The sequence below is a fragment of the Eschrichtius robustus genome, chromosome 13, assembly GCF_028021215.1.
Source record: "Eschrichtius robustus isolate mEscRob2 chromosome 13, mEscRob2.pri, whole genome shotgun sequence".
Lineage (NCBI taxonomy): Eukaryota > Metazoa > Chordata > Mammalia > Artiodactyla > Eschrichtiidae > Eschrichtius > Eschrichtius robustus.
In genome coordinates this window covers 96,852,936-96,906,245 of record NC_090836.1, presented here as the reverse complement: position 1 = coordinate 96,906,245, position 53,310 = coordinate 96,852,936, and the positions used below count along the sequence as shown (strand labels likewise).

General features: G+C 39.7%; 1 protein-coding gene and 2 non-coding genes across 5 annotated transcripts; 1 reads left to right on the top strand and 2 right to left on the bottom strand.

Annotated features, from left to right (window-relative positions):
* The first annotated feature begins 649 nt into the window (after positions 1–649).
* DMC1 (DNA meiotic recombinase 1) lies at positions 650–45,289 on the top strand. 3 transcript variants are annotated; one of them, XR_011076030.1, is made up of 15 exons: positions 650–786; positions 2,230–2,313; positions 2,996–3,040; positions 3,954–4,100; positions 7,456–7,538; positions 11,334–11,386; positions 12,757–12,798; positions 13,909–13,981; positions 17,247–17,338; positions 17,754–17,827; positions 17,960–18,074; positions 18,874–18,934; positions 30,268–30,384; positions 38,714–38,866; positions 44,762–45,289. XR_011076030.1 is itself a non-coding variant. In XM_068561413.1 (14 exons), exons 2-14 carry the CDS (start codon positions 2,263–2,265, stop codon positions 38,781–38,783), a joined length of 1,023 nt encoding a protein of 340 aa, XP_068417514.1. In that variant the 5' UTR covers positions 650–786; positions 2,230–2,262; the 3' UTR covers positions 38,784–39,295. The 3 variants fall into 3 exon arrangements, 1 of the variants encoding a protein (XP_068417514.1); XM_068561413.1 differs by lacking the exon at positions 44,762–45,289 and having other exon boundaries at positions 38,714–39,295; XR_011076031.1 differs by lacking the exons at positions 18,874–18,934; positions 44,762–45,289 and having other exon boundaries at positions 38,714–39,295.
* LOC137775971 (small nucleolar RNA SNORD58) lies at positions 7,068–7,133 on the bottom strand. Its single transcript, XR_011076098.1, has one exon. It is a non-coding gene; the product is annotated as a small nucleolar RNA SNORD58 (small nucleolar RNA).
* On the bottom strand, positions 28,711–28,862 carry LOC137776000 (small nucleolar RNA SNORA79). The gene has a single exon (XR_011076124.1). It is a non-coding gene; the product is annotated as a small nucleolar RNA SNORA79 (small nucleolar RNA).
* Positions 45,290–53,310: the final 8,021 nt, after the last annotated feature.

Below are 53,310 nucleotides of genomic sequence, written 5' to 3'. Positions count from 1 at the left end.
GGGCCTTGGGTGCCTCACTCACAGACTAGAGTGGCAAATGGTAAGAGAGTCACAGAGAAAGGAGAGAAAGTAGGAACGCGGACTGAGGTATTAGGTACAGACTGTGAAGTCAGATATGAAAAACTTGGAGTGAAAAGAAAAGCCTTGAGCAGGGGGAAAGACCCCCATATTCGACCTCCTAACCCGAGGATCCTGATTAAGATAAGCATTCTGCATGTCACCTGTCACCACGTCAGCCACCTCCGCTCAGCACCCCCCCCTCCCCGCCTCATGGTCTTCCACCTCCTGACCCCTTTCCAGCGGCCTCTCTTCATATCAGAACACGCCCCACCTAAAGGCCTTCTTCCTCACAGCAGCCTGTCTTCACCTCAGCGCCCACCTCAGTACCCGCTAATTCGATGCGTCTCCTCAGTGCCCCCACCTCAGTCCTTTCCCTGACCTCAGCATCTCTCTCCGCTCTAGAGAGGCCCCAGCCTCCCCCCCACGACCAACGCCCTGCTCCTCAGCACACTCCGGCCCTCCCGCCACCCCGCCCCCTCGTCCTCTGCCCCGCCCCGGGTTCCGCCCCTCGCTCTTCGCTCCGCCCACGGTGGGCCCGCCCCTCCGTCCGGGTCCCGCCCACGCCAGCCGAGCGCCCGAACTAGTCGTTTGGCGCCAAACCTCTCCGTCAGCGACGGGACGCCAGTCTCCGCGTTCTGGTTCTGAGGCAGGATCCCTGAGGACTGGAAGGCCCGGGCGGGGGGCGGAAGGGATTCAGATACCTTGAAAACCTCCGGGAGACTGTGGGTACGAGTGGAGTTTGTGGCAAAAAGGGAAGGCGGGTGAAGAATCTGAGGGGAAACTCAGGGTTTCCTTTCTTTGGTCATACTCGGTTGTCGTTGCCGGGCCCTGGGCTGGTGGCTTCGTGCGTCCCGCCCCCAACCCAGCCCCCGGAGGGAATCTCAGTGCTCTCGAGGGATTTCCAGCATCCTTATTTTAAACCAAGTCGGACCTAAGTCTTGAAGAGGCCTCCTCGGCCTTCTTATGAGGGAGTCAGGTATCAGGAAAACGGCTGGAGGCGGGGTGGAGGCGGTGAGGGTGATCTGGACCGCGCTCCCCACGATGAGGGACAGCTTCTGGTGCCTTAAGCCGAGGTGTCCGGGAGCCCTACCTTGGGTTCAGCTGTTCACCCCGTCAGTTGCTATTTGAGATAGATGGAGAACAATCTCTTTATCAGGGAGAAAAGAGAGGACAGTCACTGTGGGGTTTGGGGTTATCATACATATGATTAGCTATCTGAATGAGGGACCGTATTCCAGAAGATTCCATCTCCACTGTCTCCTCGTTTGCCTCGAATACTTTGCTGTTCAGAGGTACTAGGTGGTAGCGACCATACCTCTACCTTAGCAGTTTGTTCCCCTTCTGGGCCGGGCCCCAACCTGAATTTGGTGTTAAGCGAAGAGATGGAATAGACCAAGAAAACTGATTACTTGGACCACGTTTTCTAATGAACACAGTCATACCTTGTAGATTCCTGAGATCTTAAAACAACTGCTATAGTGTTAAATCAAAGACTCTTTATCTGCTTATTGGCCCTAATATTTTATCATGTTTAAATATTGGGTATCTGCCATAATTTTAAATCTTAAAAAAATACATCACGAAACTAGTAAATACTATAAAACAAAATACATCTGTTTTATTAAACAAAAATATATATGTTACAAGAGAGCCCATTCATAATTCCCAAGCAGGAAGTCATCCCTCAAATATGAGAAAAAAAATATATCTTTTTTTCTGAGGATAGACTAAGTTCTAGGTGCCAGGGAGAGTACAGGGAAGATTGACTTAAGGCCAAAGTTCTTAGAGTGTTGTTAAGCAACATAAAAGTTGAATAACAATATGGAATTCTAATATTCTACTTCTAAATAACATGCCAAGGCAACAAAAAAAGATATTATTAGTCATGATTAATTGTGCTATAGGAAATTGAAAGATGATACAAAGTGGCCAGATTTGAGGAAAGAGAAAAGAAACTGAGTCCCCATCCCCACATACACACACCAACAAAAGAAAGAATGCCACGGGCTTGGAGAAAGAAGATAGGCCAGCCCAGTTGTTCCAAACTAAATATTTTTCTCATTGTCCTTCTGGTCCTTGATATCTGAAATGAAATCAAGAAGGTCTATGGGCAAAGGATTTTGTACTATATTATCTATGACTACTTCTTAATATTTCTTATTTTTCCAGAATTGATTATTTTTCTGCTGTTCACCTTTCAATATGAAGGAGGATCAAGTTGTGCTGGAAGAACCAGGATTCCAAGATGAAGAAGTATGGCTAGAATGTTGAAAGATATGTAGACACTCAGTCATTCTACAAAAATGAAGTTCCTTCTCTGTTAACTACTATTTTTAGAAACTGAGATTAGAAATAAAACATAGTTCTGGAGAGAGGCAATATTACAAATATGTAACAACTTGTTTGGCAAGGGGTGCTAAGATTAGCTACTTAGCAGCTGGCATGAAACTATTTTAATAATTTAACAACTGGTATGGCCATACTGGTACCTATGCTTACTGGTACTGAATAGCAGAGGAAGGAGTGCACGGTCTGGTGGGGAAGAAGACTGAGAAAACATATTTAAAAATAGATTGTGCTGTTCCATTCTTTTGGATTAAGGTCTTAAAAATTTGGAGAGGCCATGGGACTTCTCTGGTGGTCCAGTGGTTAGGACTCCGTGCGTCCACTACAGGGGACTCGGGTTCGATCCCTGGTCGGGGAACTAAGATCACGAGTGCCTGTTGGGCTTCACAGCGCTTTCAGTGTTGGCACTTCTTTTAAGTATGTAACAATGTGTTTGAAAAAGCATTATTGATCCTACCTCAGTCTGTCTAGAGAAGTGGAATTTGAGGCATTTTGGAGTGACTCATAATACTGAATTAACTCTTTAAAATATGGAAACAGTTGGATATGAAGAATCAACACTCCTTTTTTTCTGTTCCATGTCCTTTAGGAATCTTTGTTTCAAGACATTGACCTGTTACAAAAACATGGAATTGTAAGTATTTTTTCAATGCTGTGTGAAATTGTCCATTTTAGAGTTTCTCGGGCTTGACTCTATTGGCATTTGGGACTGGGTAATTCTTTGTTGTGGGAGACTGTCCTGTGCATTTTAGGGTGTTTAGCAGCACCCCTGACTCCTAACCACTCACTATATGCCAGTAGCAACTCTCTAGTTGTGACAACCAAAAATTTCTCCAGATATTGTCAAGTGTCCCCAGGGGGCAAAATTGCCCCCAGTTGAGAACCACTGGTCCAGCTGGAGGCATTCAGAGCTACCTACTGTTTTCATCAACAGAAAATTCACCTTCTGTGTCATGTGATTAAATGACGTTGACAGAAATCAAGACTTTAAGTAACTAGCTAGATGAATTTCAATAGCAATCAGTTGGCAGTAAAACTTCTCTGACATTACCCTTTGAAGCCTTCACATTTAATCTTTTTCAGTTGAATTTAGAAAATTGGAGCAAGAGAAAATCCTGGTCTTTTGGTTATGTAGTTATTTGCATTCTCCAAGGGTAAAGAAAAAAATCTTTAAAAAAATTTTAAAGAACATTTTGGTAATGAAGTTCTGTAGAAGGAAGGAGCTGAACTGAGGGGGTGAACGTGTGATAAATTTGTTAGCTTTCCTACCAACAGACTTTTCTTTTGAATTCCTTGTTACATTGCCATGGTCTCACTAACATTCTTGGGAAATCAGGGCACAGCCAGAACATTTGGCATCATGCTGGGTATGTTCTACTCAGATATTTCCAGAACATTTGGCTACATGGTGGGTGGGTTCCACCTGGCTGCTTGTATAAAATTGGCATCATGATGGAAGTAGATGGACACAAAAGCACATGACATAGTATGGGAGCCTTTCAGGCTGGCATTTTCTCAATCTGCTGCACCCATTCTTTTACTTACAGAATGTGGCTGACATTAAGAAACTGAAGTCAGTAGGCATCTGTACCATCAAAGGGATACAAATGACAACAAGAAGAGCGCTATGCAATGTCAAAGGGCTCTCAGAAGCAAAAGTGGACAAGATTAAAGAGGCAGCCAACAAGCTTATTGTAAGCAAAATCCATTCTTTGTTGTTTTAGCTTAGAAGGGCCCTGTGAGTCTCTGTAGCCTTTCTCATTATGTACAGTAGAAACTATTGTGAGAACTCTGAATTCCTGTAGATCACAAGATATTATACGCCCCATGTTAACTTTTCATCATGTCGGTTTCAAAGCAATTAATTTCTGAAAGAATGAGACAGGGTTAAGAGACCTGGAAAACTATGAAGGTAATTATTTTTTACCAAAACTTTTCTTTTTGTCTCCCCTTATATTACTTTTTTCCCTTTCTGTGTCTCTGCCTTTCCTTCTCCTTTTCTTTTTTTTTTTTTTTTTGGCCATACCACGTGACTTGCAGGATCCTAGTTCCAGGACCAGGGATTGAACCTCGGCCCCCGGGCAGTGAGAGTACCAAGTCCTAGCCACTGGACTGCCAGGGAATTCCCTCCTTTTCATATTTTTTATCTTCCTCCTTCTTATTTTTGTCTTATCTCCTCAAACATTGTATCTATGGCTGTTGTGAAGTGCTCAGCAACAAAGAAGTTGCTCTCTCCTGCTATAGGCCTTTGATAAGAGAGCATTGCATTTGAAAACGACAGCAGTGGCTGGGTCTACATGTGTGCAGTTAAGATAGATATGACCAAGAATGTGCTCACTGAGGCACCTGAGCTTAAAGCTAAGTGAAACCTATACCTTGTAGCTGGGCCCATAGAACGCAAGAGACCTATGCAGCTGAGAGGCTCCAAGCAAAAACACATGCCTTTGACCCAAGCTTTTGTGTAGAGCTGGGGCCACTGGAAGCACCAGCTCTGGAAATACGAATATACAGAAAGGCAAAGTCTCCCTCTTTGCAGAAGAGCAGGCTTCTCCATTTCTACATGTGTATGTGAGGCTCTCATTCCCACCAAGTCCTAGAAAGTCTCTTCACTGACAGCCATCCGGTTTCCTTCCCCAGAGGCAGTCGAGGCATGAGAGTGATGCAATGTGGTCCTGAGCTTGGAGAGGACCCAAGTGAACTGCTCTGAACACAGCTCAGTTGCTTTACCTTCTGAGTACTCTTGGGCAGTATACCTGCAAGTCAGTTCCATAACTGCCAGGGTATCTAATGAAGCCCTAGAGCAGTACCCAGGGTTTGGGAAACTGCTACTTTATAGCTCCTAGGCATTAGTCTTCTTTTCTTTGGAAAATAATTCTATTACCAAAGAAAAGAACCTCTCTCCTTCTCATGTACCTACTAATGCACCAAGAGTCTTATCCTTTCTTAACTAAAGCTGTTTATTCTGAAAGAAAGAGAAAGCGATTGAGACATAGAGGGAGAGACAGACAGAGACAGAGAGAGACAGTTAACTTCACAGTACAGTGGTATGTATCAGAATCATCTGGAGTGGCTTGTAAAGAACACAGAGGCCCAGGCTCATTGAATTAGGATTGGGCATGGGCTTTTCCCCCACTTCAAGTTCTCTGAAGTTTGAGAACCACTGTCATAGTATAAAACAACAAAGAGGGGAATACATTAGACCACATCAGGACCTATTTTCACTAGTTATAACACTGCATCAGCTGTAGCTCATTAATTCAACCAATATGTAGTATATCTAACATGAAAAATATTGTATCATGAATATTGAAAACTGAAATTCCTGTGCTCCTTCCAACTTCTAGAGCTGGGGGAAATGATGCTATTGAATGAAATCAACTGAATCACTTAGTAAAGTACGATTCTACTTTATGCCATAAATATGTCTCATTTAATCCTTACAACTCACCTATGAAAGAGACACTATTATCCCCATTTGACCCAAAAGAGGAAGCCAAAGTACAGCAAGATTAAGTAGTTTACCTGACATCACACAGCTAATAAGTATTAGAGACATATTTTGAACCTTGGTAGGGTGGCTCAAGAGCCTGTGTTCTTTTTTTTTTTTTTTTAATTTTTTCTTTTTTTTATTGTGGTAAAATACACAACATAAAATTTACTATCTTAATCATTTTTAGGTATACAGTTCAGTGGTATTAAATACATTCACGTTGTTGTTGCAGCCATTACCACCATCCCTTCCCCATAACTCTTTTATTTTTAATTTTTAAATTTTATTTTAACTCTTTTTTTTTTTTTTTTTTTTTTACTTTTATTTGCATTTATTTTTTTTGCAGCATTTATCCCCAGACCATAGTTTTTGTTTCTTCAGTTTCTTCTGGAATATCTTTTTCTTCTGTGTAGCCTCCTCTTCTGGTTTAGGAACAATCTGTTCTTTTTCAATAAGGATCATCTCAATATGGCAGGGAGAGCTCATGTATGGGTTGATCCCACCATAAGCTCTGTAAGTCCTGCGCCACATCTTGGGGGCTTTGTTCACCTGGATGTGCTCAATGACCAGAGAATCTACATCTAAGCCCTTAAGTTCAGCATTACTCTCTGCATTTTTGAGCATGTGCAGTAAAAATTCAGCACTCTTTTTGGGCCACCAACCCTGAGTCCAGCCCCACTGTTTTGCCTGGGCACACCTACCAGCTCCACCATTGTAAAGTCGGAATGGCACACATTGCTTCTTTTTTTTTTTTTTTTAACATCTTTATTGGAGTATAATTGCTTTACAATGGTGTGTTAGTTTCTGCTTTATAACAAAGTGAATCAGTTATACATATACATATGTTCCCATATCTCTTCCCTCTTGCATCTCCCTCCCTCGCACCCTCCCTATCCCACCCCTACACATTGCTTCTTTAAAGTGACACCCTTCAAGTACTTGGTGGCTTTTCGGATATGCATACCCTTAATGGCCTGGGCAGTTTCACGAGTGTTCTTAAAGTGAACACGAAGATTTGAACCTCTTGATTTGCATGATTTTGTGGGGTTTTCTGGGTCAAGTGAATAGCGAACCATTTTTAGAGGTCACCTGGAAGCAAGCAAGAATAATTCTGTCAACATATATTTACAGTAACTCATATAATTTATATATTTACTAAACGCTGCCGGAAGCTACCCAGAGAGTTGTTGTTTTCATGATTAATCCAAAGGTGTCCTAAGAAATGCCATCATTGCAGTCTTTTTTTTTTAAATTTAATTTAATTAATCTATTTTTTTCTATTCTTTTTCAAATTCTTTTCCCATTTAGGTTATTACAGAATATTGAGCAGAGTTCCCTGTGTTATACAGTAGGTCCTTGTTATCTATTAACAAGATTATCTATTTTAAGATAAGAGCCTATGTTCTTAACCATGATCTTGTGCTGCCTTCAAAGACAAATGAACTGTAGCTTATATCAAATGATGACCCTGGTAATCAAGTATATAGCTTTTGGTGGGATTTGAAATTAAAACCATCATCTTATACCCTTTTTGAACTTTTTCTTTTGTCTTTCTGTAGGAACCAGGATTCCTGACTGCATTTGAGTATAGTGAAAAGAGGAAGATGGTTTTCCATATCAGCACTGGGAGCCAGGAATTTGAGTATGTATCTCATATTTTTTATAACCACTAAGCACAATCTTTGGAATACTGTATTTCTTTTCCTCTATCCAGGTTGTTATTTTGACTATAAGTAGTAGAAATAGCTTCCTATTTTGCAGAAGTTTTTTTTTTTTTTCTCAAAAGGCAACTGAAGCAAATAAATTCCAGACTGCTTGTAAAAACAGGATTAAATTTCTTACAAGAAATTCAGACCCAAAATATAAGTAGTTTCTAAATCAGCCTATATTATTAATCTATAAACCATTTAAAAAATTAGTTTAACTTTTCATTTCCCTTTTCTTCTCCATTGATGAAGGAAATTCCATTTCACTTTTGGTTTTACTTAAAAATCGGTTGTTAGAGTGAATATTTTGAAGAAATAATGCAGTGTTGGTTTTGCTCTTCAGCCTCAGCAGTTTTAAATTCCCTTTTTATTTATCATCTTATGATTCCTGAGACATAGTCATCATCTTCCCAATGCAAGTTGACTAGAATGTGGTTTTTTTTCTCTACCTTAGTAGGCAGAGTTACTGTTTCATAAGTCAGAGCAGTGGCCAAGATCAATTTGAACAAAAGCAGTATTTCTTCAAAGTATTCCTCAAAACCCTGACCTCACAAAAAACTGCAAGAAAAAAAGAGTTCATAGTCAAATATGCCTCCACTTGAATGTCTGCTAGGCAGCTCAGACTTCACAGGTCTGAAACCAAACTTCTGATCTTTGCCCCAGATCTGCTCCTCCTAAAATCTCCCTCATCCTGAGCTCTTTTTGATCCTCAGATCTGAAACCTTAGTGTCATCCTTAGCACCTCTTTCCCCCTCTCACACCCTAACTCTAATCTATTAACAAATCCTGGCTGCTCTACCTTCAAATATATTTAGTCAGAACAAACCAACCGGGCTTCCCTGGTGGCGCAGTGGTTAAGAATCCGCCTGCCAATGCAGGGGACACGGGTTCGAGCCCTGGTCCAGGAAGATCCCACATGCCGCGGAGCAACTAAGCCCGTGTGCCACAACTACTGAGCCTGTGCTCTAGAGCCCGTGAGCCACAACTACTGAGCCTGCGTGCCACAACTATTGAAGCCCGCGTGCCTAGAGCACATGCTCTGCAACAAGAGAAGCCACTGCAATGAGAAGACCGCGCACTGCAGAGAAGAGTAGCCCCCGCTTGCAGCAGCTAAAGAAAGACCGCGCAGCTACGAAGACCCAGCGCAGCCAAAAATAAATAAATAAAAATAAATAAATTTATAAAAAACACAACAATCCTTATATTAAAAGAAACCAACCAGTTTCTTCAACAAATAAACTATAAGGAGTAAAAAAAAAAAGAGATGGAATCAGGGAGAAGACCTAGAGATTAAAAGAGATTTAAAAGACATGTCACTTAATCCCAATATGTGGATCTTATTTTGGATACTGATTCAAACACACACGGATAATAAGACATATGAGACTGAAAATTGAACACTTACTAGATAGTTGATATTAAGGAATTACTAATTTTTTAAGTGTGATAATGGTAATACAGTTATGTTAAAAATAAGAGTCTTCATCTTGTAGAGATACCTACTGAAATAGTTAGGATGAAATGATATGTTGCCTAGAATGTGCTTAAAGTAATATGAAAAGGGAGGGAAGTGGTTGGAGGTTTATATGAAAAAAGGTTGACCATGAGTTCATAGCTGATAATTTTTGAAGCTGAGTTATAGGTACATGAAGGTTCATTATTATACTGTTTTTGTCTACTTTTGTATGTTTGAAATTGTCCATAATAGAAAGTTTATATATATATATATATATATGTGTGTGTATATATATATATATATATTTTTTTTTTTCTATTTGTGTCTATATGTGTACAGAGAAAGAGAAGAAATACGAATTCAATTTCTTCTCACCACCTTCTCCTTTGTTACCTCACTGGTCTAAAACACCTATTAGTATCTCTTCTGGATTATTAATAATAACTTCTAACTAACTTCCCTCCTTTAGACCTTGCCCCTACCATTTATTCTTCACATAGGAGCCAGAATAATCCTTTTAAAACATAGGTCAGGGCTTCCCTGGTGGCGCAGTGGTTGAGAATCTGCCTGCCAATGCAGGGACATGGGTTCGAGCCCTAGTCTGGGAAGATCCCACATGCCACGGAGCAGCTGGGCCCGTGAGCCACAACTACTGAGCCTGCGCGTCTGGAGCCTGTGCTCCGCAACAAGAGAGGCCGCGATAGTGAGAGGCCCGCGCACCACGATGAAGAGTGGCCCCCACTTGCCACAACTAGAGAAAGCCCTCGCACAGAAACGAAGACCCAACACAGCCATAAATAAAAATAAAAAAAAATTAAAAAATAAAAATTAAAACATAGGTCAGATCATAACACTCCTCTGCCCAAAACACCCTAATGACCCCATCTCACTCAGAGCAAAAGCCAAAATCCTCTCTAATCTCAAATCTAAGCTCATCTTTAATTCATCTTGTGGTTTACTATGTACCAACCACACTAACTTCTTTGCTATTCCTAGAACATGCCAGATACACTCCCACCTCAGGGCCTTTGCACTTAGCATTCCCTCTGCCCGGAACACTCTTTCGTCATTACGTTCATGACTTGCTGTCAGGTTTTTCAGGTCTTTGCTAAAATGTCCACTTCTCACTAAGGCCTTCTCTGATCAATTTATTTGAAAATTTATTCGAAAACTCCCCATCTTCATCCTCAGCACATCTTATCCCCTTTCTGGATCTAATTTTTATCCATACCATTTAATAACAACTGACATACCACACATTTTACTTATGTTATTGTCTGTTATTATGTTTATTATTATGTTTATTGTCTGTTATTGTCTGAGCCTGTGCTCTAGGGCCTGTGAGCCACAACTACTGAGCCCACGTGCTGCAACTACTGAAGCCCATGCACCTAGAGCCTGTGCTCTGCAACAAGAGAAGCCACTGCAATGAGAAGCCCGTGCGCCACAACGAAGAGTAGCCCCCGCTCACCGCAACTAGAGAAAGCCGGTGCACAGCAACAAAGACCCAACGCAGCCAAAAATAAATAAATTAATAAATAAATAAATAACTACAAAGATTTTAAAAGTGCTCTTACCAGGTCTTAGCACAATTGCCATAATTAATATTTGTTGCATTAAATGAATGAATGAGATTAATTAACTTTAGGTCTTTCCATATCAAGAGTATGTATTAAATGCGCTGAATCACTGCATTACCAGTTAAGTGCATACTGTCAAAATCTGACAGTTATTCTTCTATCTGCTAGCGTTACCTGTCACGTCTTTGAATATTTTCTATTCTGACATGTTCTTCATAGAATTTGGTTTGTGTGAGATAAGCCAGTCATGGTGACAATCACTGGATTCTCCTAATATCTATTTTTCATGTTTTTCAGTACATTAAAAAAAATTGGATATTCAGTTGACTTTTAGAAACATAGTCCCAGCACAATATGAAAAACCCAATTAATAACTAAAATCATTTATTCGCACTCCAGTTCAGTTCTTTAGAATTACTGAAATATAAGCCCTGCATAGCCCATTTCCTATTGGTACACAGGAGTAAGAACAACAGGGCTTATAAATTGTTTTGTTGATCCCCCTGCCCATACACAGTATAACCTGTGATCTAAACAGGTGGGAAGCCGTTTATTCAGCCAAGAATTCCTGTTCATGTTGGACAGATAGAAAGATATATAGATAGATATAAATGATACTAATGATATTAGCACTTTCTCCTTTCTTGATATCTCTATTTCTGTTCCCGTTACTAAAGCTTACTTTCTATTTCTAGTAAGTTGCTAGGAGGTGGAATTGAAAGCATGGCAATCACAGAAGCTTTTGGAGGTAGGTAGAACCTTAATATTTTGTTATATGAAAAATATGTGTATATATACACACCCATATATATATAATTAAGTAGTCAATTGTAAATTGTATCTATTTTGGAACTTGTGAAATATCAGTTATCATAATGCAAGATCATTCTGGGCTGCAATTAAAATATATTCCAACATTAACAGATGAGTTTTATTGTCATTTTTCATCTTTTTATCTCTGATTCCTATAGAAGAGATTAGAATTTTTTTCTCTCATACCTTCAGGGGGTAGTTGTATAATGAGACCGATCTTATTTCTAAGAAATACATGTTTCAGGAACATAGAGAATGGATTTCCCTTCCCTTATTGTATCCTCTATTAAAAAAAAAAAGTCAGGAATTCCCTGGCGGTCCAGTGGTTAGGACTCTGCGCTCTCACTGCCAAGGGCCCAGGTTTGGTCCCTGGTTGGGGAACAAGAATCCCACGGGCCACACAGTGTGGTCAAAAAAAAAAAAAAAAAAGTTCATGCATAGCTATGTTACGTACTATTCCTGACAGTTCCAGTATTTTCAGTCCTCAGAGAACTATATCTGTTTTTTGGTTGTTGCTTTTTTTTTTTTTAATATTTATTTTATTTATTTATTTATTTGGCTGCATCAGGTCTTAGTTGCAGCACACGGGATCTTTTAGTTGCAGCATGTGGGCTCTTAGTTGCAGCATGCAGGACCTAGTTCCCTGACCTGGGATGGAGCCCGGGCCTCCTGCATTGGGAGCGTGGAGTCTTAACCCCTGGACCACCAGGGAAGTCCCGTTTTTTTGTTTTGTTTTGTTTTTTTGGTGTTGATGTTTCTGTTGACGTGGAGAAATAAATCTGTGTTTAATTATTTCAGTTGACTCTCAGTCTTAATGGCTTTCCTGCTGTTGTATTCATTGATATTTGTGAGCTTATTTCTTGATTTTAATCTGTTGGAGTTCAATAGGCCTAAATTGGTGAGTGGGGACATTTCTCTCTGGAGAGAATTTGCTTTTGTTCGTAGCTAGGGAATACCACCAATCTGAGGATCCCTCTGGGATCCCCCCTGAGGATCTCAGGTCAGTGGGAGAACCCCAGGCTCTCATTCCTGTGGTGGAGTCTTAAACTTTCATTTATATAACTATTCTTAAGGAAAATCTGGTTTAAGTTAATTATTATCTAAAGGACAGTTCTGAAAAAGAAAACCTTTTAAAAGTTGTTTTTACTACTGGTATTCATATATGCAGAATCCATTCATGACACAGAGGTACTTTATGTGTGAGATTTGACAGTTGGAAAAGAAAACCATACTCTGAGGCCATATTTATTCTTTACGAAAATATCTAAAAATTAACTATGTATGTTTTTTTTCTACATTTCACAGAATTTCGAACTGGAAAAACCCAACTCTCTCATACCCTCTGTGGTAAGGATATGTAACAACAACAATAATAACAATAACAATAATAATCATAGCTATCACTTACTATTCTACTTTGTGCCTGGTACTTACATAATCTCATGTAATCTGAACAAACTTGCAAGGAAACTAAAACTCAGAGATATTACATAAACTGCCCATGGTTACACAAATACCAGAGCTGGTCTTTGAATGTGTGATGCTTGAGGTGATGTATGTACTGCACTCTGAACACATGAATGGAAATACGGAGGAGGTAAATGGGTATATGAATGTATTGGTGGAGAGAGGTATTCATTCATGGTCTCGATTTTTCCCATTCTATCTTTTCTATATTATATTTATGAGAATGTCACAGAATCTTTTGAGGCCTAGAATTCCATACTTTCCATAGAGTAAGGTTGGAACTAAAAAAGACTTAAATGTTTCTAAAGCAAAATAAGCAAAAATACCTCCTTTTGCATAAAGACATCACACTACATTTCTTTGACCTAAGTAGAAGGAGCATGGAAAAGTGTTTAATAAGGGGATTCTGGCATCAAAATAGCTCTGCCAATAATAGCTGCATGACCTTGGGCAAGTTGCTTCACCTTTCAGATTTTCCCCATCAGTAAAACAGGAGTAATGATAGTGCCAAACTTAGGGTTGTTTTGAAAAATAAATGAAATAATGCATGTACTTTATGTAAAGTAATTCCTTAGTGTTAACTACTATGTATAAAGAAAATGCATTTAAAATTTTGACATACATTAATTGAAAAGTTACTTAAATGAGTTATGTAGCATAAATTATATTTATGATTATTTCTTACAGAAAAAAGTTAGTGATACTTAAATTCTACTTCTTTAGGAGAACTAAATTTCATGAATATCTCCCATTGTGAAAGATATTGACATTCTTTGTTGAATTACTACTATGCTGGCAGAATACTTATAATTTTACCACTGGTTAGTAATATAAAAATATAGCATGCTGTTTAGAAACTAAAGGATCATTATTCTTTGCTACATGGCTAGAGAGTTGCAACCAGCCTAAATACCATGTTAATTTATATACACATTTGTACAAAGTTTATTCACTCTTACTAATATTAACTAAATTTTAATTGCTTTCTAGTGACAGCTCAACTTCCAGGAGCAGGTGGCTACTCAGGAGGAAAGATTATCTTCATTGATACAGAAAATACTTTGTAACCCTTTTATTTACGCAAGTTGCTAACATAATAGTGAGATATAGTACTGTTACTATAAAAGAGAATTTGTTTGAAATATGTCATTTTGTGATCACCCTGTAAACCAGCAATAATGAGAAAAGCCAAGGGAAAACAGTTGCTAGTCGAGTTCGCAAATCACTTTTTCCCCCTGAAATTTTTATTTTATTTTATTTTATTTTTTATTGAAGTATAGTTGACTTATAATGTTGTGTCAGTTTCAGGTGTACAGCAAAGTGATCCAGTTTTATATACATATATATATATATGTATATATACATATATATCTATTCTTTTTCAGATTCTTTTTCCCTTATAGGTTATTAGGTTATGACAAAATATTGAGTATAGTTCCCTGTGCTATACAGTAGGCAGTAGATCCTTGTTGGTTATCTATTTTATATATATTAGTGTATATATGTTAATCCCAAACTCCTAATTTATCCCTCCCCACCACTCTTTCCCCTTTGGTAACCATAAGTTTGTTTTCTATGTTCAAATCACCTTTTTTAAAAAACGGTTTCACTTCTCCAAATGGGTTTGGTATAAAATTGACAAAACAAATACATGAGAGGAAACTACATCTTATTTGTTTTTAATTCTCTTACTTCTCCAAAGATTTAACTTAATAGCTAGAAGATTATTGACTCATTCAAAGTCATGGTCTCAAATAAAGGAAAAGGTCTGAATTGAACAAAAATACAGAAGGAAAAAGAGAAGAACCTGTTTGGGTAACAAAAAGAATTGCAGTTTTATTGAAGTGTAAGTTATTTCAGAAAGCAAGACTGGAAATGTGGGTCTTAGACATGAAGGGCCTTGAAGCTGGATGGTGGGTGTAAATTGGATTCTTTTGCAATATTCTAGGCAAGTAGTGAGATTTGATGACTGTATTTGGTAGACAAAAGAAAGAGAGGCTTGGGAAACCACTCTTAGGTTTGTCTAGATACTAGGAAAATAATGATGACAGAATTGGGAAGATCATGTTTCAGAGAAAAGATGATGTTTCATTTTAATATGTCGAATATGAGGTACAGAAGGACATCCACCATGTGGCAGTTGGAAATGTTGGACTCAGCTTGAGAAAGGGGTAGGGCCAAGGATATGGATAGAATAGCCAGGGGGAGGCAAGAGAACTTACATAGAGAGAAGAGAAGAGAACTGAGAACATAACTTTGGGGTGTGCCTATGTCTAGGAAGAGGGACTAAAAAGACGAATCAATAGAGACAGACAAAGTAAGAGGATATCTGGTTGTGGATGCTAAGCATAAGGAAAGTTTCAAGAAGAAAATGGTAGTCAGTGATGTTCCACAGAGAGAGAGAGAGAGAGAAGGTGCAAAATGAAAAATATCACTGAGGTTTGCAATGAGGAGTCCAAGAGGCCATTTGCAGTAAAGTAAGATGATGGAAGCTTGTTGCAAATAAACAGTAAGGAATTGAGGCAGTGTGTAATTAACCAATAAATAGAAGAAATACGGTAGTTTGAGGAGATATCAGGTTCAGAGGACATTCTTTTTAACAACAGGACTGTAGGAAGAGGCACTCAGCTGGAGTTCAGCTAGTTTCAGAAACAGTGGATTAAGGATGGTTCTTGAGAGGGAGGAATTGTTCTTGCAGAATAGCTGCCACTGTTTGGGCAATTTGGATTTTATCAAGAATGGCTGAAAGAAACAGTTAGGAGCCAGGTCACATGCAAGAGGGAATAGGGAGGAACAGATGGGAGGAACAAGGACATGCAGGGGCCCGAGTGGAATGTTCTCACTCTTTCAGTGTCTCTTACATGTATACTGCTCTCTCTTGGTACTTTTCTTTTTATGTGTTTACATTTTGCCTACATAATTATGTTTTACACTTACCTATGGCATAGATTATCTTATGACCCTTAAATCCTCCACAGTGCCTTGCACTGGTAATTGGTTAATATGGTAACCGATTCCATATGGGAATCAGTTAATAAACATTTGTAAATTGATTTGAACTTCCCTTCAGCATAAGCCCAACTTTTACATTCCTGGTTACATAGTCACCCGGTTTTGTAAAAACTGACATAGTGAAAAACATTTTTTATTGCCTCTTCCAATTCCTTGTCTTCTTTGATTTGTCCACCAAAAACATCTACTGGGTATACTCAGCAGCAATAGAAGATTTAAGTGGCTGTCACTAAAGCTCTGAAGAAAACATATATAGTGTTGTAGGACAGAGATGGCTGGGAAATCCTAAAGACAATTCAATTAAATGTTTACTGAACTAGTTCCAAGTGTCACAAATAAGATTATAAATGGTCCTTACTTTACAGTTACTTATAGTATGATCAGTATTATACAAATACTGTAAACAAAGTGAAATGAGACCACAGACATGCATTTTATTTTATCTTACTTCACTTTAGAGAATATTATAGACATATTGTTGGGATCACCAAAGACCTATAAAGAATGTTTATTACTCCTTTATAGTCTAGATAGGTATGTGATTATTAGCATCTTCCAGAATACCTTTTCAGGTACACTGAATTTGCCCCCCTATGAATTTACTAATTTCAGAATGCTAACACAACTCCTTTAGAAGAAAGTGGATTTTAAACCCTAAATAAACCAAAAACTATATGATAATAATTCCCTTCTGGACCCTTGAAGTTACTTTTTTGACCCTTTGGTTTATGTAGTCAAATTTATCATTTGTTGGCAACACGTGGTTAGTGATAATGTTAAACTATTTCATGTTGAACAAGTGAGGAATATGAAGAGAGTGAATTAATTCACTTTGAAGTGACTTGAATTATAATTCAGTGATATTATCTTCCTAGAATAGGTCTATATTTATTGAACTGAGAACAACAGAGATTCACAAATCTTAGTTTCTAGTTTTTCTCTTGGAACCGATTCCCTGCATAATCCTGAGTCATTTGCCTAATCTCTGTTTGTCAGTGTCCTCCTTTGTAAAATGTAATAGAGGCCATAACAACTAACTTCCAAGGTTATTGTTTAGATAATTTAATATTTAAATTCATTACTGTCTCATTATTTCTATCACTGTTATCACTATCTAAGGTATTCATTAATTGAGGCACTTATGAAAAACAAAGTCTGATATAGATTTTAACTGATTATTAGTATCCTCCAGAATACCTTCGCAGGTACAGTGTTTTGCCTCTCTTTGATACACTTGCTACGGTATTATTTTTTGTATTTGTTGTCTAAACTTTTTGGAATTGATTTATTGAATCCTTAATCCTGGCATACTCCAGCCGTCCAGATCGCCTTCGGGACATTGCTGATCGCTTCAATGTAGACCATGATGCAGTCCTGGACAATGTACTTTATGCACGTGCATATACTAGTAAGAGCCCCATGCAATTGGATGCTTAGGCTGTTTTAAGGTTGGCAGCACTGATTTATTATTTGAGTGATGCTTACAACATTTTGACACTATTCTTTTCTCTTTCTATTTTACTTTTCTCCAAATTTATTTAGTCAGTCCACAAATTTTATCATCTGGTAAGTCCTTAGACATTGAAATGCTCTCAAATTATTTCTTATTCTTTGTCTTTGAAATGGAGAGTAACATTCTTTTTGGATGAGGTAGCATTTGGTATGTATGCTAACGTAGAATATGAAATCATATTTAATAAAGTCATAAATAATTAAGAAAATTCTTCAAGGACTCTCTTTTGCCTGACTCCCAAGAACATACATGATCTTAGCCTCTGCTTCTTCTAGTTTTTATAACATTTTCCCACTGCATTTCCCACCAGGTGAACATCAGATGGAGCTACTTGATTATGTAGCAGCAAAGTTCCACGAAGAAGCTGGCATCTTCAAACTATTGGTACGAGCTTTTAAATATTGCTCAATCTAGAGCTATTTAGCATATTATCTTTCTTCTATTGATTCCAATTCAAATTAACTTGTTCCTTCCATTACCAAATGCATTATTTATTTTTACATTAATCCTACACAGATCATTGATTCAATAATGGCACTTTTCCGAGTGGATTTCAGTGGTCGTGGGGAGTTGGCTGAACGGCAGCAAAAACTGGCCCAGATGTTGTCACGACTCCAAAAAATCTCAGAAGGTAGATTTTTTTTCCTTAATTTTTAAAAAATAAATTATTTATTTATATTTGGCTGCGTTGCTGTGCGCAGGCTTTCTCTAGTTGCAGTGAACAGGGGCTACTCTTTTTTTTTGGCTGTGTTGGGTCTTCATTGCTGTGCGCAGGCTTTCTCTAGTTGAGGCGAGCAGGGGCTACTCTTTGCTGCGGTGCGCAGGCTTCTCATTGCAGCGGCTTCTCTTGTTGCGGAGCACCGGCTCTAGGCGTGCGGGCTTCAGTAGTTGTGGCACGTGGGCTCAGTAGTTGTGGCTCGCGTGTTCTAGAGCGCAGGCTTAGTAGTTGTGGCGCACGGGCTTAGTTGCTCCGCAGCATGTGGGATCTTCCTGGACGAGGGCTCGAATCCGTGTCGCCTGCATTGGCGGGCGGATTCTTAACCACTGCACCACCAGGAAAGTCCCTCAGAAGGTAGATTTTTTAAATAAATGGTGATGTCAGAATAGCACCTGTGACTGTTTGCTAAGTAGGTTTTGTAGAGAAGCTCAGAATAATGTCAGGAGGCAATCCATTTTTTAAAAATAAAATTTCCTTCATGGGAATACATCTCTTTTTTTAAACCAAAAATACTGATTCTAATACAATAAGGTACCTAAATATTATAACAATAATAACTTTAACTTATGATATCAATGTAAAAACAGGAATGTAATCTTGTTCATCAAATAAATTCATGGCACAATATTTCTAAACTCTGAGATCTAAGCAATGAACTTTTAATATTAACATTGTCATTCTCTTAGTTTCTTAATTTTATTTCTTGATGCAGAATATAATGTGGCTGTGTTTGTGACCAATCAAATGACTGCTGACCCAGGAGCAACTATGACGTAAGCCCTAATATTCTGCTTTTGTATGTCACAAAAGTTAATATCAAAAGGGTTAGAGTGTAGAATAGGAAATAATTCCAAAATCATCAGCCTTTTGATGTGGACACAGATATGTCACAAATCACTATTTGTTATCCAGATCTATTTTTCTCTAGTTTTTTTATAAAACAAAGCAATAGTTTAACTATTTTCAGAGATAATTTGGGTTCCTTTTTGTCTAGGACTAAAAGGATATTGGAGGACAATAAGAAAAAGATCTTAAGGAAATAAAAACTTATATTCCAGATACATGAATGGTTTCTAATGCACTGATAAGCTGTTAGCCTACAAACAAAAAAAGCAGGCTCTCTACAGGATATACATGAGATATATTTATAAGAGGTCCTATGAGAGAAGTCTCCTGTTTGAAGAAACAGAATTTCACTCCACACTAGGCATATTCAGAATTTGTTGAAGTAGTTGTGTACATAATAAACATATTGATGGCTCTGCTTGAAAGATGGCAGTGGATAGAAAGACAAGGAGATGGTGGTGTGATGAATTGGGAGATTGGGATTGACATATGTATAAAATGGATAACTAATAAGAACCTGCTGTATAAAAAAATAAATTAAATTAAATTAAAAAAAAAAAAAAGAAAGACAAGGAGAGCTAAAGTAGTATAGTGAAACAGAAAGTTCAAAGAAGGACTTCCCTGGTGGTCCAGTGGTGGAGGCTCCGTGCTCCTAATGCAATGGGCCCAGGTTCGATCCCTGGTCAGGGAACTAGATCCTGCATGCCACTACTAAAAGATCCCACAAGCCGCAACTAAAGAAAAAAAAGATCCTGCATGCCACAACTAAGACCCGGCGCAGCCAAATAAATAAATAAATATATATTAAAAAAAAAAAACAGAAAGAAAATTCGAAGAAAGTTCAGTTGCCACCATCAAGAGTTTTGAGCATTATGTATATGAATAAGCAGTCAAAATAGCCCTGAATCTATGTACTGCTTTTTTAAAGGTCTTTTCAGCAACTTCTTATTTATAATAATTTTTAGCCAGAGAAAAGTTGCAAGACTAGCACAATGAATCCACAAATATCATTTGCCTAGTTTCATCAGTTGTTAACATTTTGCCACATTTTTTCCCTCTGTGTGTTTGTGAGTGTGCATGTGTATGTAAAATCTCTCTATATGCTACATACGCACACATGCTCATATATGTAAAAGTGTATATGTTTTGTGAACCTTTTGAGAGTTTTTTTCTCTGAACCAGTGAGAATTATTTGCAGACATCATGACACATCACTTCTTAGTACGTCAGCATATCTCTTCTAAGAACAAGAACATTCTTCTACATAACTAAAACATAATTAGCACAGTCAGGGAATTTAACATTGGCGTACTATTTATCCAATACACAGTTATATTCAAGTGTCTCCAATTGTTCCAATAATATCCTTTGTAGTTTGGGGGGTTTCTTGTTTTGTTTTTGATTCAGGATCAGTTAAGGATCATGCATCCCACGTACTTGTCATGTCTCTTTAGTTTCCTTTAATCAAAACAGCTCCTCAACCTTCGTTAGATTTTTGTGACACTGACTCTCTTTTTTGGTGGCGCTGTGCAGCATGCGGGATCTTAGTTCCTCGACCAGGGATTGAACCCATGCCCCCTGTATTGGGAGTGAGTGACATTTCTGAAGCGCACAGGCCAACTGTTTTTCAGAATGTCTCTCAGTTTGGAGTTGATTTTTTTCTCATTGGCAGAAAAACTACTAATATATAAGTGATGTTACGACCTTTTCCATATATTGCATCAGGAGGCACACTGGCAGTTTGTCCTTTTATTAGTGATAAGTTTGATCATGTGATTAAGATGGTGTTCACAAGATTTCTCCATTGTAAAAGACCTTCTCCTGCTTGTAATTAATAAGTAATTCGTGGGGTGATACTTTGAGACTTGTGTAAATATCATGTTCTGCACCCATTGGATTTAATATCCATTGGAGATTCTTGCTTAAATCATTACTCTGATGGTTGCAGTACAAAGTTCTGTTACTTTAAAACTGAGTCAGTACATCATTTGGTAGCAGATAAATCAGTCATTGACATATATGTTAGAAGATATTTGATATGATATTCTAAATTATGTAAATTGTACTGAAATGAATATATCTCTCTTTAGGCATTTTCTAAACTAAACCCTAAGAGTATTGCTGCATCTTCTGTAGTTTGCTATAGCTCTCACTTTCAATATGCTTTTATGAATATTTTCTACTTAATTACATGAGATTCCAATGTGAAAAGTATTAATTACACGAAAGGTTTTAAGCAAGGTTTTTTTGTTTGTTTGTTTTTTGGGTTTTATTGGCCGCACCGTGCGGCAGGCAGGATCTTAGCTCCCCTACCAGGGATCGAACCCGCGCCCCCTCAGTGGAAGTACAGAGTCTTAACCACTGGATCGCCAGGGAAGTCCAAGCAAGTTAAAAAGATTGAGGAGGGGGAAATCAATCATTTATTCATTCAGTATATATTTATTGAAAATCTACTATGTATCAAGGTTCTAGGAATTCACTAGTGAACAAAAGAGACTATGTGCCTTGCCTCCATTAGGAAAAAAATAAATGATGTCCATTTAACTCAAAATTTTAAAGTCTTGGTAGGTCATGCATTGTCTGTAGTCCCTGAGTGGTTAAGGCAATATTCTGTGTTTTACAGGGTGTCTTTCATATACAGGACATGAAGTACTTCACAAAGAGAATAATTTTAAACTGAAGAGAAATGGGAGATTTTTAAGGCTCGCTTTAAAAAGATAAAATGACTCATTGGCTCAGAGGGAGGAAGTGGGTTGCATTCAAATAAAACAGTACAAGTTAAAGAGCAATGTTCTTTCTTCAGGTGTAGGGAGGGAACATTGACGAGGTCAAAACTATCGATCTAGAGTTAGAAGACAAAGGAAGTCTGTGGAAATTAGGTCAGATAGGGTTCTTTTTCTTATATTTGTAGAAAGTTTCAAAAAGAGTAAAACCATTTTGAATTGACTCCAATAAGGGAAAAATAGAGAGGTGACAGAAAGGAAATAATTGCAGAAGTTCAAAGAGGGGAGGAGATTTATAATGAAGTAAGCTAAGAAAAGAGCCAAAGAAGGTAACAAAGATGAGTATTTTTGCTGGGTGAATCTGCTTTGAAACAGCATCTCCTCCACCTAGCCAAGTTATAGGGAAACAAGTTTCACTATAGTATATTCTAAAGTACATTATAACAATACAAATTAAATGCATGTGCTGTAAAGCACATAAATTGCCACAGCTAAATTAAAAAAGAAAACAGACAGCTTTAAACTAAAGGATTTCAAATGCTATTAGAATACTTCCCATAAAGGAAATATCTTTGTTTCTCAGTGTTAAGGAACTCCAAGCTGCAACTCCCCTGGAGCCTGTCAGAGAAATATCACTATAATTGGTATGAGTACCCAAGTACACTGACAATAATTGAGGCTTCTATCCCATGCATTATACTTGATGGCACATCGTATTAAAAAGGAACAAAATTATAGAGGCAAGGAGCTGCCATATGATACACCAGAGCAGTAACTCCTAGATGAGGCTTACAGATACAGATTTTAGAACTAGAATGATCCAGTTGATGAAGGCCTGGAAATAAAGTCAAAGTTATCAGCCTGTAAAGCTCCATACCACAGCAAAAGTAAGATAAGTAACAAATAAGACCATGATGTTGCCCCGTACTTCATTTGTGTATTTGTTTCCCTAAAAGTCATCTTAGAACATTTGCAGTCTTGTAAATGTGCAGTTTATTCTTTAACTTCAGTAATTTGTCACTTACTGATTCTACATCATTAGTATAAATTAAGAGACAGTATCGGGACTTCCCTGTTGGCGCAGTGGTTAAGAATCTGCCTGCCAATGCAGGGGACATGGGTTTGATCCCTGGTCCGGGAAGATCCCACATGCCGCAGAGCAGCTAAGCCCGTGTGCCACAACTACTGAGCCTGTGAGCCACAACTACTGAAGCCCGCGTGCCTAGAGCCTGTGCTCCACAACAAGAGAAGCCACTGCAATGAGAAGTCTGTGCACCGTAACGAAGAGTAGCCCCCGCTCACTGCAACTAGAGAAAGCCCCCACACAGCAACGAAGACCCAATGCAGCCAAAAATTAATTAATTATTTAAAAAAAGGAGGCAATATGGTTAGAGAAAAAACATTAAACCAAAGTCACTAGCATGGTGACCTTGTGCAACATTTAAATTATTTGAATTTTACTTTCCTCTCCCTCAAAATTAAGAGCACTTATATTTATTGGTTGCTTAGCATGTGCCAAGTGCTTTCGTGTATCATCTTATATAATTCTCATATCACCCCAACATAACTCAGCCTCCTAGACCTCCCTGTTCTATGAAGCCAGTCTCAGTATATTGCTATATCTCTCCCCAACCCCCCAACCGCCCCCCCCCACCGAATTCTACCTTCAAAAGTTTGAAAAATGTGTAGATTTTTCTGCATATTTTGGGAGGAAATGGGGGGTGGGGGTTATTTAACAAAACTTCTTAAACATACTCCTTTTTTTTTTTTTTTTAACCGTCTCTTCTTTTTCACCAAGATTCTCTTTATCTTCCTCTAATCTCAAAACATCCTCCTCTCTCTTGGACATGGTTCACCCAGTCTTTCTCTCAATGGACCCCTTCGCAAAAATTCCATCTTTAAGCTTAACCCTTAGCACGTCAAAAGTACCAGGAGTACCAGTTGTCCCTCAAGTTTGCCCTTGCCCAGACCCTTCAAGGTCTCCACTCCAACCAGTATTTGAGGTAGACACTATTATTATTCCTAATATATAAAGGAGGAAACAGAGGCTCAGAGTGCCTACTTGCTCAAACATACAGTTAAAAAACAGGAGTCAGATTTGGAACCCAGGTATCTTTGACTTCAAAGTTTATGCTCTTTTAGTCTCACTGTGCTATTCTTCCTATCTCACTCCCAGAAAAATATCACCTGCCCTACCATCACCATAATCCTATACTCCCTGCACCCTAATTTGCAGTTGGAAGGTCAGGAGGTTCTGGATCTTACTGTCAACAATATAACAGGCTGTATCCTGTTCAACCAGAGGGGGATAAATGAAACAATCTTTCTTGGCCCCTCTTTATTCCTAATATCCACCCCCATCTCTTCCTCCTTCTCATCATACTCCCTCATCCCCTGAGAAAAGGAGGAAAGAAGAGAAGATAACATAAAAGAAGGGGAAATAAGAGAGTAGGCTAAAGGAGGCATGTGGGTGGTTTTCTGAAGCCGTTTTTACTTGGTCAGAAATAGAAGTAAATTAAAGCCCTCTAAAAGAATGTGGAATGCTATTACACCTTCTTGTACTTTACCTCAAGACTTGTTTATAACTGCTAGAATACTCAAGAAGTTCAAAGAAACTTTAAGAAATGTTCCTTGATTTACATGTCACTGAAAGAGTGTTTTAACTGAATCATTTAGTTAAATAATAATAGTTACTATTTATTGAGTATCTCTTACGTGCCAAGATTACTGAAAGGGTAAATCTAATACTTTATAGATGACCTGGCACAGTTCCTGGCATGTAGTAGGCTCCCAATGAGTTAGATTAAATATATCTTGAATCTTCACAACAGACCTAAAAAGTAAGGGGTTTTTTTGGTTCCCATTTTACAGTTAAAGAAACTGAGATTCATAAAGGTAAATAATTAGCCCAAGGTAACATAGATAATAAGTGAATCAGGATTAGGAAGGCAGATAATAATAATTGCAGTCACTGGGTTAATGCCTTACCTAAATTATTTCATTTTATTGTTACAACTACCATACCAGTTAGGTACAATTATTATCCTCCATTTAAAATGAAGAAACAGACACTTAGAATGATTAACAATTTTCCTGAGGTCATATGGCTGGCTGATAAGCCAAAATTTGAACCAGGTCTAACTCTAAAGCTCTTACACCACTTAGCACATTGAGGCTGTATGTGCCTGGGGAAAGGTTAGCATGCTGTCATATGAGGCGCTTTGCAGGGATGTATCCATTACCCTGGTGAGTTGACCAGTGTTCAGGGCCCTCAGCCTTACAGACAGAGATTTGATTTGGTCATCCTACTGAGCACAAATCCATTTCTCAGGGACAGACTCACATTAATCAAACTCATGAGACTCAATGAAAGATCAGAGGGCCAGTGTACTGATAAAGAAAAATGTAACTACATTTGAAGTTCTTTTGACCAGAGCATTCTCTCCTTGTAGGCAGACCTCTATAGGAATCCAAATTTTAGTCCAAAGCTATTTACTAAATATGGAATCCAAGCAAAGGGAAATAATTAGATGAGTTAGAAGAGTGTCTGCCACATAGTAAGGGCTCAGTAAATCTTGGTTGTGAATATTATTCTTAATAGCCAACCACACCGGGGCAGGGGGCGGGGTGGTCCATGAATCTCCTAAGCTTATATGAAAATTTTTGTATGTGTACATATGTGCATTTTTCTGGGGGAAAGTCTATATCTTTTATTAAATTATCAAAGTGTTAGTGACCTACAAGAAAAGTCAAGAGCCATAAATTCTACATGAAATTCTGCACAGAATCCTGAACACTCTGATGGAACAAGTAAAATTTGAATTGGCTTGATATTCTCCCAGAGCTAAGTCTGTTACGCTATGTTGCAATTTATTTTAATTAAGTATAACCTCTTACATTATGAGTCACTTTTTAGGACTTTTTTCTCCCCATATTATCTTTCCTATATGATTTCTTAGCACTTTTGCAGATCTTATCATTTATTTCTCATTTAGTTCATTCAAAATCATCTCCCTTTGGAAACGACATTCTTTTTTTTTTTTTAATTTATTTTATTTATTTTTATTTTTGGCTGTGTTGGGTCTTCGTCGTTGCGTGCGGGCTTTCTCTAGTTGCGGCGAGCGGGGGCTACTCATCGTTGTGGTGCGCGGGCTTCTCACTACAGTGCCTTCTCTTGTTGCAGAGCACGGGCTCTAGGCGCACGGGCTTCCGTAGTTGTGGCACGTGGGCTCAGTAGTTGTGGCTCGTGGGTTCTAGAGCGCAGGCTCAGTAGCTGTGGCACACGGTCTTAGTTTCTCCGTGGCATGTGGGATCTTCCCGGACCAGGGCTCGAACCCGTGTCCCCTGCATTGGCAGGTGGATTCTTAACCACTGCGCCACCAGGGAAGTCCGGAAACGACATTCTTAACACTCAGGCTCTTCACCTGGAGTAATCAATGACAGGCAGTAGTACCTATTCTCTTTTGTGCATAGGGTACCACATTGGTAATAACAAACAATAATTTGCTAAGAAAAAAACATAGCCATACAGCTAAAACCTACTGATTCCTGCTCTTCCTTAGATTATCTGTAAGGGGGTGGAGGCGGGGAGGATTACTTCAATTAGGGGGAAATCCTGTCTCCTTTTACATTTCCCTTTCTGTCAGAACACCCTTTAAAAGTTCCTTGAATTACAGCTTCTTTGAAGATATATCACAAATCTGTGTCTAAAAGGATCTAATTTGGAGGAAACCCAAATTGTCTTCTCTTCCCGTATCCATTCAACAAGAGTTATTGAGTGTCTTTTATATTATAGGTACTTTTCTAGGCACTGGAGTCACTAAAATGAATAAGGATTTAGAGTATAGTTGGGGAATGAGACCCATGAATTAAAAATTATAATGTAGTGTGCTTTAATAGAGTTATATACATAGTGATATGAGAGGACAGGGGAGGTAGGCTCTACTCTGTTTCAGGGTATCAGGCATGGTTTTCAAGAAGGGTGAGTAGGAGCTAAATGAGCAAACACAGTAGAAAAGGGGCTTTTGCTTCAGAGATAATTGAGTTTATAAAGACATTGAGGTATAAGAGGACTTGCTGAAATAAGAAAAAATAAAAGTTTGAGAGGTAAGGAGGAAGAATGAGTACAGCTGTAGATAAGTACAGTGGGCCCTTCGTATCCATAGGTTCCACATCCATGAATTCAACCAACCTAGGATCAAAAATAATCAGAATAAAAAAAGCCCGACTTCCCTGGTGGCGCAGTGGTTAAGAATCCGCCTGCCAATGCAGGGGACACGGGTTCGAGCCCTGGTCCGGGAAGATCCCACATGCCGCGGAGCAACTAAGCCCGAGCGCCACAACTACTGAGCCTGCGCTCTAGAGCCCGCGAGCCACAACTACTGAAGCCCATGTGCCACAACTACTGAAGCCCACGTGCCTAGAGCCTGTGCTGTACAACAAGAGAAGCCACCACAATGAGAAGCCTGAGCCCCGCAACAAAGAGTAGCCCCCGCTCACTGCAACTAGAGAAAGCCCGCGTGCAGCAGCAAAGACCCAATGCAGCCAAAAATTAAATAAATGAATAAATAAATAAATTAAAAAAAAAAAAAAGCCAGAAAGTTCCAAAAAGCAAAATTTGAATTTGCCGTGCTCTAGCAGCTATTTACATAGAATTTAAATTGTATTTACAACTATTTATGTAGCATTTACATTGTATTAGGTATTATAAGTAATCTAGAGATGATTTAAAGTATATGGGAGGACACAATATTGTAAATCAACTATACTCCAATAAAATTTTTTTTTAATTTAAAAAAATAAAAATAAAGTATATGGGAGGATGTGTGTAGGTTACATGCAAATACCACACCATTTTATATAAGGGACTTGGGCATTCGTGAATTTTGGTATCCATGGTGGGGAGGTGGGTTCTGGAACGGATCCCCCTGTGGATACCGAGGGAGGACTGTATGTAGGTAGCAGAAAAAAAGAAGCAGAAGTTGAGGGACTGTCTTCCTGAGAGCCCTCCTTTTCTTTGTGAAGAAGCAGGCAATGTCATCCAAAGTTAGGGAAAAGAACAGAAAAGAGCGCTTAAGGAGACTACTGAAAGTTTGGTAAAGGGGAGGTGAGGTTAACCATGTCATATAGAAGAATTACTAGGCAGTATGGAGAGACCATCTGTGAGAAGCATTAACATAGCTGTTAAAACTTCTCTCTGCCCATTTAGCGAACCCCGACTCTCCTTTCTTGTCCCCTCTTCATAGCAGTTTCTAACTGGTCTACCTGCTGTGGGGGCACCTATCTTTCTATTGCCCAATATTCTCCTTGGTATTTTTGTAACTTCTATGTCTTAAGTTCAAAAAATATTTTTGAGCACCCACTGTGTGGCTGGTTGCTACAGAGCTGAATACAATGTCATGTGCCCTTAAGGAGCTTAGTGATAGGTAACAGGCGAGGGATTGAGGGGGAATATAATATGTAAATAATAATAGCACTAAAGGCAGGACATGAAAAATGCACTAAAGAAGCATAAATACAGTGTTTGCAAGTTCAGAGTTCACAGCCCAGCTGAGAATATCATCAGGCCCTCAAGCAGCCCATCTATGTAGAACATAGGATTCTTTTAAGACCTTGAAGAACCACCTGTAATGGAGGGTAACCTGGAAGGTTTAGAGTTATTCCATTAAAAAGAGTGGCATTGATCTGTAAGCATTATAGAGACAATTCATCTCTAGCTATTTCATCCAACTGAAAGGGCTTCATTGCTTTACTACCCTTTCAGCTGTCTGAGTAAAGCAACCTATCTTCTGACTTCTTAACTTCTGTCAGTCTCACCTGCCTGGATGCTACGTTCTTGATAGTGGTTCACTCCAAAACTAACTCTCTGTTCTTGTTCTCACGTTGGACCTGCTGAATCAATCAATCCTATCCAACCCCAGCCAGCTGGTCCTAACCTGTGAGCCATTTAATCAAGCAGCAGTTTATTTTTTATTTTTTTCAATTGTTTGACTCCGCAAAAATCAGAAGGCACTAACGGACAGCCAACCAACCCATCCCCGTGGTACCCTGAGTGAAGACAAGTCAGCTTAGATATATGATGGACTAAAATCCCACCACCTAAGACTCTAAGCAGTGAAATGAACAGCCATCAAAAGGCAGCAGTTTGGGACTTCCCTGGAGGTCCAGTGGTTAAGATTCCACACTTCCACACAGGAGGTGCGGTTTCGATCCCCAGTCAGGGAACTAAGATCCCATGTGCTGCGAGGTGTGGCCCCAAAAAATAAAAAATAAAATAAAATAAATGCAGCAGTTTATATTAGCAGACTCCTTTCCCAGAGAGCTTCATATCCCCATTAACCTACAATCTCTTTAGCCTCGCGTCAATCAGCCACATCGTCACTACACCAAGCCTCATGCTTACAGTAAACAGAATCCTGAACTTCATGGAGCAAGCAGAATTTGAATTGACTTGCAACTGAATTCTCCCAAAGCTAAGGCTATTATGCTACACCAAAATTTATTTTGATCAAGTGTAACCTGTTAGTTTAAGTTCAGTTCCATTTATTGATGATTTTGAAGCCTAGATTTTCTTCTGCATCAAAGGAGATGATCTTGTGGTTTTCTCCTTCATTCTATTGATATGGTATATTACAATGATGATTTTCCTATGTTGAACCACTCTTGCATTCCTAGAATAAATACTACTTGGTCATGGTGTATAATCCTTTTGATATGTTGCTGGATTCGGTTTGCTAGTATTTTGCGGAGGCTTTTTGCACCTAGGCTTTTTTGAAAGACTTACTATATTAGGTTTATTAAGAACCTTTCACTTTTTGCCAAGTGAGTGTTAGTCCCCTAGTAAGTATATCTCTCAAGAGTGTCAATATTTGTAACTACATTGCAATCATAATATATTTTTGAATTGATAAGATCATAGTAAGAGCTTATCTTTTCTGTATCCTATTTTAGAAGAATAAACTTTAGACATCAGCGATAAAGATATTTCTGAGATTCTTCTCACCTCAAATTCATAACCAGTACAACATTGAAGGCTTCCAATGTACAGTTAATGAATAAGAAGGAGGTTCTCAATCTGCTCTCATTTACAGCATAGCATCATGAGGGAGGGTTGGGTATTACTCATTCATTAGACTAGAATAGTGCTTGGCATACAGTAAGCCATTAATAAATACTTCTGATACATGAATGAATGAATAAATTCAATCTTTGTATTTTGTAAAGAAAAATTGCTTAACCCCAAGATTTATCCTAAAACAGTGAGTAGTGTTTTATTTGTGTTTTTTACTTTTAAAAAATCAAACAAAACATGAACCATTTATCATAGGAATCTCAGAAGCCTGAACTGGATGGCAATGGGGTACATAGCAGCTCCAAACTCTAGCCCATTCCCTGGTTTATGAACAAGCCTCTGCTTGTTTAGAACGCAAACCTACTCTGTCCCCTGCCATACTCCACAGAAAAGTTGCCTTGTAATTGCAGGTAGTACTGTATATAGTCCATATGATGAAACCTGAAAAGGTGTTTTATTAATTCAGTTTTCAGGCCGACCCCAAAAAACCCATCGGGGGACACATTCTAGCTCATGCTTCAACAACAAGAATAAGCTTGCGAAAGGGAAGAGGAGAGCTGAGAATTGCCAAGATTTATGACAGGTAAATATTTCTTATCTTAATCAGATTCTTGTGCATATCGTATTATATAGAATTGCCTCTCCTGAGAGGCTATAATTATTCCACTGGCAGACACTACATGTTTGAATTTCCTTCTCAAAAAGTATTCAATTCATTGGTAAGTCCCTACTACGTACTGGGTTCTAGGGATTCGGGGATCTTGTTGACAAACTGACTTGGTCTCCGACCGTCCAAATCTTACAGTGAAGCTAGAAAATGAAATAATTGATTCCAGTTGAAGTGAGGTAAATACAGGAAAAGTACAGCACGTGATAGGGATGTTCTTCTTTCTTTCTGCCAGTTTTCTTTTCAGGTTTCAGTTTAAACATCGCTTCCTCAAGGAACCTTTCCCTGACCCTTACATTCTAAGCTAATACTCTATATTACACCTTTTATTCTTTCACAGTACTTTACTTATTTAATTAACAGTTATAAGCTTAGATTTTACCAGCAACAAACCTAAAGCGATTTGAATTGGGGAGGTATTACCCACCCCTTCCTGAGCATTGCTGCTGACCCTTCTCTGTGGACCTCCCCCATTTTTGCCCATCTGTTGTGTTTATCTCTGAGGGGTTGGCAGGGGAGGGTACCCCCACCTTCCCTGCAGCTGTTCCTCAGGAGTCATGACTTTGACTGGGTCTAGAAAGGTTGAGCTGGAAGGGGTGGCTTCTGGTCACTTTCTGAGCACGTGTCTCAGAGACCTGGGGCTGGTGGGACCGCTGTTGGAGCTGGATTTCAACACATAGGGTGCCGCTGGGCCAGTTGGTAGGGTTGCTGGGCTCCAGGCCTCTAGCTCCAGCTCTTGCAGACCTAGGCCCCTCTCTGACCCGAGAAAGCTCCTTGGGCCCTTGAAGCTGATAAACTGAGAGAGTAAGGAAACATTCTTTAGAGTGAGAAAGCTAATGTTTCAGCCACTTAGAGGTAAACTGCAAAACTAGAGCCTGGCATGGGGCTGGGGCTAAAGATTTTTCTCGAACTTTTCAAGATTTGCAAGTATGCAGCTTGGAAGGAGGCTGGTGGTTTTATTGTTAAAAAAAGCAATAACGTGGCTTTTCCTATAAGGCTTGCATAGTACTTCTTACCCCTCTCCTGTCTCCCCCTGCAAAGATGGTGCTGGAATGTTCTGGAAGGTCATGTCACCTTCAGCTTCTCCTGTGGAAACTGAAACCATTGGGGTTTTCTGTCCAAATTCAAAAGGAGTCATACGTGTGTGTGTGTGTGTGTGTGTGTGTGTGTGTGTGTGTATGTATATGCATATATGTAGATGTACATATATACACATACACTCATTTTATATATATGTATGTACATGCAAGTATTATATATATCATACATATATATACATGTGCAAATATATGAATAAACTTTGACAACATAATTGATGTACATGGTAAAAAATAAATAAATAAAATCAAACAGTACAAAAAAAAGAGTTAATAAGCTTAATAAGTTTTTACAGAGAAACCTGTTACATATCAGCTGTTCTAGACTCTGGGGATAGAGCAGTGAACAAAACCAAAAGACAAGGCCCTGCCCTCATGGAGCTTACATTCCATTGGTAATGATTTATGTAACATATGTCATCCCCACTAGACAGTAAATACCCTGAGGACAGAGATACTATTCTCTTGCTTACCGCTGTATTCTTAGTGCCTCGGACATAATAGATGAATTTGTGACTGACTGATTAGCAATCCTGGCAACAAGGTAAAGATTTGTAATAACTCTTTACCCTAGGGAGGGAAAAATCAGCCAAAAAGGAATCAGATGAGCTCTTAATCTGGTTTTGGCTTATGAATCACAGTACTTACTATGTATTGTCATTGAAAAATATTAAATAATCAGTTCCCCCCTCTATCTGTTTTTTATTCAGACCATTTTGCTTTTCATCATCAGTCCCTGTAGAAGACTGTGATACACATATGCAAGTGCTATGCTTTGTGGAGCTTCAGCAATCTCTAGAAATTTGTTACAAACGTTCTTTGTTGAATTAAGTAGATAGTAGGATTGTTCCATATTTTTACTAAAATTTCTTGGTCTGTATCTTGGACCGATTGCTGTGCTTAGAACTTTCCCAAACATTTTTCACTCTGAATTGTAATCAGCTGATTACATGTACTTCTCCCTCACTACAGGGACTGAGTCTGGTTCACTAATGTCCCCAGCACCTAGCATCGTCCTTGGCACATAGTAAGAGCTCAATAACTATTTGTTGAATTAATAAATGAATGAATTCCATCTACATATTCAATCATTTGTATATTTAATCAAGTCCTCCAAACTTTTAGGAACAAATAACCCCTGCAGTTTTTACAGTCCTAAGAGAACACTAGGGTTCTGCAGACTCAACAAAGGATAATTAAAATTATCATAGAAGTTAGTCATGTCAACTTTCCATAAATCTGAATAAAAATAGCAAAACTAGATCAGAACTTAAAATGTGAAAACTTAATTTGCTGTGCATCTTGTACTGCCTTCTTTCTGGTCCCTAAAGATTTCTCACAAAGAATTCTCCTTGACTTTAGAAAAAACTTTTTGGTAGAGAAGATCATGATGCTAAAAATGATAGCTAACACTTACTGAGTGGCTACTATGTGCTAGGCTTCTGCCAAGTGCTTTATTTATTTACTTTTTCATTGTTTTTAAGGACTACCTTAAGAGATAGAGATTATTATCCCCATTTACACATGAGGAAACCAAGGCCCCCCAAGTAGTTAGGTAACCACTGCCCCTCTACAGTCTATTTTAAACACAGAAGCCAGAATGATCCTTTGTAACACCAAGTCAGAGAATATCTATCCTCTGTTTAAAACACTCCGATGGCTCCCCATCTTAACTCAGAATAAAAGCCCATGTCTCTACACTGGTTTACAGAGCACTACATGAATGGCCCTATTCTTATTCCTCCTGCTTTCCCCCTTGCTCACCGTGCTTCAACCTCAGTGGGCACCTTGATATTCTAGAAACATGCCAGGCACACTCCTCCCTTAGGGCCTCGCTTCTGTGATTATTGCTCTCCCTGCCTGGAATAAGCTTCCCCCACATAGCCCTCTTTCTGGCTATCTCCCTCACCTCCTTCAAGTCTTTGATCAAATGTTACCTTCTCAACAAAATGCCTACCTTGATCTCCCTATTTAAAATTGCAGCTAGCCTTGTCCCAGTTTCCATGCTTCCAATCTCCCTTATCCAGCTCTATTTTTTTCTTTCCCTATAACACTTATTTTCTAACATATCACATATTTATTTATTTATTATGTCCATTATTTATTGTCTGTCTGTCCTTCCCCCAAATATAAGTTCCACAAGGCCAGAGATCTTTGCCTATTTTTTTCACATACAGATCTCAAGTGCCTACAACAGGGATATAGGAAGTGCTCAGTAAATTTTTTCTTTTTTCTTTTTTTTCAAATTTTGGCTGCGTTGGGTCTTCGTTGCTGCACGTGGGCTTTCTCTAGTTGCAGCAAGCGGGGGCTACTCTTCGTCGCGATGTGCATTGCAACGGCTTCATTGTGGTGGCTTCTCTTGTTGCAGAGCATGGGTTCTAGACACACGGGCTTCAGTAGTTGCAGCACGTGGGCTCAGTAGTTGTGGCACGCAGGTCCTAGAGCGCACGGGCTTCAGTAGTTGTGGTGTGCGGGCTCTAGAGCACAGGCTCAGTAGTTGGGGCACACGGGCTTAGTAGTTGGGGCACACGGGCTTAGTTGCTTCTCGGCATGTGGGATCTTCCCGGACCAGAGTTCAAACACTGTCCCCTGCATTGGCAGGCGGAGTCTTAACCACTGCGCCACCAGGGAAGTCCCAGTAAATATTTTCTTAATGAGTAAGTGAATGGACTTGCCCCACATCACAAAACCAATAAGTAATGGAACCAGGATTAGAATCTATGCTGTCTGAATCTAGGGTCTACACTTTTAACCACTACACTATTTCTTAGTTTATTAAGGATTATCTATTCAGAGTAGTAATAGCTAGTCTGCTATAGCTACTCCTATGGCTTCAACTACTACCTTATACAGATGTAAGAGAAAGACATTTCTTGTTAAAACAGTATTCCCCAAGAATTGAGCAGAAAAGGGTTCTCATAATTCCCAGGAGTACAGGAGTGACTACAAAAGCGAACCTAGCCTTTTTCCTTGAATAACCTATAGTTACTGCTTCCGTAAGTAACTATAACTGGCCCTCAAGTGTATATTTTCTCTCTTTAAATCTCTGAGTGAATAAAACCCCCATTTATTTTATTCTACTTAGCATATCTGAGATCAGTGAACATTAAAACTCTACTGAATTCAAAGGAAAATCAAATTTTAAACAATTACAAAAAATAAAAAGACATACAAATGGTCAAGTTTCTAAAGTAATTGTTTTTTATTCTGTTTCAAAACCAAAACAAACAAGCAAAAAACCCTGGTTCAACTTTGCAGATACTTCACTTGGCTTCCCCCTTTCTCAACTCCTTGTCTTCCTGCCATTTTTAAGTGGCTGACTATTTTCCATCAAAGTCAAAAAGTTATTTTCTAATTCCACTCAGGCTTTCTTATTCTTTAACTCCAACTTCAGTCTAGCAAGACCTACTTTATCTATAGCTCATGTTCTATCCTCCAGGGAGATTCCTCTGCTCTTTCTTAAGGGAAGTAACCTTACCCATGGTGTGCTCAAAGTATACTAGCTAATCTGCACCCTCCAAACAAAACAAAACAACCAAACAAACAAAATCAAAAAACAAAAAACAATTTTGCATGACAATATAGCCTACTGATTAAGATCATGAGCTTTGGAATCAAATACCTTAGTCTCTAATCCTGGCATCTCCAATTCCCAGCACTGTGACCTTGATCAAATTACTTCTCTGAACCTCAGTCTTCTCATCTATAAAATGTGGATAATAATACACACCCAACAGAGTAATTGTAAAGTTTAAATGAAATAATATAAGGGAGCCTGACACATAATAGTTAGTAAATACTTAATAAATGGAAGCTATTAATATTACCGTACAGTCACCATAATCTGAATATAATAACAGCACAAAGTAGCAGTAGGCTCTTTCTCTCATGGTCAGTGATTTTCAAATTCCTATTTTTAGTCTAACATTTTATTCAAGTGTTAGATATTCATTTCCAACTACTTGCAGACCTCCTCAACATCAATGCCCCACAGGTATCTCAAGCTCAACATATCTAAACCTAACTTCTTATTCTTCCTCTCTTTCTTATACACAAGACAAGCTTCTCTATTCCTACTCTTTTGTTCATGCTAGAAATGGAATACCCCAATTTCTGCCTCAAAGGCTTCTGTGAAGTCCTCTATTATCTATGAAATCTTTCCTGATCAACCTAGCCTGCATAACTTCTCCTTTCCTTAGAGTTCTATAACATATACTGACTTTATGGAACTTAGCTTACTTTGCGTATTTGTTATGTCATAGCTCACCTTTTAGGCTTCTTGAGAGTAAAGACTGTCTCATTTTTGTAAATTCTGTGGGGTCTAGTACATGCTAAAGTATGATTTTCAAAGAGTTAAAAACATCACTTTCTGCAAATAAGCATAAAATGGACGTGTCAAAGATTTTATTCAACTCCTTAATTAATGAGGAAACCACTGATTCAAAGGATAATTTGAGGAACAGAGATTTATGTAGTCGGTCAAAGCAATGCTGAAGTAAATTTGATAATAGATGCAAAACTGGTTAATATCCTACCAGGCAATAAATTGTAACATTTGAAGTTGTGTTTTCTACTGGAGAGAAATCAATTGTTTCTGTACACAATGAAATTCATTTCCATTGCTATAGACTGGCATCATAAGAATAATCTGCATTATCAGTTTTCTACAAATTAATCTCTACTCCTATAGAGCTGTAGAATAAATTAAAAGGTAAAATTTAAAAGAGCATGAAATCATGACTCGTACAAGTATAAAATGTCAAAGATTTTATTTAACTCATTAACTCATGCAGGAACCAATAAGATTTTATAACCAGATCAAAGGAAAAATCAAATTACCACACATATGTAGTCAAACAAGTAATGCTGAAATGAATTATAAATTGATAAAAAATGGGTCAATATCCATAAGACAATAATCAATTGCATTCCTCCTCACACAATTTACATTTCTATGAACCAGGATAATTTGTATTACTCATAGTTTTCTACAGCTCATGGAGTTGTAAAACAGCTCAAAGACAATGAAAGCCACGGAGTCCTCATAGATTTGAATAACCTGGAAGGATGTGTTAGGAAACCTATTTTTTCGCTGAAGGTACTCAGTTATCTTTTAGTTCATTTCAAAGTCTTTCATGGTTTTTGCCTACATTAGTCTAGTCAATGGAAATTTGCACACCCGTTTAAAAATTTTTATTGAGGTATAGTTGATTTACAATGTTGTGTTAACTTCTGCTGTACAGCAAAGTGATTCAGCTATACATATATATATTCTTTTTCATATTTGTTTCCATTATGGAAACAGGATATTGAATATAGTTCCCTGTGCTATACAGTAGGACCTTGTTGTTTATCCATCCTATATATAATAGTTTGCATCTGCTAATCCCAAACTCCCAATCCTTCCCTCCCCCATCCCCCCCTTGGCAACCACAAGTCTGTTCTCTGTATCTGTGAGTCTGTCTCTGTTCATTTGTGTCATATTTTAGATTCCACATATAAGTGATATATGGCATTTGTCTTTCTCTTTCTGATTTACTTCGCTTAGTATGATAATCTCTATGTTCATCCATGTTGCTGCAAATGGCATTATTCTATTCTTTTTTATGGCTGAGTAGTATTCCATTGTGTATATATATGTGTGTGTGTGTGTGTGTGTGTATACACACATATACATATATATACACTACATCTTCCTTATTCATTCATCTGTCAATGGACATTTAGGTTGTTTCCATGTCTTGGCTATTGTAAATAGTGCTGCTATGAACATAGGGGTGCATGCCTCTTTTCGAATTATAGTTTTGTCTGGATGTACGCCCAGGAGTGGGATTGCAGGATCATATGGCAACTCTATTTTTAGTTTTTTGAGGAAGCTCCATACCGTTCTCCAGACTGGCTGCACCAATTTACGTTCCCACCAACACCGTAGGAGGGTTCCCTTTTCTCCACACCCCCTCCAGCATTTGTTATTTGTAGACTGTTTTTTTTAATTTTTATTTATTTATTTATGGCTGCGTCGGGTCTTCATTGCTGCACGCAGCTTTCTCTAGTTGCGGCAACTGGGGGCTACTCTTCATTGCAGTGAGCAGGCTTCTCATTGCAGTGGCTTCTCTTGTTGCGGAGCGCAGGGTCTAGGCACGCAAGCTTCAGTAGTTGTGGCACACGGGCTCAGTAGTTGTGGCTCGCAGGCTCCAGAGCGCAGGCTCAGTAGTTGCGGCTCGCGGGCTCTAGAGCGCAGGCTCAGTAGTTGTGGCGCACAGGCTTAGTTGCTCCGCGGCATGTGGCATCTTTCCGGACCAGGGCTCGAACCTGTGTCCCCTGCATTGGCAGGCAGATTCTTTTTTTTTTTTTTTCACACACACACACTGTATTTTATTTTTACAAGAGATAAATAGACTGACACCAAGCATTGTACATGGATGACCACAACAAAAGCAACAATGATTGCAATTACCAAACATGAAACACACTCATACTATGTCATAATATTGACATTCAGTCCAGTAATCCTCCACTGTAACAGCTCCTTTACTTTGCAGTGAAAATTGATTTGTATATTCTTTGGGCAGGCAGATTCTTAACCACTGCGCCACTACGGACGTCCTATTTGTACACTTTTTAATGATGGCCATTCTGACCGGTGTGACGTAATACCTCATTGTAGTTTTGATTTGCAGTTCTCTAATAATTAGCAATGATGAGTATCTTTTCACGTGCCTATTGGCCATCTGTATGTCTTCTTTGGAGAAATGTCTATTTAGGTCTTCTGCCCATTTTTCGACTGGGTTGTTTTTTGTTATTGAGTTGTATGAGGTACATACCCATTTAGAATCAGATAAGCCCCTAAGGGTCTGCTACCCAATACCTGACAGTGCACTGTAAGAGCACACAGTTATCCCTTTTTGCCTATTTCCAAGTGTGGGGTAGTTTTTCTTGACGTTTAGAACCTTACATATAGAAGTTGTTCGATAAATGTTTGTGATGGTTGATAATACTTGTAGGAAAATTCTGTAGTCCACATTTAGCTGTACCAACTCACATGTCTTTGGAGACTCAGACTAATAGGAATATGATGCTGTGACATGAATATAGTATTTATAGAAATAGAGCTTTTTATAAACTTGTGTTCCTTTGTATTCTGTTAGCCCCGAGATGCCTGAAAATGAAGCCACCTTCGCAATAACTGCTGGAGGAATTGGGGATGCCAAGGAGTAGGTGGCGAATTGATGCAAATTGCTTCTTAGTGCTTATTAGGAGCTGAAGAAATGGAAAAGCAGTCTCAAATTTCAGATCTTGAAGTAAGAGTCTGGTTTTTTTCATGTGTTATTAAAGGAAAGCCAGCAAAAGAGAATTAAATCATATTTATCTTAAAGGTCTCTGATTTATAACAACTACACATTGTATGTCGGTTCAGGAATATAAATATGTATATGAATGAATAAACCTTTTGAAAAATAGTTGGGGAAGGGGTACCTCACTTTAGCTTCCCAAAGTGAGCCACTAAGCAGATGGCAAGTCTAAGAGCTCAGAAATGTCTCCTCCTCCTACAGCTGCCCCCCAAACACTTACAGAAGTGAATACACTTCCAAAGGAGGGAGACATTTAAGGGAAGAATGTTTACAGGACACACAAAAGAGCTTTTTAATATATGATATCAACTATATATTCACATTTATAGTAGCAGAAAAGAAACATTAAATTAAGCTAAATTTTAAATCATTTGACTTTTTGACAAGTTGAAATTACTTTTTAAAAATGTACTTCTGATACATACATATTTTATTGGGAAGATAAAAAGGAAGGTAATTAGGAACTTTATAATTTTGGGTGGTCAAGATAGCATGACTTTTATATTTTAAGTTTTGGGTAGAGAATTCAGAATCTTCTTTAAAATATTAAACTTAATTTAAATGTAAAATTTCTGAATACTAATTTTATAAATGTATAAAAAATATTGGTTTCTCTAATTAAATGAAAATAAAATCTAGTTTTCAAAATGTATGTATGATAAAAATATTTATTAGTTAAAACACTAATAATATTTACAGTGACAATGTTTATAGATCTCAGAAAGATTTCATCTCTTATGTTGCCTCCACTTGTATGAGAATTCAAGTATTGAAAGTACCATTTGTTACAAAAGGTATTTGATTATCCGTTAAGTCATTAACTCACCAATTGTATATTGAATGCTAAGTGCTAAAGAATGTACAAAAGAAGTATGGTTCCTGCCCTCAAAGAATGTGTATACTAGTTAAGAGAAAAGACTAATATTTATGAAAGGATGAGAGGACAAATGATTATAATTAATTTGGATTCTGTGATTCCAAAAATCGGAGAGGAAAGGTTAAGCTGTAGGACAGCATGTGCAAGGTATAGAAGCTGGGATTTGGAAACAAAGAGACCAACCTGGCAAGCAGAAATTGTTCACAGTGTGGAGTTCTGGGAAGTAAGAGCTTTTTAATTTTATTATTTTTAAAGCTCAGAAGCTGCTCCTCTGAATAAGCAGACGTTAAAGTCACTGTGGAGCAGATTTTCTGTATTCTGCAAAGTCAGTTAAATGCCTTTTCTTAGTATGCAAATATAAATGCACACTTTTTCCTGGGGAAGGGAAGGTTTTGCTACTTGATAAAAACAGCATCTACTAGAGATTCCCTGGTATGCCAAGTCCTGGAGAAGGAATGGACTAATTTGTATAGGAGCCCAGAGCTGTTTGATAGGAAAGGAAATAAAACTCCCAAGATTTGAATTTCAGAAAAATTTTCTAGGTTAAGCTGAGTACCCCCCTGACAAGGAGAATTTACCCATTGGTGTAGAGTTGGAAACCAGGGCTCAACACAAGGGCCTACAGTTCTGTGGGGAAGGCTGGTTTCAATATGGCTCGTGGCTAAGGCTGGAAACCTCTCTGGATCCAGCCACTCTGATATGTCCTGCTTTGGAGAACAGTAACTGAGCATGTGAATGTGAACTAAAAAGCTGTAAACTTGGGGCTCAACTTTGGGACAGCATAGCAGATTGTGCAGTGCCCACTGAACTTTTCTAGGTCAGGGTTCAATTTGCCACCAATGATCAAAGCATCAGGTCTTTCCAGTCCTCCCTCTCCATCTGACTGTACAAATAGCTTTGGCTTATTCCAAGCGGGAGAGAGAGACTCAAAAAAGAGATGTTATTGGTCAGGACTCTTTTAGTCGCAAGCCACAGAAACTCAAACTAGCAAATGCAAGACATGAATTCACTGGCTCAAGAGAGTTTGAAAAGTCCAGAAGTAAAGCTAACTTTAGCCACAGCTGGAGCCAAGATCTCAAAGAGAATCATTAGGACTTTTCTCTCTGTCTCCATCTCCTGCTCGGCTCATTTCCATGCTGCTATTGTTCTTTGACACGCTCTTGCCACATAGTAAATAGCCAAGATGCTGCTTGTATCTCTAGGCTTATATCCCAACAAGTTAGAAAACACACTAGAAAAAGCATGCCTTTTTCTTCCACAGATTATTCATTCTGTGGAAATAAGCAAAAACCACCAAATGAGAACAGAGGCTAATTACTCAGAGTTTGCTACAGCAAGAGTCAGTGACCTTCATTTGCTTTTGGCAGAGACTCAAAGGCAGGCAGAGGAATGGGAAAGCTTTATAGAGAAAAATAGGAAAGGCCTCAGGTATGCTCTGATTGGAGGTTGCTGGCATGGGAAGTTGGAGGATTAATTTGACAGAGATGCAGAAAATGGATAAAGGAAATAATACTGGCATCAGGGAGATAATGTAGGAACGGTTATGATAAATCAGTTGTGAAGTGATAAAGAATGTGACTGGGGGGACTTCCCTGGTGGCGCAGTGGTTAAGAATCCACCTGCCAATGCAGGGGACACGTGTTCGAGCCCTGGTCTGGGAAGATCCCACATGCTGCGGAGCAACTAAGCCCGCGCGCCACAACTACTGAGCCTGCGCTCTAGAGCCTGCAAGCCACAACTACTAAAGCCCGCGTGCCTAGAGTCCATGCTCCGCAACAAGAGAAGCCACCGCAATGAGAAGCCTGCACTCCGTAACGAAGAGCAGCCCCCGCTTGCCGCAACTAGAGAAAGCCCGTGTGCAGCAAAAACACCCAATGCAGCCAAAAATAAAAGAAATAAATAAATAAACTTAAAAAAAAAAAAAAAAAGAATGGGACTGGGGTGATAGCAATGAAATGGACAGTTCAAAAAGGTAGTTAAGATTTGGTGTGAGATTGAATATAAAAAGAGGAAGAGAAGGCAGAGTCACAGGTGACTTGACAAAGTTCTTTAACCTATGAGAGGAGATTATGTTTGTACCGTGAACACGAATGAAGAAGTGTAGAATAAAGATTAGGTATTTTACCTGGGAAGGTTAGCTTGTATTAGTTTGCTAGGGCTGCCATAATAAAGCACCACAAACTAGATGGCTTAAACAACAGAAATTATTGTCTCACAGTTCTGGAGGCCAGAAGTCCAAGATCAAGGTTGGTTCCTTCTGAGGGCTATGAGGAAGAATCTGTTCCATGCCCCTCCCCTAGCTTCTGGTGGTTTCCTGGTAATCTTCAGCATTCCTTGGCTTGTAGAAGAATCGCCCTGATCTCTGCCTTCATGTTCACATGGTTTTCTCCCTGTGTGCATGTCTTTGTGTCCAAATTTCCCCTTTTTATAAGGATACAAGTCATATTGGATTATAGGCCCACCCTACTCCAGTAAGACCTCAGCCTAACTAATTACATCTACAATGACCCTATTTCTAAGTAAGGTCACATTCTGATTAATTGGGGGTTAGAACTTCAACATATAAATTTTAAGGGGGACACAATTAAATAACAGTAAGAATCAGGTACAGTTAAGGGTCAGACACCAGGATGCACAAGATACCACTTGAACTCAATACCTGCTACAATCAGAAACATGGAAGTCAAGATCTGGGGAAACCTAGTATCCATTTAGAAAATGAAGAGATTGAAATAGATGATCTCTTCCATCCTTTCTAACTTTCCTGTTCAATCATTCCATAAAGAACAAAGAACAGGGACTTCCCTGGTGGCACAGTGGATAAGACTCCACACACCCAATGCAGGGGGCCCGGGTTCAATCCCTGCTCAGGGAACTAGATCCCACATGCATGCCACATGCATGCCACAAGTTTGAATGCCACAACTAAGGAGCCCTGGAGCTGTAACTAAGGAGCCCACCTGCCACAACTAAGGAGCCTGCCTACCACGACTAAAACCCAACTAAGACCCAGTGCAACCAGATAAATAAATAAATAAATAAATAAATATTTTTTTAAGAAAAGAACAGAGAACAAACAAGGACAGAAAGCCAGGAGATCAGAATAGGGTGGTCAAGCCAAAAATAGGGAATACAATAGACTAGACTCAGAGAAGGGATATCTTTCATGGAGAGGAGAGGGATTGGGACCTTAGACACCAAGTTGCAGCCAGTCAAGTCTCCTTCACCTGACTCAGGGTTGTTGGATGTTTATCATTTTTTTTGGTTGCACAATTTCCATTTATCCATCATAATAACACCCTGGTTTTCTTGTAAAGAGTCACCTCTCCCCAGTTCATGTAGTCTATCCTGAGACGCTGGATACTGAGCGACAGTCACAAGGATGAGAGCATGGGTTAGAGGCCACTGATACATGCAATGACAGCAAGGGCAGTAGGGCCAGCAGCAGTGGTATTGACCTGAACAAGCTGTTCCTGCTGCTAGACGGCAGGTTTCTGACTCCTAAACTGCAGAGTTGCTTAGACTCCTGTCCATTCCTATGGTGGTTCTCCAGCCTCCTGCCTTCAATGACTCCTAATGTCCTTCTGATAAATTTCTCTTTGCTTCAGTAGCCAGAGTTGGATTCTATTACTTGCAATCTAGAACTCCACCCAAGGTGACACCCAAATGCTGCTTCAGGGGACCAGAAAAAAGGAAGCCAGGAAGGGCTTACTTAACAGTCAGGTGGATGATTCCTTATTATTCGTATACTTTTCTATACCAGTCTTCAATATTTTACTTATTTTTTTATGTTTGTTTGTTTATTTATTTATTTTTGGCCACACTGGGTCTCCACTGCTGCACGCGTACTTTCTCTAGTTGCGGCGAGCGGGGGCTACTCTTCGTTGCGGTGTGCAGCCTTCTCACTGTGGTGTCTTCTCTTGTTGCAGAGCACGGGCTATAGGGGCGTGGGCTTTAGTAGTTGTGGCACGTGGGCTCAGTAGTTGTGGCTCGCGGGCTCTAGAGCTCAGGCTCCGTAGTAGTTGTGGCGCACGGGCTTAGTTGCTCCTCTGCATGTGGGATCTTCCCAGACTAGGGCTCGAACCCGTGTCCTCTGCATTGGCAGGAGGATTCTTAAGCACTGCGCCACCAGGGAAGTCCCTACCAGTCTTCAATATTTTAAAAGGAAACTTGTTGAAGAGACTATTAGTCAGAATTTTTCTTGGCTGAACCCAAAATAATAGTGTCTTAAAATCGAGGTTTGTTTCTATCTCATGGACAAGAAATCTGAAGCCAGGCAGTCCAGAGCTATTATAGTGGCTCTACTTTGTCATCAGGACTCCAGGCTTTTGTCTTTCTGCTTCCATCCTGCTCTTGGCTTCCATTCTCAAGGTCAGCTCATGGCCTAAGATGTTACTGGAACTATGGTCAGAGAAATCAAGTTGGGCGAATGAAGGTGAAAGGCAGAAGGGCAGAAAAAGGTTCTTTCCAGCTGAGTCAGCTCCTATGAAGCGCCCCCCCCCCCAACACACACACACACACACACACACACACACACACACACACAACACTTCTGCTTACAACTCATTGGCCTGAACTCAGTCATATGGCCATATCTCTATATAAAAAAGTAGGGAAATACTGTCTTTTGTTCTAGGCAGTGATATGCCCAGCTGAAATTCGTAGTTCTGTAATTAATGAGGAAAGGGAGATTGGCTGTTGGGTAAGCAACTAGCAGTTTCTACCACAAAATCTTCTTTTACTTTCTCAGCAATGACAAATTTCTTGAATGTCTAGCACAGTAAGTCCCCTACATACGAACCTTGAAGTTGTGAACCTTCAAAGATGCGAACGTGCATTCATATATCTAATCACGTAAGTTAGTTCACGTGTCTGGTGTACGTTGTCACGTACGTGCATCCTCTACAAGTGGTTGTGCTTTTGTGTACTTTGTATAGAGTACAATAGTACAGTATCTTTATTTCAAGCCCAGGATGTCTGGAAGCAAGTGTAAAAGCAGCGGTGATGTAGCTGGTACTGCTAAGAAGTGCCAGGAATTGGAGGCCCAGAGAAAGGATGAAGAGAGACAAGAGGAAGAAGAAGTAGCTGCAGAACCAAAGAGAGTCACGATGCAGGAAATGGCAAGGGGATTTTCTTTATTTGAGGAGGTACTGTTAGTTTTTGAGGCACAGGACCTGAATGTAGAATGGTACATGAAGGTTGCAGCAGCTGTTCAGAATACAATCCAGTGCTACCATGTCATCTATGACGAGAAAAGAAAGAGCTACTACCCAGACATCACTGGATCGTTTTTTCAAGAGGGTAGATAGAACTGAATCCAGTAAAGAACCAGAACTTGTGCCATCAATGTCAGGCGTGAGTGAAATGGCAGCTTGCCCTCCATCTCCTACTGCTGACGATCCTTCAGCTCTACCACCTCCCACCTCCTCTCCCTCCTCCAGTCAGTAACTCTTCTTGCCTGTTCACTCGAAGCCAGCCCCTGTGTGCCAGCGGTTGTACTGGACTACTGTACTTTTCAAAGTACTGTACTGTAAGATTAAAACTTTTCTTTATTTTTTGTGTTTGTTTGTTTTTAATGTATTATTTGTGTGAAAAGTATTATAAACCTATTACAGTGCAGTACTATATAGTCGATTGTGTTAGTTGGGTACCTAGGCTAACTTTGTTGGACTTATAAACAAGTTGGACCTACGAACACTCTCTCGGAACTGAACTCATTCGTATGTAGGGGACTTACTGTATATACTATGCAGAGCATTTCAGGAGTTTTGTACTTGTACCAGCAAAATTGGTTGAGGAGTATATCAGTTAGAATGCCCTCAGCTGCAAGTAACAGAAAACCCAACTCAAAGCAACCTAAACAATGAGGAAACATGCCATCTCATATAATAAAAAGCCCAGGGACTTCCCTGGTGGTCCAGTGGTTAAGAATCAACCCTCCAATGCAGGGGACGTGAGTTCAATCCCTGGTAGGGGAACTAAGATCCCATATGCCCCAGGGCAACTAAGCCTGTGCACTCTAGAGCCGGCACGCTACAACTAGAGAGACGCCCGCGTGCCATAACAGAGAGCCCGCGCACCACAACGAAAGATTCCACACACCGCGACTAAGACCCAATGCAGCCAAAGTAAATAAATAAACAAAATTTTTTTTAAATTAAAAAAGTCCATAAGTCAACCAACTCCTTAGTTAGTTAATTCAGCAACTCTATAATATTATCAAGGGCCCGGGTTCTTTCTTTTCTCTCCATTTTCCCATCATCGTCGTGCTGGTTTGGGTCTCTAAAAGCTCCCCTTATGGTCAAAAGATGACTATAGCAGTTCTACCTTCACATCCTAACTTGATCACATCTAGAAGAAGGACAAGGCATTCTTTTAGAAGCAAGGAAACGGCTCACTCATACAGCTGCATTCAGTTCATTGGTTGGCTGGAGGGTCTAAGATGGCCTCGCCCATATACCTAGGGTCTTGGTGGGGATGGTTGAAAGGGTGAGACTTCTCTCTGTCATCATTCAGTAGTCTAGCCTGAGCTTCTTTACATGGCAGCTGGGTTCCAATAGGGCAAGTGCTTATCAAGCCTCTACTTGCATTATGCTCGTTAGTGTCTCATTGGCCAAAGCAAGTCACACAAGAAACCCGGAGTCTTTGTGGGAGGGGACTACACCGGGGCTTGAATACCAGATGTGTTTTCTTGGAGGTCATCAGTATAACAGTTTTCTCCAAGGTACTGTGTTGCGCCCTTTGGGGTGGGGAGAGTTTGTCTTCAAGAGCTTACAATATGGTAAGGGACATGAGACACAAACTCTTGTAAAGTTAAATAGAAACACATGATTTAAATATTTAAATAACATTTTAAAGACTATGTAAGTCTGAAGGCAGGCACAGAGAGGGGTTTCAGCCTGGAAAAGCTAGTTGGATTTTTTTCCCAGGAGATTTCATATGGTGGTGAATGTTCCATGCCTCAGGGTCAGGGCTTCAATCTTCATCTTCAATATGTTAGTGCCCCAGTACTGGTTAATTTCTAGAGAGATGTCTCAGTCTGACTAAGCACACAATCTGCCAGGGAGAGTATACCAGGATGCCAGTGACACCGAAGAATAGAATATAATGTCAAGCAGACCAGATGTGAAGATTGACCTGAACAACGAACCCATTGCCTCAGTGAGCAAGTTCATGTGAAGCTAAAGGTGCTTGATGAACACGGAATCAGAATAAGGCTGCTTGGATATAAAACTTGAATTATTCATGGGTTCTGGTGGCTCATTACATTCATCCTCATTCATTCATATGTGTATTTTAAATGTATTATGAAGTATTTAAGATAAAAAGGCATACAAAATAATACAATTAATATTCATAAAATAAAACATTATCAATACAATTAAAGACCCCTAAATATCCTATAGGATTGACTCTCTTTCCTCCCCCACAGAATTATTCACTTTTCTGAATTTGTTGTCAAATACTTTCATGCATTTCTTTATTCTTACCGTATATATATATATATATATACTATATATATATATATATATATATATATATAGTATATATATATATATATTGTATACTGCATACCGTATATATATATATATGTGTGTGTGTATATATATATATATATCCCTAAGTAATAAAACATATTGCCTTGCATTCAACCAATATTGAGACACCAGTTAGGTGCCAAGTACAACAGATATAGTAATGATTAATCAAGACAGTCCCTGAAACGTGGAGTTACGGGGAAAATCACCCAAATAACCACAAACATGGTTAAGTGCTGCAAAGCAAAAGTGCAGGAAGCTGTGAAAGTACCCACTGAGGGAGCCGCCTTTTCTGGGGTTAACCTGACCTGGTATGGGGCAGGTACAAAGGCCTGTCCGGGACCTTGGACATTCACATTGTCTTGACAGGCAACCTCTGCCTTGGGTAGCTCTTGAATGGCTGCATTGCCAACCTCCCCTCTACTCCCTTTCCCAAGTAGTTTCACCCCTTCTTGGCAGAGAGCAAAAAGCCTGTGCTGAATACTACAGTCCCAATTCAATTCACAAGTACTACCAAGGGAGTCAGTTCCCTCATTTCCCAATCTGAGAACTGGTCTTTGCAGCGATTCCAATAGGTAGAGGAGGTAAAGCCATGTGAATCTGCTTACACTGACTTACTTACTCTGAGCAGGAGCCATTTTGAGGGGAAACAACAGGTCTGCATCAACCCCATAAATTCTCAAACATACATGTCTAGAATTACATATGTATACAAAAGCAAAAGTCCCTTCTTTTGACTCCACCTGATTTCCATCCAGTACCTACAGAACCAACTCCAGATCAGGTAGGGGTGTGTGTGTGTTTGTGTGTGTGTGTGTGTGTGTGTGTGTGTGTGTTAGGGCTTGGTGTCCTTGTTGGCACAGTCCTTCATCAGAGATAACCCTAATGCTAGTTGGTTTTCCTCCAAGTGTGTGCAAACAATAGTTTGCCTTTGTGATCAAAATTATGTAAATACCAGAGCTTCCCTTCTCATTATATAATATCTTAGAGATGCTAGTTGGTGTTTAACTAACCTATTGATGTTTTCACTGTCTTTGTCCTTATGTTCTAATTTTTGGTGCCAGTTTGTTTTTCTTCACATTATTAAGTCTACATATTTCTAGAATACAATTGACTGTAACATAATTACATACTTTGGGGTCACCTCTCCTCCTTTCCATTTTATTTCTTAGCAGGATGTTGCCAACTTTCCTCTCTGACTCTCGACTCAGCTCCGTATCAGATCAACACCTCTATATCTGTCTGGGGAACACAGAGGAACCTATTAAAAAACATGAACACAGCTAACTCTTGCTCAGCTACTAAGGAGTTTGGTCTCTATTTTAGCATATACCTACTCCCTCCCCTCCAGCCTATGAGAACTGACTTTTGGGGCTGCCCAGTGTACATTCTTCCATATCGAGGCACAAGATTTCCACTGAGGAACACCCTCACTTCAGGGTGGTCTTGGTGGGATGTGAACCAGGTGTCAGTCTCCCCAGAGAAGCTGACACCATGTCCTATACAGTGGGGGCAGGCACTGAACCCTCTTCCAGGCTGAGTCCCCGGAGTCTCCAGCTAACCTGTATAGCTTCTACCAGAGGCCCCATGCCCTAGGGTTTGTCTCCATGGCTTTCCAAAGCCCTTTCCAAACCAAGGAAATAAGTTCAGAGAGGCCCAGAGACCTACAGATGATGCACAGCCCCTGGGGAGCTCTGGGCACACAATAAACCCTTTCCCTGGTCACCCAGTAGGGAGGGAGAGAGGGCAGGACGTTTATTGCACACCCTCTGGGTCCTAAAACACAACCGGAGCAAGTATTAGCCCTGCTCCTCCAGTGCTGTCTCCTGGGCCCTAAGGCTGTGGGTGAGTTTTAGTTAATGAGCTGGGCCAATTCCTTAATTCATACTAGGTAGTGGCTGACCCCTTCCTCCTGATGAGGACCACACCCCCCCTCCCTCCCCTGTATCTCTCTGCCTCCTTCTCAAGAAACCGCACTGTCAGGACTTCCCTGGCGGTGCAGTGGTTAAGAATTTGCCTGCCAATGCAGGGGACAGGGGTTCGATCCCTGATCCAGGAAGATCCCACATGCCACGGAGCAACTAAACCCGTGTGCCACAACTACTAAGCCTGTGCTCTAGAGTCCACGTGCCACAACTACTGAAGCCCGCACGCTTAGAGTCCGTGCTCCGCAACAAGAGAATGCACCGCAATGAGAAGCCCGCGCACCGCAAGGAAGAGTAGCCTCCGCTCGACGCAACTAGAGAAAGCCCGCACGCAGCAACGAAGACCCAACGCAGCCAAAAATAAATAAATTTATTTTTTTAAAAAAAAATGAAACTGTCACATCACTCTTTGAAATGCATCCCAATGGAATTTAAATACCATTTGATACCAACATCATCCTTTAAAAAAACATGAATAAGGGACTTCCCTGGTGGTCCAGTGGTTAAGACTCCACTCTCCCACTTTGGGGGCATGGGTTCGATCCCTGGTTGAGGAACTGGGATCCCGCATGCCACGTGGCAAAAAAAAAAAAACCCAAAAAACCATGAATAAGCTCTTCAAGAGTTGAACATTTTATATGGTTCCTTTTCCTCTTTGAACTCTTATTTTCTTTCCAGAATTTTAACTTATATTTTTACATCAAATGTCTTATTCATCACTTAATTTTATTTCTCTGTGTATTAAAATTTCTTCTGGATTAAGTTATTGCAATTATTAGAACAAAATTAAGCAAAGCAATTTAAATATATTACAACTCTTAATAACTATTAAACAGAAAGTAAAATTTTTAATGGAAATGCATATTTTAATAAGATAGAGACTAAGGGGGGCTTCCATGGTGGCGCAGTGGCTAAGAATCCGCCTGCCAATGCAGGGGACGCGGGTTCGAGCCCTGGTCCAGGAAGATCCCACATGCTGCCGAGCAACTAAGCCCGTGCACCACAACTACTGAGCCTGCGCTCTAAAGCCCGCAAGCCACAACTACTGAGCCTGTGTGCCACAACTACTGAAGCCCACGCGCCTAGAGCCCGTGCTCCACAGCAAGAGAAGTCACCACAATGAGAAGCCTGTGCATCACAACAAGGAGTAGCCCCCACTCGCCGCAACCAGAGAAGAGCCCGTGTGTAGCAACGAAGACCCAACGCAGCCAAAAAATAAATAAAATAATTTTTTTAAAAAATAGAGACTAAGAAAAAGTAAATCCTGTATCCATAGAAAAATATTACTTTTGGCAATTTTTTTCTCCCTTTCTATAGCCATTAAGTGCTGAGAAACTTTGATCACATAATTTAGTAGGTGGGAATGGAAAGAGTTTTGTTATGGTAATGTCCCTCAATTCTTTGATCTTCTTCCAAGTTATATGGCAAAAATCCAGTAATCTATCTTAAGAAGTTATTTTTAAGGATCTATCAGCTGAAAATTCCACGTGGTCCTCCTTCCATTTTGTTGAAAACTAAGAACCAGAATTCTCATGATTTGCAAAAGGATATGTTACCAAGTCGTTAGAATCATTTACTTTTTTCACATCAATATTAGCATTTCTAATTGTCCTTCTATTTGTCGCCTCTGAGATTTTTACATCCATGGCAAAGTCCATAGTAAGATTTTGAGTAGAAGAGAAATATTCTTTTTGTTTGTAATGTGGGAGGGTGCAATTATGGACATATTTCTCAGTCATATAAATTTTCAAAAGGAATATATATGAAAGTTCAATGTGGGAACAGACTTCCTGAAAACTCTGTTCCATTGTGTCCCTTTTATGTCATAGTTTGAAGGCAACTGCTTTAGGTGACCTTGTTGACTTAATGACCTCAATATTCTCAACCCCTTGTATCTAAAGTACAACTGACTCTTGAACAACACAGGGGTTAGGGGTGTCCTACCTCCACGCAGTTGAAAAGAGGCCTATAATTTTACAGTTGCTCTTAAATCTGACGTTCCACATCCATGTATTCAACCAACCTCAGATCTTATAGTACTTATTTAGTGAAAGACATCGTGGTATAAGTGGACCTGGGCATTTCAAACCCCTGTTCTTCAAGGGTCAACTGTACAATAAGCCAAACTATCAAAGAACCAACGTGGGTCATACCAAGATAGAAACCAGAGGCATTATATTTCACATTTGGGTAAGTTTAATGACTATGCAATCACAGAGTTGTGAACCAGTCACAACAACTCCTTCAGGGCTTATACAGCCTAAAACATAGTAGGAATTTAATTGTTGGCCAATTCCTACAAAATTCATCCTTGACTCTTGTTTCTTTCATATCCCACTCATCAAGAAATCGTTGGCTAGATTTTCAATCAGACCATTTCTCCTTTACCCACTGCTATTAACCTCACCAAGCACTATCATTTCTTGCCTGGATTACTGCACTGGCTTCTTAATTAATCTGCCTGCTTCTGTCCTAGCTCACTCTCAATTTATTCTCTAGACTGCAGTGATAGGGGTCCTTTTATTATGTCACTCTGCTTAGAACCTTTCAGAGATTTCCATTTTACTGGAAGGAAAAGATAAAGTCCTTAAAGTGGCCTACAACTCCTTCAAACTCCATAATCTTGCCCTCTCCTGTCTTTTCTCCTTGCTACTCCAGTTACATTCTGCCTCAGGGCCTTTGTACTTACTCTTTCCTCTGTGTTAGCAAGCCTAGCTCCCTCACTTTAGGTCTCTGCTCAAATGTTACTTGATCAGGAAGGTCTTCCTAGGACATCCTATGTAAAATACTATGTCACAAGTATACTACCTTCCCCAACAGGCACACATACACTATCCCTTTTCTATGCTTCCAATTTTTATTTAAGTTAGCAACTGCCTGACATTTATTGTCTATCTCCCCACTAGAGTGTAAAATCCACAGGCGCAGGGACTCATTTGTTCACTGCTGTGCCGCAGTGCCTAGCACAGTGCTTGGACCATTAGGTCTTCAACACTTCTCCAATGAATCCATGATTGTCCATCTTGTCTATGGTCTAAGACATCTGCACGACCCGTCACGAAACTCCTTTCATTATGCTACTTTTCTAATAACTTGGGAAGCACTCAGAATAGAGATGGAGACATCACTCAGCCCCTACAATGAGGGACCTCAAATCTCCTCCCCCTTCACCCATCTGTAAAAATAAGAGACGATCAGCGAGCTGCTCTGCAAGGGCCCTAGCAGCTGACAATTCTGTGACGCTGCCTGGCCAAGCTTATGAGACTTTAAAGTGCAGCTAGAGAGAGAAGGAAGCAGGTAGAGAGAAGGAAGTCATCTTAGAAGGAATTGAGAGAGGAAGGCAGCCTAGCCTGGTTAAAAACATGTACTTATGCCTTCACCTTTTCAGGGTCTCAAGACCACCGCTTTTAAACCTTTTCGTCTCGGGAGGGCACTAGGGACCTGCCACAGGCCTCCTGAGGCAGCGCCATTTAATGGCGGCCAAGGGGCTTCAGCGTCTACCTTAAGAGGGTCTCCACCCACATTTCCGTTCTTTGTTAGCTAACTGTGCTCAGTCGGGGACAGTGTAAATATTCTGTTCAGATAATGCACTCCAGTGTGAACCAAGCATAGCAGAGAGTGATCTAACTCAGCTGGGACGTCGGCGCCTGACCAACTCCCCTAAGAACCGACAAGGGACATCCATCATGGCCGCCGGCGACAGAGCAGCGAGAGGCAACTGACAGGAAATGGCGCCGGGGCGCGCGGCGGACTCACAAGGCCCAGGGCGGCGGGGCCAGATGGCTGGCAAGACCATCTTGGACAGCCAGCCAGGGACCCTAAAGACACTCCTGGGCGTTTGGCACCTGGAGACCCTGAAACTTGACGCCTTCAATATGGAGGACAGTTATTGTCTCTGCAAAGCAACTTACACAAGCAGGCCCGGGTTCCGTCCCGTGTCGGAACCCGGCAAAATCCTCTATTCTCTAAACAGAATGCGTTACGCACACTGCGCATCTTCGCAATAGTGGGCCGGCTAACGACGCAAAGAATGTTACGTCGCTCTCCCCCTCC

Coding starts and splice junctions, on each gene's coding strand:
- DMC1 (XM_068561413.1), top strand. CDS start 2,263: ATGAAGGAGGATCAAGTTGTGCTGGAAGAACCAGGATTCCAAGATGAA. Junction 12,799..13,908: donor ACTCTCTCATACCCTCTGTG/GTAAGGATATGT, acceptor ATTGCTTTCTAG/TGACAGCTCAACTTCCAGGA. Junction 30,385..38,713: donor ATTGCCAAGATTTATGACAG/GTAAATATTTCT, acceptor GTATTCTGTTAG/CCCCGAGATGCCTGAAAATG.